Raw genomic sequence first — 71,051 nt, forward strand, 5'->3', positions numbered from 1 at the left:
GCCTTTTTCCTGCCCTGTGGAGCCAGAGCGATGGGCTTTGTATGCATTCATCTGCTGCTTTTGCTTCTTACTGTGCGGTGGCAGCAAGGCTCTGAGGAGGCCAAATCCTGAACTTCCAGCAGCTTCCTTGGCCCCTCAGGGTCGTCCCTCTGTCTTGGGGAGCTGGAGAGGGGCTGAGAGGCAGCCTCTGGCCCCAGCTGCCAGTCAGGAGGCCAAACTCTTGGGAGGACACAAAGGTTTTGTTTAAACAGCAAATCCCCCAAGTAGTAAACACACCAGTACTTACGCAGCATTCCCAATGGCCAAAGCAAAGGGGAGACACGGACGGCACACCCTAGAAGAAAGCAGTAAGGGTCGCCTGGGTGGCTCAGTCGGTTAAGCGTCTGCCTTGGGCTCAGGTCATGATCCCAGGGTCCTGGGATCGAGCCCCGCATCGGGCTCCCTGCTCAGCTGGGAGTCTGCTTCTCCCTCTGCCCCTTCCCCCTGGCTTGTGCTCTCTCTCTCTCTCTCTCTCTCTCGCTCACTCTCTTTCTCTCAAATAAGTAAATAAAATTTAAAAAAAGAAGAAGAAAGCAGTAAGTGGGCATTTTTAGTAGTTCCAAGTCTTGAGTCAAATAAAAGTGAGGTCCAAACAGGGCCTTTATAATGTTTCTGCTGTGCTCAGAGGAAGAAATGGCAATGGGTCACTCCACAAGGAAAATTCTGAATGCTCGTTCCAGATATAGGGTTCCCGTCCGAACCTCACCAGAATGGACATTTATTATCCCTGTCCATCTGTTCTGCCCCCCAGGGAAGCTGTATTCTATTTCCATAACTGCACTTCAGGCTCTCCGGCTCCTCCTCCGACCCTGCTACTCATTATGGTAACTGCACCCACCTGACTTCTTTTTTCTTTTTTTTTAGATTTTATTTATTTATTTGAGAGAGAGCAAGAGTGAGAGAGATTGCAGAGGGAGAGGGAGAAGCAGGCTTCCCGTGGAGCAGGGAGCCCGATGTGGGGCTCAATCCCAGGACCCTGGGAGCATGACCTGAGCCCAAGGCAGACGCTTAACGGGCTGAGCCCCCCAGGCGCCCCCCCACCTGACTTCTGATGGTCATAGGCAGCCAAGGCTCTCTGTTACGTCGCAGCTCTACCATCCCCACTGCTACGGTGAGCCTGGCCCGGTAGCGGACACTCCCCCTGGCAGGCCTGACTGTCGAAGAGAGCCAACACTGACTTTCTTAGAGGTGCTGGTGCCCCTCTCACCAGCTCATTCCTCATCTTTGCGACGTGGTGTATCCTGTGGCTTTCTGTTGAGTTTTCCAGGCCTGATTAGTATATCCACTCGAGGACGCTCACCTCTGAATCTTTTTATCCCTACTTCCTCGATTGCCCCAGCAATGCTGGCATTCCAACCTCACTTAGCATGGATCCTCACTTGTTCTGTACTTCTAGGAGCTACCCCAGGAGTGAGTTTGTACCATTTCTTGTGGTCCTTGCCGGGTGTTAAATCCTATATTCCAGGAGAGTGTTCCCACATTGAGAAACTCACTTTTATCCAATGTTATAGTCTAGCTCCCTCAATCAAGTGCTCGCAGAATCCAATTCCATGTGACTTTTTCCAGCTTCTGCCAATCCATGCTGGCTAGATTTTGCGGCTTCTTGGGGGCATAGTCACTTTCCTCCCTTATCAGGCCTAGCAAGTTCAGGCTGTGCCTTAACCCTCCTTATAGGCCTAGTGGCCAGGAGGGAAAGTGAGTGCACACACTGCCTTGTGGAGCAGAAATTCTGCATCATCTCCAAGCAAGAGGTGAGGAGATTATCAGAAGGGAAGTCAGATCAGTTCTGTAGACAAATCTGGGGATTCAAGATTTTGGTGGCATCAATCTAGATAGCCCCAGACCGAGTGTCAGGGTCCTATGCTTTCCCAGGAAGCATTCTGATTTTGGCATTAGCAAACTTGGATCCATTGGGAGTTTAAGCTTTCTTGGGAGCTCGATAACCACCGCCTTCTATTGGGCTTAGAGCTCCTATTTCCCCCCTATTGCTCAAACAGTTGCTATATCACACCGGATCGTATGTTCCCTTCTACCAGTAGGCCATTCCAGTTCACCCCCTGGTGAAACTCTTAATAATAATAGGACTGCCACCTTGTGGCAGGGGGCTATCTGTGATGCGGTCCTAACTGCCAACTGGGCAGTGAGTGACCTAGCTCCCAAATTGCATCTACGCACCAATTTCTTGGATAAATCTCCGTTTCTTTTTTTTTTTTTTTTTTAAGATTTTATTTATTTGACAGAGAGAGACACAGCGAGAGGGGGAACACAAGCCGGGGGAGTGGGAGAGGGAGAAGCAGGCTTCCCGCGGAGCAGGGAGCCCGATGCGGGGCTCGATCCCAGGACCCTGGGACCATGACCTGAGCCGAAGGCAGACGCTTAACGACTGAGCCACCCAGGCGCCCCTAAATCTCCGTTTCAAGTGTCATAATTTGAGTTCCCCAGGAAACGGACTGCAAGATAGATTGTAGCATGCAGGATGCTTACTTACTAATAGGTGTCTTTTGGATTAGCAGCTGTGGAAGGAAGCTGGTTAGGGCAGAAGGGAAGTAGAGGTGCACTGCAGACCCACCAGCAGCCTCAGCCAACCCCACAGAGAGATCTGGAGTTAGAATGACCCTTTGGAATTGTCCCAAGTCGGGCTGAGACGGTCAAGCCTTTCATACCCCTTCTTTGGTCCGACACCGTGGGCTGCCTCAGAAAACTTGGTTACCTTGAGTGAGGCAAGTCTCTGTACGTCAGCAATCCCTGAAGGGGCTGACAGCTCAAGTTGGCTTGCCAACAGTGTTCTCAGCAGCTCAGCCCAGAAAGTCCTTTACCGAAATAGGAGATGGGCCAGCGTATCACAGCATCCGCCACAGGTACCAGTTCTTCGCCCTAAAAATTGCCAGTGAAAAGTAAAAAATCGAGCATTTATCTTGTCCTTCCTATGGGAATTATATTTTAGAGTAACCAACCAAACAGCCGTGGTTGATGAGGGTGAGCTCTCTACAAAAGGATCCAGTTAATACATGACAAGAACTTATGGATCGCGGTTTTGCAACCCTAATAAAATTTTTTTTTCAGACAACTGAACATCGATTGATGAGACCATAAAATGAAAGGCCGATGGGGAACTTTATAGCAGAATATTCAGGCTGCCTCCACCTGAACCCACTGATCAATCTGAATATCATTAAGTATTGGATTGTATATACTTCCTGATGTGATGAAATAGGAAGTCTTTAGCACTGTCTACGAGCATTCCTGCTTTCAAAAAACCTTTGTGCTAGAATCTAATGAAGGCTTTAGAGCTAACTCATGATTCACTTATTCCTCTAACAAAAGGAGCAAGCTAAATGGCAATATGAAGAAGCAAACAGACAAATGAGAACGTAGGGCATTCAACAGTACGAGGGACTGGGTTTCTTCAGCAACTCAATAGCATGAAGTAAAGGAGGGGAGACTGTTTTAAATTAAAGTAGATTTAAGACAAATACCCCGTGCAATGTGTGCATCTTGTTTGGATCTAGGTTTAAACAAACCAAATGTAAAAAGGCATACTCTTGAGATAACTGAGGAGATCAGGATATGGACTGGTACTAGAGGACATCAAAGAGTTGTTATGAATTTTGTTTAGTGTGAAAGTGGCATCGTGGTTATGTTTTTTAGAAAAGTGTCCATATTTTTAGAGGACACTGACATATATAGGGTAAAATGATATGATGTTTGAGATTTGCTCTAAAATGCTTACAGCAATGAAACAGAAGAAGAAAAGAATATATAAAGCAGGTCTGGCAAAGTCTTGATAATTTTTTAATCTGAGTAATAAGTATATGGGGATTTGTTATATCATTCTCTGTACTTTTGTGTATTTAAAAAAAATTTTTTAGGATACTAAAGAAAAGGGACAAATGCAAAGAACCCAGTGGGAGGAAAATGATGCTCAAAGGATATAAACAGGCACTTACAGAAAAGGAGATTCAAATGTACAACAAACATTTCAGCTTCACTGGTAGTTGGGGAAATGCAAATTAAAACAATAAGGAGAGGGGCGCCTGGGTGGCTCCGTCCTTAACTTCGGCTCAGGTGCCCCATATTGGGCTCCCTGCTCAGCGGGAAGCCCGCTACTCCCTCTCCCACTCCCCCTGCTTGTGTTCCCTCTCTCACTGTGTCTCTCTCTGTCAAATAAATAAATAAAATCTTAAAAAAAAAAAACAATAAGGAGAGCCTATCTTTTATTCAAAAAATCCGCAAGAAGTTAAAAGAGCAGGACCAGATATCTAGCACTATGAGCATGGCAAAATAGCTGACTTGCTGGGAGGGCAAATTGCTTCCATCTTACAATATTTATTAAGAGTAAACCACGCACGTGCTATTAGACAACAATATTCTGTAGAAATTATAGTACCAGAAATTAATGATCTATACATGAGGATGTCTGAGGCAGCACTTTTTGTGTTGTCAAAAAAAAAAAAAAAGTTGAAAACCTGAGTTATCCTAGAAGGATGGTCAAATAAATTATGGTTCATCCATACCAGGGAATGTTATAGTTTTTAAAATTAAAACATTTTTTTCCTATAATCAAAGAGTGTAGGTGTAATAGCACAAAAACTAGAAAATACAAATAAGAAAAATAAGAAACAAATTTATAGTTCCAGACCTGGAGATATCTTGGAATACGTCATTTCAAGTGTTTTTCATTGTGTGTGTATATGCATGCATATGTATTATGTATGTGTGAATATATATATGCATATATATACTTGTTTTTCCAATAAAAGAGATACCACGTTACACATGTTGTAACTTCTTGTTTCTTTCATTCCTTCATGAATATTTTCCACATCAATAAATATTCATCTACAAACATGGCCTTTAAGATCTGCATATAGTATTCCTTTTCATGCGTACTCCATAACTTAACCAATCCCGTATTAGGGGGCATGTAAGTGCATTCCAATGTTTTCTTTTATAAACAGCCTCCCTGTACACTCGCAAAGCTTTGAAGATGATTTCCCAATTGCCTTCCAGAAAGTTCTGGGTGCTTCTGGAGGCACTGGAGCCAGCATAATCAGAATGCTTTCCCATCACGCGAGCCTGCTATCTTTGCAGATAGCAAAACTGTAGTCTTTCGAACTTGTAAGACTTGTCTTATCCTGCCCGTTAGTCATGCAGCCTAACTGGGACTCCGTTCCAGAAATCCCTACACCCTCTCCCTCCTCTTGCTTCACTCCCGCCCCTCCCCACGCGCCCGCCCCCTCCCTCCCCCCCGCGCTTTCCCGCTCGGCGGCCGGGCCTATGGCAAACGCCAAGAATTAATTAGGGGCGGGGATCAAGGAGCGGCTGTCAGGAGGTCGCCATATTTCTGTACGGCCCTGAGGCCGCCCCGGCAGGCAGTCGGTGGGTCGGGAGAGGTGCTGACAGGGCGGGGCCGCCGCTCGGCTCTGCCGGCCTCACCCCTCCCGCCCGGGACAGGTGGCTGGAGCGCGCCCCGCCCCCGCCAGCTGCGGGTGGGAGCGAGGGAGGGCCAGCCCCGGACGGCCGCCGCCAGCTGCGAGGGAGAGGGAGAGAGGGCCAGTCCGGGACGGCCGGGCGAGGAGTCCGGCGGCAGCAAACGAGTATCGTGGCGGCCAAAAAAATGCTCCTGTACCGAGGGGCCCCCGCGGGCCCTGGCGCGCCGGCAAGCGGGCTGGCCCGGCCGGGCGGCGGCCCACAGGCCTTCGGGATCCGCCTGAGCACGGTAGGTCGGGGGCCCGAGGGGGCGGACGCGCGCGCGCGGGCCCCGGGGCTGCGGGGGGCGCGCGGGGAGGGCCCGGCGGGCCGAGGCCTCACGCGGGACGGGACCTTCTCTCGCCCCCAGATGAGCCCCCGCTACCTACAGAGCAACTCCAGCAGCCACACGCGACCCTTCAGTGCCATCGCGGAGCTGCTAGGTGAGTGGCGAGGGCGGGCTTGGCCGCGATCGCCCGAGGCAGTGGTGCCAACGTGGTGCCGCGGACGCGAGAGGAATGCGCGGAGCCGCGCGGGGCGGGCCGGGGCTGGGGTGGGGGCGTCGGGACCGGCCCCGGCTCCGCAGGCGGAGGAGGGGGACGGCTCTCCGGCCAGGGGGACGAGGTCCCGCGGATAAAGCTGAGGAAACAAGGTGTGTCCGAAGAGTTCGGACGCCCGTGTGGTTTTTCTCTCTGGATCGTGATGTTCCGGGCACTTTAGGATAGCTTAGTTAATAATCAAAAGGAGATGCATAAAAATATCGGGCCCCGAGGCAGCTGGGCACCGCAGGGACTGGCGACCGACGGAGGGCGCCAAGCTAGCAGAGGGGCATTGTGGAGGACCCGGAAGGGTCCCGAGGAAAGGTCTGGAAAACGGACTTCTTTAACTTTTGGGACCAGAGAGTCTGGGAATGATGGGACATCTTTTAAGAGATGACACGAGTGCATTTGGCTCCCTGCGACTGCGGAGGGCTGGGTCCGTGGTCCACGAGCGCCCTCACACCGCTGGAATGAATACTGAGCCCTTAACCTCTCGCTCCACCGATGTTTGCTTTTAAAGCGTTTTCAGTTGATCCCTTGAAGCCAAGTACACCAGCTTTTGCAGTAGTGTGCTAAATACTGTGTGGAAAGCAAAGAAGAAAGGCATTCCCGGACAAAATGCAGCACACAGAGCACATTGTAAATGTTTCAGACATGGAAAGAAGGGAGAGATGGTTATGGGACGAGGTAGCACCGAACAAAATCTTGAAAAGTGGTTTGCAAGCTCGCCAGATGAGCCCCAGCCCCTACTGAAGCAATTGCTGTGGCCATTCAGTGTGAGTTATCTTGAGCAAGAAGTCAGCAGGCAGCAGGAGGGTCAGGAGAGTTACTGGGAAGGGTGATAGAGAACTTTGATGATTAATTTCACCATCACAAGAATGCTTACATTGTGTATGACTGTTCTTTTGAAGGTGCAAGGAAAAAAAGTGACTTCGACACACTTTGAATCCTAGAGAACAAGGACTGTATCTTTAAGGGTTTGCACCATGCTTTGAGCGAAACTTTGCTGGGTGGGACCAGACCTCTGTGTGTGTAACTCTCAAAAAAAAAAAAGAGAAAAGTAACAATTTACTTAGGGGGAAATGGGAGACGGAGGTGTGTTATTCCCTCACAGCTGCGCTGTGCAAAACAACATGTACCAATGCTGTGCTGTGTACTGAACTTTAGAGGTGACTTGAAGAGTGTGTTCTGTTTGTAATTTTCAATATACTATATTATTTTTGTCCCGAGCATTAAATTAAGGAACCTAAACCTGGCCCAAGATGTCTCCTATGAGTGCCAGTGTGTATGTGTATTAATTTACAGAGACACACATGCCTGCACACATGCATAGGGAAACACAGATTTTAAAACCAAATCACAGCTATTTGTGGTAATATTAACAGTAGGAAGAAAAGGAGAGCAGAGGGTTAACTGGCAACCCAAAGCTTTAGGTTTTCCCTCAATTTTTTTCTCCTCCCCTTATGCATTAATTTTCTAGTGAATCATTCATTCAGTGAATATTTATGGAGCATTCACTGTGGGCAAGGCCACCATGGTAGGAACAAAAATGAATACAACATAGATTCACTTTTCTGGTAGGGGGGAGAGAAAACTTGTACAGAAGGTTTATGCATTGTATAACAGCAAAATGGAAAGTGATATATCAGCGAAGATCTACGGATCGAGTGCTGCGGGAGTTCAGAAGAAGGAGGGATGACTTCCAGCTTACCAGGAAGAGGAGAGTTAGGAAAGGCTTTGTAGAGGAGGTGACATTTGAGCTGAGATTTGAAGGATTGGGACATGTGGATACGGGTGTGGGGAGGGGAGGGCATTCCAGGCAAAAGAAACAACTGCATGAACAAAGGCATGAAGAATACTGAGTCGCTGAGTTTCATTAGAGCATGGAGTTTACAAATAGTTACGACTATAAGTCCTTCGATTATAAAGCTCCGGCACATTTTTAACTTTACCCTTTGAGGTATTATATGGCATTATTATAATTAATATTATTATATGTCATTATTCTCATCCTGCAGATCAAGATCCGGAGGCTCAAAGAATTTAACTGACTCTTCCAAGGTTACATGTCTAGTAAGTGGCAGGTCCAGGACACAAGCGCGGGTCTTTTTACTCCCAAGTACCACATAGGTCATGAGGTTAGAAAGGTGGCCTGGGACCGGGATGTGACTGGGAGGCCCAGGTATTTGGCCTTTTAGTCTGAAGCTTTCTGAGCAGGGGAAAGTCCTGATCATAGCTGGGCTTCAGGAGAGTTAATCTTGCAGCAGTGTAAAAGATGGATTGGAAAAGCGAGAGAGCCATGACTTCGAAAGACTAGTTGGGAGGTTAACGTGATAATCCAGATGAGAGGGAATAAATTCTGTAAACTGAGAAAGTGACAGGGAGAATAGAAAAAAGCTAGATGTGAGAGAGCTTAGGGATGCATAGGGTAAGAGAGAGTGACGGATAAAAAATGATTTTCCAATTTCAAACTTGTGGTCATTTGAATGCTGGCTCTGTGTGTGGGGGGGGGAGGGGGAACAGGGGAAGAATAGGCTTGTGTTGGAAGGTGATGACCTTAATTTTAGACAAGAATGCTTTTAGGTACATGCAGGGTGTCTGTAGGGCAGCAGCTTGGCCCTGGCGGCCTTGGAGGAATCCACACAGGCCGTCCTCCTGGAACAGGAGAGGATGGGAGGCTTGTAAAGTGCCACCTGGAAGCTACCTCCCACTTGCCATCCTGTCTGTCCGGGGAGGCTGTCACGGGACAGTTTTCTCATTGCAGCCCAGGTTCTGATGAGCTCTGAGGCTTCATTCAGTTAGAGTGCTTTTTTAGAAGACCAGGGGTCAGGTGGACCAAGTCAAGGGATAAGATAGATTCTCTGGGATCTGGTTTCTCATGTTCTTGCCTAAGTGGGGGGTGGGGAGGCAGAGATAGGGTCCTCCCCCTCCAGGTAGCGTGGGCCAAGATAGGAGAGAGAAGACTCCTTGGGATCTGGTAGCACGTGGGATTGTATGGGCCAGGTTAGGGGGATAAAGACATTCCAGGATCTGGTATGCAGCTCAGGCCTCCGTGGTGGGGTGGGGGGAGAGGAGCAGGGTGGGGGAGAGGAGCAGGGGTTCTCAAGGGTTCTCCCGCTGTCCTACCTGTCTGCAGGCTGGGCAGGCTGGGATAGTATGTGTTACGAGTTGATACATTTTCGGAAGGTTAAGCAGCAAGAGAGAGGATCAAAACCAGCCACCAGATTGGGGCCTTATTATTATACGTTCATTTGTTGAGGCCGAGGGAAAGGCCACTTCAAACTGAAAATAAGTGTAAAGCTGGGCTTGCTACCGCCCGCTGCTGTCTCGCTCCATGCTGCTGGAGCTGACCCTGGCTGCTGGGGTGCCCCCTCCCCCCTCCCCCCCCCCCCCCCCCCGGACTCCAGCAGCCTCTAGCCAAGGAGGTAAAATGCCTAGCTGCTTCCGGCAGCTACCTTGTAACTCCCGGAGTGCCTGTGTTAAAACTCTCCGGTATGTTCCCGTAAAAAAAAAAAAAAAAAAAGCATCTAATAATGTTTGGGCAAAATTTGCAGTAAACAGGAAAGAAAGAAAAGTGATTTTGTGAGCTGATCACTGACTACGCTGTTACATACACTTAGAATTGGGATGGATATGTGTTATGTGCTTGAGTTGTCAATGTTCGTAAAATGTTAGACTTCCTCCTGTGTTCAAAGTTTTCAAAACAGAAATGATGCCCTGGCCATTGACACAGTAAAGGTGTCAGTCTCAATGGCCCTGGCTTTCTGCCAGCAAGAGTGACTGATAAGTCCTAAAACAATTCAGGGCCTGCTTGCCAAGTGGTTTCTTGAAACAATGTAGGCAGCTTCACAGTGCTGAATCCTTCTGTCAGTTCCAGAAAAAAAACTGCCTCTCACACAAAGTAAAACACTGTATTTCTGATAAAGCCTCTATTGCACGTCAAACTTACAGTTCCTGCCAAAAGTTGGCCCACTTGATCTTCCACATGACACAAGGCTTTGGCCCCACCTAGTCCTTAAAGATCGACCCTACCAGACCTCTTAATTCCCTTCTGGGGCTCTTGGTGATGGCTTACTACTGTTCAGATTTTTCAGCTTACAGTTGGTAATGATTTTATCAATGGACACGGGCAACATCACTCTGGCCCTTGAAATCGATCCGTGTCTTGTTTTCATTGCGGGACATTCCACACATCCAAGTGGTTGTAACCGAAACTGTTGATTATATTTTGAATATGAGTAATATTTCTCTTGCTTGTAAGGGATGTTCCCAGCGGAGAACTGCCATGATTTGGACAGTGGTGGCAGGACAAGTACACAGCCGGAACCCCACCTGGCGCGCTCTCAGCCCAGCCCTGTGATATCCGTGAGGTGGAAGGCTGCCAGGGGAAGGGAAAGGGGGTGGAAGGCAAGGTCTCTGGCTTGATTAAAGAGCTAGTAGGGACAGGAGCGCTTAGGGAACCCATCAGACACATGGTTAACCTGCCCTCCCACTCGGGCCAGCAAGTCCTGATGAGACTGTTGCAGTCCGTGTATCCGTGACTGACAGTTGTGTGACCTGGGGTCTGGGGCACGAAGATGTGGCTACTAGACATTGCCCCCCGACTGGGGGGGGTTGTGGACTTTGCCCAGATGTTAGAATGTGGTTCTGTCTGGTGCCTTCAGAGTCTTAAATAATGAGCCCATTATGAAGACGGGACTCAGGAGGAATCGTGGAACTTTACCTACAGTTTTTTCTTTTTCTGCTTTAATTCTGCCTTCTCTATTTAATGAGGGTGGGACAGCTTCACCTGTAAGACTATGACAGAGTACTTCAGCCGAATCCCTCCCCCTCTGTAAGCATGCTTCTTAGCATTCACTGGGATCCGGGCGGGCAATTAAATGTTTCGGTTTGAACTGCTAACTCTTTCAGTGCCTCTTAGGCCGCAAACAGGGGTGGTGATGTAAAAAAAAAAAAAAAAAAAAAAAATTAGAAAAGTAGAAAATAAAATGTTCACGGATGCCCTGTAATGTGTGCAGTATGCACCAAAATTGCAGATTCAACTCTTCTCCATAGCCACCCTCTACTGTATGTGTTCATGAGCAGCAAAGTGCTAAAAGACAAGAAAGAAGTAATAAGATGAAAATGGAGCCAAATGCTTTGTGTAGAGGAGTTATTTTCCCCACAGACCCTGAAATGTGAAGGGAGAAAGGCAGACTGCAGTTTGTTATTATATGAAATCTAGAAATCAGCTTCATAACCCCATCTGCAGTTGTTATCTATTGTTCCCAATAACCCAGTAAGCGCACTACCATCAAAGCTCCCTGCCCACCTTTGGGGACATCCACTTGAAGGGAATAAAAGCTAGTTTCTGTGTCTTGGGGCACTGAACTAGAGATTTTACTGAAATACGAGAAAAAGGGATCTAATATCACAGATTTCTACCTTTTGCAGATAATGCTGTAGATCCAGATGTATCCGCCAGGACCGTCTTTATAGATGTTGAGGAGGTCAAGAATAAATCTTGTTTGACCTTTACTGATGATGGATGTGGGATGACACCTCATAAACTACACCGAATGCTCAGGTAAAAGTGTCTTCATTCTTTTCCTCTTGTCTTGAGTTCATGAACTCTACTTAGGGCTTCATAATTTTCTTTAATATTTTTCTTTCCCTTTATTCATTCAGCAAATATTTATTGAGCATATATTATGTGCCAGGGCACTGGTGATGCAATAGACACTATTCTTGCCCTCATAGAACTTATGGTTTAGTTGGCAATTCAGACAGTGAAGCAGTAATTATAATAAAAAATGGTAAGCATGCTAGAAAAGCATAGGATGCAATGGGGACCAGCAGGGGAACCAAATCTGATCCAGGAAGTCAGACAAAGCCTCTTAGAGGAAGTGATATTTAAACCGAGATCTGAGGGTGAGTAGTAGAATTTAACAAGGTGAAGGAGCAGGGGGCAAGGGTTGAGGGTTCAGGCAGAGAATAGCAAGTGTAAAGATCTGCAGGCCTTCGCTGGCCTGAGACCTCCTCCAGATTATATTAGCCTGAACTCACTCTTAGATCCGAAGTATTGCAGTTGGGATGATTTGTGGGTTAGGACCATGAATACACCTGGGTATAACCAAGCCCCATGAACGATAAATAGAAGGCATTCATACACATAATCTTTGAAAGGTTTCACAATAGAATGGCAAAATTAGGGAATTTTCTCTTCTAACTGCTGAAGCTGGTGATAGAGATTTCTGTTGCCACTCTCAGTTCATTTAATTACTTTGAAAGGTTTGTAGTTGAGAATGTAAGTTTGTACTTGATTATCTCCACGTATCACTCAGTAAAAGATGAGTGTTTCCTCAACTGCTTCCTTTCCTCTTCTTTTTTTAGCAGGTGAGGTTAATTACTCTCCATGTGGCTTCCTGAACTAGTGTGTGAAGCATGAGTAACAATGGAAGAGGGGTTCTGTGGAGGAGGGAGAGGACTCTGAACTATAAAAATGGAAAAACGTTCATTTGGTTGTAGTTCTCTTTAAACTTATTCTAATTCTATAACCCTGTTTACAGGGAAATCCCTTTGATCCATCAAAGAAAAGAAATGAAATTTGGGCACTAAGCAATTAAATTGCATTGTTTTACCACTCGGCAGTCTGTGTACCTTGTGTCTCAGACCCTCATAATTAGAGGAATGTTCAAGGAAAGCTTCTGGAAGTGAGAGAAAGATGTGGCCAGTATGTTGGTGAAGGTATGGAGTTGGCCCTATCTTTTAATTTATAGCATTACTTTTAGCTCCTCAAGTTAGTATTTTATATTAAAAAATACAATTTTAGATGGGATGGAACCAAAACATTGATATGTCTAATTATGTACTCATGTTTCCCCTAAAATCACTTATTTCATATATGTATTCATTTTTTCCCCTAAAATCACTTATTTCTTTAGTAATTCCTTCCAACCACACTTTATCCCAGTGACATGGGTGTCAGATAGTGGGCCCAGCAAATCTTAGTGCCTTCCATTTTGTCTGTGGAACCTCATCTATGAAAGTCGGTGCTTATAGTTACAAGGCAAGAGAAAAGAGGAGGATGGTTTCAAAATAATCGCAACCATTTTTGTTCCAGATTCATTCAGCAAATTTTTACTGAGCACCTATGTGGAAGTCACTGAAGATAAAGTGGTGAGCCAGATAGACATCCTTGCTCTCAAGGGGCTGACGGTTTAGTGAGAAGGATAGAAAAGAACTGACTAGTAATACAACTAAATAGGTTATCTCACCTAGTGGTAAGTGCTATGAAGGAAGACTACAGTTTCTATGAGAGTATATAGTGGAAGGATCTAACCTAGTCTAGGGAGTCAAAAAAAGATCCCCTGAAAACGTGGCATTTGAATTGAAATATGAAGAATGAGTATCATCTGTTCATAATTTTGTTCCCTCCCCAAGGAACAAAACAGCAAAACAGGCAGAAACTTACTTAGCCATAGCATTTTTTGGCATTATCATACCAAATATCTTTCCCACTAATTTGAGCTGGGCAAGTGTTCTTCATATGAAAAACTAATTTTAGAGAATTTTTTAATGAGTCTTGGGTTAATGTATAGTATATGTACCAGATTTTATTTGTGGTCATATCTTAAACTTGAATGAGCTAGAAGGTCCCATTTATTTAAAAATTCATTTAATCCAATCCTAACTCCTGGCCATGGATTCCATTTACCACAATTTTGTTATAAATAATTGAACTTTAGAGGTAGCTTTGAAAATTATTAAGTATGTTCATTTTTCTGGATTTGGTTAGGGACATATTACTTTTGTATAATAATAGAGGTAATTATGCAAAATGTTCAAGCCCACTGAAATTCTGCTTCACCAATGACATTCGTAATAATCCTATCCACATTTTCCAACTCTTCTTGCTACTCTTCCTATTTCCAGGCTAATAGAATAGTTATCTAATTGCAGCAAGTTTTCTCCCATAAATACAAAATCCCAGTGAAAATCAAATTAAGAAGGAAAAGCCTATCATTAAGTTCCTTTAAAGTCCACAATGAATTCTCTTTAGCTTCTGGGGCTGGTGTGAAGCAGCTAGTCGAGATGTCCAGCTAGCTGTCGTTCTCTGCAAGGTAGAAAACCTTTTCCAAAGGTCAAGGATTAAAAAGAGCCACAGATCCCTGGATTAAAGGTATTTGCCACCTCTGCTCAGAAGTGCATTTCCTAGTAGGTCTGTTCTTCTGAAACAACAGCCAGAGAATAACTGTGCTTAGCAGTGTTCCATTGTTTTATATTCCGTATTACGTCACCAGTATATCTAGGAAACAGCACTGCCTGCCCCCGTGTGTCCACGGATTCGCTGAGGTGTGTTTCATTGGTCAGAGTCCCAATTTAAATTGATCTCCTTGGATTCTAGAATCTTGACATTTTAAGGAACTTGGGAGCGAGCTGCATTCTCCCTGCATTCCACTCAGAGAGCTGGTATTCAGCCCCCCTGCCCCCCGGTGTGTAAACACTGCTGTCTCTTACACGAAAGGATAGAACAGGACTTAACTTAGGGAAGCTGCCTGTCCAAGCCAAGAGATCTCTAGAAAATTAGTGAGCTCTACCAAGCTATGTAAAATGCAGCCCTACAATTCTGTTCTTCATTGTGAGGGCTTTTATACTCGGTAGTTATTTGATCGGGGTCTGGCATCCGTTCCACAATTTTCCGTTAAATAGAATACCTAACACAGGAATGTAGATGGAATAAAAGAACACATGGGATGGGTTAAGTGGAACCTAACAACAACAACAACAACAAAATCCAGTGCTTCCGGCTCCTCTCTTCTCATTTTTCTTATCCTTTTCCATGTCTGGTTCTGGCCCTGAGCGATTACTTAGCTTCTCAACCTAATATAGTCATTGGGTCTCTCCAAACTAAGTAACACCATGGGGATTTATACTTACAAAGGGAAAAGGGGGTGGTGTTAGATGGCAGAAGAGTCAGGAATGGCTGAGAAATTAAGGGAATTGAATAGATTCTCCCTTTTTTCACCACTTTCGCTTACCCACAGAATTGAAGCTTGTGTGGCACTAGAGATGGTTTGAGTCCAAATAACCATATAGATTCATTTCGTGTGATAGGTAAGATTACTATTTATGAGGAGCCCTGAGTTTTAGATACAGCATTCGATCTGAAGTAGAGGTAGAAGAGAGCCCAGGACGGTTCTCCGAATGACTTCTAGAGTTAGTTTAAAATTAAGGTTTAAATGCTACTTTATAATTTAAAATATACTGTACACACAGTATATAATTTAATCCTCCTAACGACTCCCATCTTTTCTAGGCACTTCTTACACAAGAGGATTAGGAATGCCTGAATTTCACCAGCTTCTATAAGTTTATTTCCCGGATTACTGAGGCCCATAGACGGCAGAAACTCAGTGATCTTTTGGTATTTTCCAAGGAACTGCTGCCCTAGAAATTACTTTTTACTGTGGTTAGATTTATCTGTTGGATATACAAAGCTCCTAGGAAGTGTCTAGAAGGACATAATGGTTTTATTGTGTGACACGTTGAAATAGAAAATTACAAGCTGGCCCCTCTTTCTTAGGGAGTAAGCACAAGCCACAGCCTTCAGGAAGTAGAAAGCAGGCACCTCAGCCCTGTTCCAAAGAGTACGAGCCAAGGCCGAGCCGCTCAGCCGTGGCAGATAGAGTGTCTCTTTTATTGATACTGGAGAAGCATCTAATCTGTAATCCTTCCTTAGACTGTAAACCATGAAGGCAAGAATCATGTCTTTTCTTTTACTATTAACAGTTGTGTCTCCGGCGCTTGGTACAATGCACAGCACATAGTAGGGACTCAGTAAATATTGATTGAATGAATGATAGCGTACGACATTGTACACTCTGTCTGGAGAGAAGCGGTCCTTAAAATTAGTTTTATTTGTGGTGAGAGAAGACCTATGAGGAAGCCAATCGTTGTTTGCTGGATTTTGTATCTTTCATTTTTTTTGGTTCTGTTATTCTGTTGTGTGTTTGAATGGGGAATCTAAGCGAGGGAAAGGCCCTGGCGGCACAGATTGTCGAGGTGACGCAGTGAAAGGTCCCTAATAAAACGAGAGAGACCTCATCCCGCAGCTGCCTGCCGATATTCAGCGAGGGACATACCTATTTTTATCCCTTGGCCACATTCCAGTGAACTGTCCCAGCAGATGGAGCAGAGGTTAAGAATTGGAAGGGTTATCCTCTGGGGGGAGGGTTGAAATTGTTAAGATGTGTAACCTCTGGCTTTTCAGGTTTCTAGAGGGTGATCTAGATCTCATACTTCTGACCAGCGCCGCTACGCTATGGGTTCCTTTTGTGACCCGCGCTCAGGCGCACTCAGAGCTAACCACCCTCTTCACCCTGCCCTAACCTCGCCATTAGCAGTCAGAGCCATTGCATCTCGACAGGAAGGGCAGCTGCCCACGGCCTCCTGCAGTTCTCCCTGTTAGTCAGCGGGAAGAGGCCATCTTGACGTTCGCACACACCAGCCACGCAGGAGAATCCGGGCCGTCACCTCAGGGTAATTTCCTGTGGTTCTCACCTAATGGTTTTGCCCCGAGGTACCGAAAGGAAGAAAGAAGGAGTGACTTTTTCTAAGTGTGTTTCATTCGTAAGCCATTCTGCCTGTCTTCGGATGCTTTTTACCTTTCTGGTTTCTTTTTTTTTCCTGATTTCTTTTTTCTTGTGTAATTACAGCTTTGGCTTTACAGATAAAGTAATAAAGAAGAGCCAGTGTCCCATCGGGGTCTTTGGTAATGGTTTCAAGTCAGGCTCCATGCGGCTAGGAAAGGACGCTCTTGTCTTCACCAAGAATGGGGGTACTCTCACTGTTGGACTCCTATCACAGACCTATCTGGAATGTGTCCAGGCCCAGGCAGTTATTGTACCAATTGTTCCATTCAACCAGCAAAACAATATCCTTTCTGGAAGTAGCAGATGTTGGTTAAAAATTAGTCTGATCTGACTATTATGATAGAAAGCTCTTGTCTTTAGCTCAAATCCAGCTATCAAAAGTTTTCATATTTAAAGAGGTATTCAAGTGTCGTAAATTTACCTGGAATTTCACTGTATGAAATACTTTTAAAAATAAATGTACCATTGACAGAAGCTTAGAAATGTTTTTTAGTGTATGAATCAGCTTATCTGATAGCCGAATGGCGCGTTTCCCTATACCTAAGACAAGCTGTGATTTCTGTTAGATGACAGATTGTCTTGACCCAAGCAGCACAGCAGTAAAGTTTAAACTCATTGCTTCCAAAGAGGCTAAAAATTCAGCCTTTGATCTGTTTCTTAAATAGCCTTTGTTTACACTGTATCTTTGAAGCTGTAGTCTGCAGGGGTAATCGATTTTGGTGTTTTGTCTCTACGACCTTTCTCCCTTTTCCCCCTTTCCTTTCTTCTATAGCAACAATGCCCATGCTTCCGACTGTATGTCTATATTTTGTCTAAACATGCAACCCAAAAGGCAGATCTTCCTAATTTGACAGCATCCTTTTAAGATATTAATTTTTCTTTGACTGTATTTGGTTTTACAAAAAATGATTATTACTGAGGATTCCTTGCCCAGCCTAGAAGCCATCTTGAACTATTCAATTTTCAACAGTGAAAATGACCTGCTCTCCCAGTTTGATGCCATCCCAGGCAAAAAAGGCACTCGGGTTCTCATTTGGAACATCCGCAGGTATAGTATCTCAAGGGTGATAGAGTCAAGTAAGCAAAGGTAGTATGATGAAGGACATTTTCAGAAATCTCTTTAGAAAAGCAGAGGGGATCAATTTTGATACATATTTGTGTCTCTTTGCATAGCTTTCCTTAACTCTCTTGGAACCACAGCTCCCGTTTGAGAAAGTGGTTCTTACTGGTAAAATGTGGAGCTTGATAAAGTGGAGCTTGATAAAGTGGAGCAGTGGAGATAAAGTGTATCCTGAGGCTGTTGCCACAAACAGTGAAGACAGTTCAACATTATTCTAAGATCTTCAGAATCCATTTTGAATATCTTATATTCATGGACATTGTTTTGAGAGAGGATAATGATAGTTATTTTACATATTTGACAATGGCAATGAAGTATGAAAAAGACAAATTAGAATAACAAAGCACAACATGATCTTTAAAAATAAGGACCTCTTGTGCTTTCAGAGTAGCTGGATTAGAAGTATGAAAATCTTTGAAGCATGTAAATTTGAACTATGATGAGGCTGGCTTCACATCATGCGTTGAGAGCTAATAAAACCATCTAGAAATACTCTAGGATATGTCATCATTTGTTTAATCTTGTCGTGTCAAGTGGAATACATTTAACAGTGTCCACAAGAATCTAGAGACCTTTTATATAAAATAGAGGGGATACGGGTATCTTTAGTAGAACAGGGTGTCAGATGTATTCATTCTTCTTTTCCTCCTTAGGTGAAGTATTTTGCCTCATTTCTTAGCTGGGTAAAACTGTATAAAAACTATGCTGGTTTATACAGAGTACTTTCAGTTAAAAAGAAGAACATAAGGAGGTTTTTTTTTTTTTTTTAATACACATTAGTAATTTAGATCCTCCTGTGTCCTACTGGGAAAAATCTCAAGTAATGTAATTTATATTATAAAGGATCATTTTCCTGTGGTGTTTCCAGTGCTTTAAACATATTAGACCTTTTTCTTTGTACATTGTTTTTCAGTTACATGGTATTAGGCGTTATGTGAATAAAAGATTCCACGGTCAAAAAACTGTGGGAAAAGCTGGCTTAAACAAAATTTACCATGTTGCTTTATTGCAGGACTTCTCAGAGGCTTTCATATGCTAATGTCATTTCAATCTGCATTGAAAATGTTTAAGAGAGCAATATAGTATGTGGTATTTCCCAATTAAAAAAAAAAAAAAAGTTTCTCCAGACCCCTTTTCCTTGAATGGTGAATGGTGAGGGGCAGGGAGGACAGGGAACCTCCTCAGAGTATGTGTGAGAGTGGGGTGAGGTAGCAAGTATCTGAAATATGCTGGGAAATTCAGAATATACTATTATAGTGAGGTGGGCTTCATACAGACCATAGTGGCTCTGGTCCAACCCTGAGGAAGGAGCTACATTTTCAACACAGCAGCTCTGAGCTTGTGGAGCCTGAAGTGTGGGGGAGATGCCACTAGAGCATGAGGTGGCCCTGAGGGCCAGCAGTTGTTTCTCAGTTTTATTCAGTCATACAGCCCTTATTACTTATCTCTTATTTAAGAGTATTTGGGGGAACTACGATTCCACAGAACAGACTTTGGGAACTGTTGTTCTGACATACATGTTTGCTCGATAGCCCATCATTTGTTTTGAGTTTTTTCCAGGAACAAAGATGGGTCTTGCCTTTTTACCCTGGCAGTTGTTAGTGATCTAGTCCAGGGTCTTGGAATGGATCAAAGCTAAGTAGCCCAAAAGGATTATAAAAAGAAGAAAGATCCTTATGAAAGGAATATGAGTACCATTATAGTTAAGTGATAATTCCATAAATGATATTCCAGAGGACTAGCAGATATATGCTGTTTCTAGAGCGACCTTTTTTTCCCCTTGAAGAAATAGGATTAATAGGGGAATCTTGGTATTTCATTAGTCCTTATATCATTGCTGAAATCAGAAGTAGGTTTTGATTCATTCCTCTATTTATTCAGTTGGAGAAGATGATGCTGAATGACCTACCCAGCAACACCCAGAAAGTTGGGATCTATTTTAAGATCCCACTGTGAGGGTAGCTGACATCCATTTGATTTATCAGATCAGACATTTCCACCTTCCCTTTTTTTTTTTTCCTTTTCTTCTGTACCTGGCATCACCACTTCTATGAAACAGTCGATTTGTTTAGACTGGGAATACCTCTAAATATTGTGTGATCTTCAAACCAAGTAATTTATAGTTCCTTTGCACTGATAGTCAGGGAAAGAAATAGGTGTCTGAGTTTTGGCTCATATTGTTTCTTTTCTCTTGGGTTCCTAGTGCATTTTTGTCCTTTGGAGCCAGTATTTGTTAGATTGGTACTTGTCTCTTTTACCCAGAAATAAAGATGGAAAGTCTGAGTTGGACTTTGATACAGATCAGTATGACATCCTGGTATCAGACTTTGGCACAGAAGAAAAAGAGACTGGTGGTGGTACCTGTGAGCTGCCAGAAACAGAGTATTCTTTACGGGTGAGTAAGAGTGGTTTTTCTTCAACAATGAGAGGTAAGATGTCTTGTAACATGAAAATATTGTAGAACAAGATGTCACTTTAGTTAGATAAAGATGACAAACTTCTCGCCCTGTGCTAAGATTCCTTTTCACTATCTCCACTATAGCTAATACAGTCAATAGCACTTAAATGCGGTAGTTGACATAACAAGGAATAGAAACTAAGCCAGATCTTTGCCCAGAATAGATCTCAGTCACTAGCAGTGTTTTACGAGGCTGTCAGTAGAATTGACAATGTCATATAATAATTTTCCCTTCACTGTTCCATAGGCATTTTGTGGTATTCTGTATATGAAGCCACGAATGAAAATTTTTCTGCGTCAAAAGAAGGTGACTACCCAGATGATTGCCAAGAGCCTGGCCAATGTAGGATATGATTTATATAAACCTACCTTCACAGTATCCTTACAACTACATAAAGTTGACCTCTTCATTTCAGGATTAGATTTCCAAGCTGGCATAGGAAAACAAAAACCTTTCTTTTTCCAATTGAAAATGTGTGTTATAATACAAATCCTATTACAGTATATTCTTTTATTTTAGAGAGAGAGAGAGAGAAAGAGAGAGAGAGCAGGGAGGAGGGGCAGAGGGAGAGGGAAAGAGAATCTCAAGCAGGTTCCACGTGGAGCCCAACATGGGGCTTGATCTCACGACCCTTGAGATCATGACCTGAGCTAAAATCAAGAGTCTGATGCTTAACTGACTAAGCCACCCAGGCGTCCCTACAGTATAGTCTTTGAGAAGGTATTTCTTTTCTTTTCTTTTTCTTTTTTGAAGGTATTTCTTAAATCCCAATCCATGTATCAGTTTTATCAGAAATCACCTGGAAATTATTAAAATCATACAGCATCCGTAGATTTTGGAGATTCTGGTCCAGTAGATTCTGAAATCTCTTTTTTTAATAGGAAATACTTATTTATTTTTAAATCATCAGCTAATTCTGATGAGTAGCCAAGTTTGAGAATCTCTGCAATAAGGAATGATCCACGCTCTTTGGTTTTTACTGGAATTTTGTTATATGTTACATTGATTGAAATAAGCAAATATTGACTAGAACTTGTTAACCTTTTGGGCATAGTATGATTTTTGTTGTAACAAGTCCAGACTTACATTGATGGAAGTTAGGAGAGTGGAAATTAAAGGTTGATTTTCTAAGGTGAGGTAAATCTTCAACAGGTTTGACATGGATTTCCTGGTACTTGTCATAATGGCAGCCACTCAAAGGAGTAATTACTGATTTTCACTTCTACCCCCCATTGCACTGGGAATGGATTTCAGATACTTGAGAAAAATCTTAAGATGAACTATGGAAATGGGGTCCATCTCTGTTGATGGCTTTTGGGGCAAAAATAAAGTCTTTGAAAGGGTGGGAACTCCTCTAAGCGGTCGTGAAGAATTGCTCTTATAATTTATTTTCTAGTAATTAAGCACAGCTCTTGGCCCAAGAAACATGTTCACACTCGATTTGCTTTATCAAAGGCATTACCTAGTTTGCTTTGTCTTTCTTCCCCAACCAAAAATTAGAAATTGTTGTGCCCTTTTTTAAAAGCTGTGTGAGTCCTTACTCATAAGTCAATTGATTTTCTCCTTTTTTTGGAACACATACCTTCTCTACTACAAAAGCTCTTTTTTTTTTTTTTTTTTAAAGCCTATGTTAACAAATCCAGAGCTAGCATTGTTACATCTGTAGGTAAATTAGTTGTCATATCACTGTATATAGGCTAGGATCTTAGTGTCCTAGGTTTAACAGAGCCGGTTTTAAAGAAGTGCTTTCTAACTACTGTTTCAGGGGATACCACATTTCTGCCTCCAGCTTCTTTCTTTTGTGGGTATCAGAGGGAACTCCTATGCAGTGTTAAAAAACAACATTCTCCTGAGTAAATTTGAAGATCTAATTGGCTTTATTAAGTGATTCGTGATTAGGGCAGCATCCCATCTAGCAATCTAGCAATTAAGAGATGTTCCCAGAAGCTGTATAAAATGGAAGGTATTTATAGGGTGGGGCCAAAAGTTGTTAGCAAAAGAAAAGAAAGGATTCTTTTAGGCCAGGTCATCTTCTTTTTGTGGGAGAAGGGAACAGCAGGGTTTTTATCATGTACATAGTGCTGATCAGGAAATTTCAGACTGACTGTTGAAAGGTCATACTCCTGGGATTGGTTGAAACCATAACTAAGGCTTGGTTTGTTGTCTTGCAGGGGCAAATGATTCCAATTTGGACTTGTTTTTTTTTCTTTTTTTTTTTTTTAAGATTTATTTATTTGAGAGAGAGGGCACGCATGCATGCGGGGGAGGGGGGGCAGAGGGAGAGAGAGAATCTCAAGCAGACTCCCCGCAGAGCAGGAAGCCCCATGCGGGCTCAGTCTCATGACCCATGAGATCATGACCTGGGCCGAAATCACAAGTCAGAGGCTTGACGGACTGAGCCACCCAGGCGCCCCATTTTTTCTTTTTTTTTTAACAGCAGTACATTTGATATGTATTTCAATCCTCCTTCCCATTAAACTAGTTACCTTCCCCTATTAGAATTTGGGCTAAACGAATTCACTATAGGCATGAGTGAAATGAAACTCCTGATAAAATTTCCCCCGGAGGTCAGTGAGGGACAAGATCACTGATGTTGACTTATTTATTCCTCAGTTATCAAAGGCCTCTTTTCTCTTCTTGTCCTTTCTCCTTATACTAATTTGGGGAACCTCCTACCCCAGTGTACTCCCACCCCATGATTTAGAATTTTAAAAGCATGCAACAGAAGAATTTGACATATCTCTAAAAATGTTAATTTTATGGTATAGAGTTTTGGTCTGTTTGTTTTGGGGAGTTTGTCCTGTTTTGCTTTTTCATTGGAATAGGGTCTTATCTGAGGTTAGATTGGAACTTCTGGAGCCCAGAACATATTTTCTGAGCCAAACATTACTGTGTTAGGTACCCACTTGTATGATGTCTTTGTATCATACCTGACCCATTTGTTACATGGATTTGATGTGAGTAGCTTATTACGTAGGGGGGCAATGGAGATCATTTTTTGAATCAGTAACAAATAAATTTTAATTCATTTGGACTTGAAGATTTCTTAGTATTTGTTTTAATGAAAATTTCAGTTTCTCTGTTCTCCCCCTTTGTCTTTCTCCCTCTCTTACCTTGGTTTTTAAATCAAATAGAACTTGCTAAAAACACATGTTCATTTTTTACATATCATAATTGGCTTTATTTCATCTATCCAAGCTTGTTCACTTCTTCCCATGAAATATATTGCAACAGGACTGTTCATTGTCCTTTTAACTTTAGAGGTGATTTTGTTCTTGGTGCTTTTGCTTTCATTGTGTTTTGTATGATTAGCAGGACTTACCTTATTGCTTATACAGTTGACTCTTGAACAGTGCGGGGGTGGGGTGGGGTTAGGGGCACCTACCCCCTGTACAGTCGAAATCTGAGTATAACTTTTGACCCCTCAAAAACTTTACTAATAGCCTGCTGTTGGTGGGAGGCCTTACTGATAAACAGTTAACATACATTTTGTATGGTATCATATACTGCATTCTTAGAATAATATCTAACTTTTTCTTATTTTATTTGGTACTTCTGGGCTGCACAGTTTATTTCTCTGTGAGTCTTTAAAAATTGTCACAAATCTCCAAAAATTTTTCTGATGTATTTATTGAAAAAATCCACGCCCAGGTAGATCTGTGCAGTTCAAACCCATGTTGTTCAAGCGTCAACTGGACTTGTGTGGATTTGTGTTGTACTAGTTACAACTCTTGTCTTACCCAGCAGCAAACTGAGCACCTTAGCAAGGGTTAAGAAATGTTTTGTGATTGTTTATGAATTTTTAAACCACTGATGGTATTTTAGTGTATTTTCCTACACTCTTTTCTCTGCATGTATTTATGTATGCATATTTTTAGATAATGCTTATTGTTACATTGTGAACATGTCCTAATGTTACCAAATATTTTTCAAGGACATAATTTTAAGAGGTACATAATAGACCACGTGAATATACCAACATTTATTTAGTCATTCCCTCATTGTCAAACATTTGAATTATTTGTTTTTCTGTCATTATAACTAATTGATAAATCTCTGTAACTCATTAACCTTTATGGGCTTTCCTGACTGTTTCTCTAGGATAAATTCCTGGAAAGAGAATTGCTTGGTCACAGATTAAGAATATTTTTAAAGCTATTGCTACAGATTTTTTAAACGTCCCCTGGAAAGGGCATGCCAATTTCTATCCAGTGGTATTTGATGTGTTTTGCTATAACATAGCGCAAAATGTTGTCTGCTAAATCCCTTGGCGTTTGTCTCCTTAATGATTTTCTTCTCAGAATAAGCAGGTGAAAATAACTTTTGGGTTCTCTTGCAAGAATAATAAGCAGTTTGGAGTAATGATGTATCATAACAACCGACTCATAAAGTCTTTTGAGAAGGTGGGATGCCAGGTGAAGGTGAGTGGTTAATGTTTCCTCGTCATAGAAGGCTGAAAAGAGGAGGAGGAGGATTTAAAATTTGCAAAGAGTATAGACTCATTAATGGCTTTTACTCCCATCTCATGATGGTTGTTAAATCTAATCCTGGAACTCTATGTTATCAGTGAGCTGTCTTTTGTTGAAAAGCTCTTTCTACTTCTCATTCTTCACAGTTGATCATTCCAGGAGCTTTACTCAGTGCATTTTCTAGGTAGCCATTGAGAAGAGATAGTATTAGAACACCAGCAATTTTGCCGTGTGTATCAGTTTATTAGTGTTTAAGGTAGCTCTTTCTATTTTCTTGGGGAAACAATAAGGCATAGTAGAAGAAGCATAAAATTTAGTGGTTGATGACCAGGATTTGAGTTCTGGCTTTTCCACATAAAAGCTGTGTAACTTTCACTACATTGTTTAATTTCTATGAGGCTCATTTTCCTTCCCTGTAAGATAGAAACAACAGTAATAATTTTACCTGCTCTGCCTCCTCTACAGCTTTACAAGGTTGAGAGACTTAAATGGGATAAAGTATGTGAAAATACTTGATAGACTGAACTGTACAAATTATTACCATCATCTTTAATGTTTTAATGGCAATTTAAAGTAGTAATATCCGCAAGTGTCCTACTCATTCCTGTTTTACAGATAAGATTGCTAAAGCATGAAGAATGATAAACCGCTTTGTAGTACATAGTAGGACAAAGTTACGTATGATCCAGGACAGCTAGTTTATAGCTTGTGTTGCTTTCCCTTGTTATATCCTCTTTATACATACAACTCACATTTGTATGCCGGTCTAATTATACCTGGACTTTTTAAATCCAAAAATGTCTTGTATCAGCTTGCCATTAATAACCACTGCAATTCCACTCCTTCTCGTAATTGTTTGGTAGCCTACATATATAAAAATTACTTATTGTAATAGAGTGTCATGTTCCCACAGCATCCTTAAAACCATTTTTCGGATGAAGTTTGCTTTCCACTCCCTAGAACAGTAGTACATAGCCTTGATTTTTTTTTTTTAGCATTGTCATTCTTTGTTCAAAGGAAATCTTATGGCCATCCCATAATATACAACGGATGAAGGTGGAAGTGTGTGTGTGTGTATGTGTGTGTGTGTGAAGTAGAGATGGCAATTAATCCCTGGAAAACCCTAGAGAATCTACAGATCGTAGTTTGAAAATCTCTGCCTTAGAATTGGTCAGAGCTTCCAGTTCAGTTTAACACTTGCAGTGTGTTGAAGTACATTCTGAGTATTTCTCTAGATGTTGCTGTACTTTCCTTGCCTTTGAATATTATGTAACCTTTCTATTACTGCTTAAAACCAAAAGGAAATGCCTCCAGACAATCAACAGTAATGTAAGTGTTGAAATTAATATTTTTTTCGAAGCCAACCCATGGAGAAGGTGTGGGAGTAATTGGAGTCATTGAGTGCAATTTCTTAAAACCTGCCTACAACAAACAAGACTTTGAGTACACCAAAGAGTACCGGTGAGTCTCTCCCAACCTGACGTGTTTCTGATAGTTTCTTCAGATACGATTCTCTTCTATTCTCTGAAACCTCTAAAACCATCTCTAAAAGCCAGCCAGATGAGTTAACTGAGAATTCCTTCAAATCAGTCTTCCAAGATTAGAGATAAAATGATTTGATTTTTCAATTAAAACTTGATACATGATAGAGCCCAGTTGAGATAAACCTTACCTTTAAAAAGTATGGGAAGAGCACGGGAGTCATTTCATAAAATACTTCTGGTGAAACAAAGAGTTGGGATTGATCCTAATGAAAAGGGATGAAAGGATCTGCAGGTATCGAATATGTTGGGGAAAAAAAGTCACAGTTTGAAGTTTGTTCCAAAAGAGTTTCTTGAAGCCAGTGAACAGATTGAGAGGAAAGCAGCAGGAAAGACGCGTGTTTTCATAGAAGCATCTAGATTTCATAGGTGAGACGAGAAAAGAATAAAAAAGGAACTTGACATTGAGGCTGAAGCAGCAAGGATATTTTTAGAAGACAAAAAAAAAAAAAAAAAAAAGGAATCAATAAAGCCAGGATAAATAGTTTGTTGTAAAACTTTTTGGGAGGGATGGATCATTCATTCCTTCTTCACCAAGTATGAGATATCTCCTATGTGCTAGGTACTAGGGACAGAAGAATGAAAGGTAAGAATCCTTGATGCCTATGAACAAATGGGATGAGATATATGCAGATGATAAACTCACATACCTATAAAATAATTGCTTCAATGGGGGATACGTGCAAAATGGGAAGAGCCTTTAAATACACCTAAATGAGTCACGCAAGGCTTCATTCACAAAGCAGATTCTATTTGAGCTTAAACTTGAAGGAGAAATTGGAGTTTGGAAATAAGGCAAGGACATTCTAAGCACAGGGAAGGATGGGTACAAAGGGGCAAGCGGTGTTCTGGGAGTAAGGAGAGAGAAGGTATGAGGACATTTGGTGTCGCTCTCCTTGAAGCCTCAGTAGCAAATTTTAGAGTGGGGGAAAAGTATTTCCCCAAATCTCTTTTGGCGTGTACACAAAAAATGTAATAAAATTAGTTAACTCTTCTACCTCAATTTATCAGAAACCATAGGAATTTTAGGTTTAGTGCTTGAAAAAGAGCTGTTTGGATGGCAACCCTAAATTAATTTTGGGGCAATAGATTCTTGATCACTAGGGCTACTCAGTGGGTATGGTAACTACCTGCCCTCCGTTTAAGTAAAAAGACCCTTTTAAATGTGAGTCTGGTCCAGAGTGGAGATCTTTGACTGGGACTTGACTCTTCAGAGTGAAAGTTTAGAAATGACATTGGTTTGACAAGTCTCAGAGCCAAGTCATTCTCTTTCTCTTGAGTGAAAGGAACAGTGAATTTCTGGTGATTAACCGAATAGTTAAGATTTGTGAAATCCAAATATTAGATATTAAACATCACTTAACATCTTTCTTACATCCTTTCTGTCACACACACCCCCATCTACCTTTTAAATTTTAGAGGTATTAGACCTTGGCTTGTGATGTTTCGTTTCAGTATGATGAGTTTGAGGTGGTTGCAGGGGATTCAAATAGAGCTATTCCATAGACAGTAGGTTTATTTAGATATAAACATCTAGGATTTTTGCCTTAAGTAGCTTAGTATCTGCTACACATTTTATTAAAAACAGGAAACTAGTATACTATCCTACATACAGAGTCTTGAAGATAATAAATTTGCATGACTCTTATCCCAGTTTTGGCATCATCATCCTTTTTTTTATTCTATTTTATATAAATGAAAAGGTGTTTAGTTAAAAAAAAAATAGGGGACTTTGAGAAGGGGATTAGAGAAAGCTGTCTGCTATCAGAAACTCATCCTAAGAGTATTGTAGATATCAAAACTGCAAATGCTAAAAGAGATACCAGCCATCACAGTGCTGGAATGTCTACAAATAAATCATCCGTAATATCACTCTTAATAGTTGTGGATATCAGATTCCAGCTGCAACTATCAGGGCTCAAACTGACAACATTTTTAGAGTGAATTTCAGCTTAAGAAATCCAATGAATATGTACCCACTGAGCACCTCACTGGTGCATGGCACAGTGGCTGGGCTTTATGGGATTTTCCAGAGAAATTCAAAACCTGGTTGCTGTCTTTGAGGAGCTTACAGTCGATTTATAATAATGAATTTTCACATACGTGAAACAGTCTGGAGAGCAATAACATGGCTGTGTGACCAATCAAAACCTAAGTGATACGGTATAGGAAAAAATGCCCTGATAGAGCAGAGAGAGTAGGGAAGGTTTTAGGTGGAAGGTATGACTTGAGATTTGTCTGAAAGGGTACAGGACTTAGAAACGGGAGGGAAGGGAACGCCAGGATGGAGCTGTAGCACAAGCTAAAGTAGTGACAGGAACTCAGAATGGTGAGAATATAGGGAGTGGGGATAAGAGGGTACGGCGAGAGTGAAAGGAAATAGAGTCGACTGGATAGAGTAGGGCCGTCTCCTAGAGCAGGAGTTAACACCCTTTTCCTGTGAAGGGCCAGGAAGTCAATATTTTAGGTTGTGCGGGCCATGTGGTCTCTGTCACAGCTGCTCAGTTCTGCTGTCGTATAAAAGCAGCCGTAGACAAGGAGTAAAGGAATGAGCTGTGTCCAGTGCAGTTTTTTTGTTTTTTACAAAAGCAATCAGTGGCCTGAGTTTGGCCCACAGGCTGTAGTTTGCCCACCACTGTCCTAGAGCCATGGTCCCCAAACGACGTGCCAGGCTGCACGTAACAAACTCACAGGGAGCCATAGGGTATTTTAAATTTTTGAGGGAAATACAGTGATACTTGACTTCTGCCTATAAATCCTAGAAATTGTTTTCTCTTCCTGCTGTAACGGATTACCTCTAACTTCGCCACTTAACACAATGCTCATTTATTGTCTTCGAGTGCTGTAGGTTTGAAGTCTGGTGCAAATCTCACTAGGCTAAACGGAAGGTGTTAGCAGGGCTACGTTCCTTTCTGGGGGTTCAAGGGGGGGGGGAATCCATTCCCTTGCTGTTTCCGACTTCTAGAGGCTGTTGGCATTCCTTGGCCTGTGCCTGGCCCTCTTCCTCCATCTTCAGAAGGTCGAGTCCTTCTCACATCACATCACTCCAGTGACCTTGCTTCTGTCATCACATCTACTTCTCTGCTTCTGACTCTTCTGCCTTCACTCTTCTCCTTTTAAGGACCCTTGTGATTACATTGGATAATTCAGGATAATCTCCCTCTCTTAAGGTCAACTGGTAAGTAAGTAACCTTAATTCCATCTGCAACCTTAATTCCCCTTTGCCATGTAACCTGATATATTCACAGGTTCCAGGGATTAGGACATAGGTGTCTTCGGAGGACCGTTATTCTTCCTACCACAGCCTGCCCCCTGGCCTTCGAAGATCCACTTATATCTCACCTGCAGAATACATTCACCCCATCCCAACATCCCCAAACTCTCAACTGTTACAGCGACTCTTAAGTCTAAACTCTTATCTTAATGTCAGCAGCTCAAAATCCCCAAATCTCATCATCTAAATCAGGCGTGGGTCTGAGGCATCCTGGGGTAAAAATTCCTCTCCATCTGCAGGTGTTTTTTTGTTTTGTTTTGTTTTGTTTTTTGTTATTTCACTCTCAAAATATAATGGTGAGACAGGCACAGGATACCAGTTATAGGTATTCCAGGTCAAAGAGGGAGAAAAATGGAAGGAAAACGAAGTCACAGGTCTCAAGCAATTTCAAAATGCAGCCAAACTAATTCCATTACATTTCAAGACCTGCGACTAATCTCCTGGGGCTTGCAGCTTCATCCTGTGAGCTTCAGGCTCTGTCCTCTGGGCTCGTGGCTGCACCCTGGGTCCTCTTTCCTTTTTCAGGGAAGGAGCATGTCTGTGCAGCTCAGGAGCCTCATCAGCCTGTTTCCTGACTCTGTAATAGAGTTTCGGAGGTCCACCAGCCTTCTTTCAGGTTTATACTCTCTCCATCTCTTCAGTCCACTGAGGCAGTTCGTGGGCTAGTATGCCATCCTCGAGAACCTTGTGGGTCTCACATGTATGTCATGGATATTCATTTGGTCAGACAAGAAGCTCTTGACAGGTCTTTCCTCGATAATCCTATTTCTATTCTTGGCTTCTGCTGAGATGGCTGTGGAGGTCTGAGTCACATGTTTAAGCTTTTCAAAGAGCTTTTTGTGTGACTGAATACTCTGACCTTTTGATCTGAGATATTAGCAAAAGGTTTTCTAGCCACAGCCTTGGCTTTTTCTCTAGAGCATGCTTTCCTGACAGGGAATGTCTCAATTTTAGCATCTTCTGCAGTCCGGATAGGCTGAAGATTTCCAAAATCATTAAGTCCTGGTTCCTTTTTGTCCAATAGTTCTTTCTCAATTTATTTGTTTCCTCCCATGTTTTATGTGAGCAGCGAGAAGACACTAGGCCACACTTTCAACACTTTGCTTGGAAATCTCAGCTAAATGTCCAGTGTCATCATTTACAAGTTCTGCTTTCCACAGAACTGTAGGACACAATTCTGCTAAGCTCTCTGCCATGATGTAGCAAGGATGACCTTCCCTCAAATTTTCCAGTAGCATGTTCCTCATTTCCTCCTGAGCCTTCACCAGCAGCACCTAATTCATCAACTGTGATTCTACTAACAGTCTGTTCCCAGTGATGTAGGTATTCTCTGAAGAAATTTGCTTATTTCTCCACCATGCCCCTCACTTCCTTCTGAGCCCTCATTGGGGGGGTTGTTTAACATCCATATTTCTACTAACCGTCTGTTCAATCTAGAATCTAGGTTACGATCTCGGCCATTTCGGTCATGGTCCTCAAATTCTTCTGGCCTCTGCCCACCACCGCTCAGATCTAAAGCTGCTTTCCCATTTGTGGGTATTTGTTATAGCAGCACCCCATTGCCAGGTGCCAAAATCTGTTGCATTCCTTTTGATTACATTGCATCTTTGCAAGTCTGGGTGTTTAGTGGTTGCTCTGATGAAAAAGTAACACATGAGAGAGGTGAGGGAAGCAGTGTCCAGTTTCATTCCAAGGTTTGAGTGCCCAACACTGCCCAACAGGCTTGCCCATGCATGCATCCCATTAGTAATTGTGGCTATTTAAGAATGAAATAAAAATTTCTTTTTCAATTCATATGTATTATTTTCTCAAATAGATACTAAATTTTAGTACATAAATACTGATTAAATTGTTTGGACCTAACGGTGTGGTAACTGGAGCTAGTACATACTGCTTTTGACCTAAGGGTGCCATGAAAAACTTGAGACACAAAGGGTGCCATGAACCGAGAAGCTTTGAGAACTTCTGTCTTAGAGGGATGTTGGGTAGAGTAGTTGATGCCTTAGACAGTGAGACATCATTGTGTATTCTTGAATGGGGGAGTGATTTGAAACCATTCTATCTTAAGGATATAGTATGTTATAAGTGTATACTGCTTTATGGTTTTTAAGGTGCTTTACATGAATTAGGTCAGCTGATAAATCGGGAAACAGGGCACAGGATGGATTGAAGGAAGGATTAAAGGCTCTTGGAGTAACCTAGGTGTGAGATGAATGTCTAAAATAAGAGTAGCCGTGAAGAAAGAAGTATAGGACAGATGCTGTGAAGAAAAGTTCAAACGATTTTGGTGACATATTAGATAAGGGATATAAAGGAGAGGGAAGAATCCAAGATCATTGCAAGGTCTCAAATTTAGTACACTGGGATATTGGCAGGATCATTGATAGAGTAATGACTCTACTTTGAGAAAAGGAACTGGCGGAGTGGCAATGGTGGAAACTAGACCATAGGGGGGGTGGTTAAGACAGGAGAATGAAGAGGAGGTAGTGGGTGTAGACCACATATACCAGGATTGGGGAAGTAAAGGGAAGGAGATGAATAGAACAGTGTTTTTTGAGAAGAAATGGGACTGTAGAATACATGGTAACAGTATCTTGGTTGAGATGGTAGTTACATGACTGTATACATTTGTCAAAACTGTTAGAACTACACACTTAAAAAAGATTAATTTTACTCTGTGTAAATTTTACCTCAATACATGAAAACAGAGCTTTATTTTTCTTTTTAGTTAAGATATAATTCACATACTATAAATGTCACCATTATTAAGTGTACACTACAGTGATTTTAGTATATTCACAAATTGGGCAACCATCACCACTGTCGAACTCTAAAACATTTCCACCACCCCAAAAAGCGACCCCTTGTCTGTTAGCAGTCACTCCAATCCCTGGCAACCGCATAATCTACTTCCCTTTATTCCCCCAGTATTTTTTATTGTGGTAAAATAACAGGTACCGTAAAATTTACCATCCTAACCATTTCTAAGTGTATGGTTCAGGGGCATTAAGGACATGCACACTGTTATGCAACCATCTCCACCATCCATCTCCAGAACTCTTGTCATCTTGCAAAACTGAAACTCTATACCTATTAAACCATAAGTTCCCATTCCCACTTCCCCCAGCCCCGGGCAACCACCATTCTCCTTTCTGTCTCTATGATTCTGACTACTCCAAGTACTTCATTTAAGTGAAATCACACAGTAATTTGTCTTTTTGTGACTGGCTTATTTCACTTAGCATAGGGTCCTCAAGCTTCCTGCATGTTGTAGCATGTGTCAGAATTTCCTTCCTTTTTTAAGGCTGAATATATATTCTGTTGTGTGTGTATGTATCTGTACATATGCACACACGTGCACGCGTGCAATACATTTTGCTCATCCATTCATCCATCAGCAGACACTTGGGTTGCTTCCACGTTCTAGCTCTTGTGACTTACAGTCTATTTTGTCGGATATTAGTATAGCCACCATTTCTCTCTTTTGGATACTGTTTACATGGAATATCGTTTCCCATCCTTTCGTTTTCAACCTATTTGTGTCTTTTTTATCTAAAGTTCATCTCCTAGGGGCAGCGTATATTTACATCATGGTTTGGGGGTTTTTTTTTTTAGTCATTCCACCAATCTCTGTTTTTTGATTGGAGAGTTTAAACCATTTACATTTAAAGCACTCATGGATAAGGAGGGACTTCTGTCATTTTGCTCTGTTTTCTATATGGCTTAGAAGATTTTTTTTTTTTTTTTGTCCCTCATTTCCTATATTACTGTCTTCTTTTGTGTTCAGTTGATTTTTTTGTAGTGAAGATTTATTTCTCATTTCTTTTTGTGTATATTTATTAGCTGTTTTCTTTGTGGCTACCATGGGATTACATGATCCTGTGATCAGGAGAAGCAAACAGCAATCAGAGCACAGATCCCCAATATTTGGAGGACAGGCTCTTTTTGCCCACCCTGGCTCCTGCAGGCTGCTCCTAAAATGTGTGCACAGCTGCCTGCCATGGGCCTGTGGATGGGAGATGGTAGCTACTCCTGTTCTAAGAGCTGAAATTTGCTGATGTACCATTCAAGCCTTCTCCCGAAAGTTGCAAGCCATCAGTAGACTCTAGAGTTCCAAATAGTTCAGACAGTTCTGCCAGTGCAGTGGCTGTCTAGGTGGGGGGATAGATTCCTGGTGCTTCCTACCCCATCATCTTTCCAGAATCCCATCTAATCCACTTCTTTTAAAAATAGTTTTAAGGGGCACCTAGGTGACTCAGTCAGTTAAGCGTCTGCTTTCAGTCCTGGGAGCCTGCTTTTCCCTCTGCCTGATGCTTCTCCCTCTGCTTGACACTTCTCCCTCTGCCTGATGCTTCTCCCTCTGCCTGCCGCTCCTTCTGCCTGTGTGTGCGCACACGCTCGCTCTCCTGACAGATAAATAAAATAAAATCTTTCAAAAATAGTTTTAAAATAGAATTGTAAGAGAAAACAAGGAATAGTTCTTCATCTGTGACTTGAAGGAAAGATACAAACATAGCAGTGTGAATGTTAGTAGCTTGGAGGGGAGTAAGCGTTTATAGGGGAGCTCACGTATGATTACTCTTCTCTGTGTAGTCAGAATCTAACTTAATATTAGTAAGGTGGAGGTAAGGAAGAATTCCTCTTAAGGAGAGAAGAGGTCTACAAAACCCTTGGGAATGATCCAAGGAGTCCAGAAATTTTTTAAAAATACTAAATTTGTCCTGTTTCAGGTGCATGCAGCTCTACAGTAAGATATAATCCTAGGTTATAGAATTAAATAAGGATTAGTCATTTGAAATTGGCAGTTTTTAAAAAGTAAAATTCATGTTTTGACTTACACACATTACATCGTTTGACCCTAGGTTTAATGTTGTTCATTTGGGCAGAGAGATAAAAGAGAAAGAGCAAGAGCCAGAGCTGGGGTCCAGCCTCCACTAACAGATGCGCAGCGGAGGGTTGAAGGGGACTTTGTTGTTCATTGGTGCCCTAACTGCTGTGATCAACATTTGAATGAAGAGCTATGTAGATATATATTTTTTTAATTTATTCATGAGAGTCAGAGAGAGAGAGACAGGCAGAGGAAGAAGCAGGCTCCCCGCCTAGCAGGGAGCCCGATGCGGGACTTGATCCCAGGACCCTGAGATCATGACCTGAGCCAAAGGCAGACGCTTAACCATCTGAGCCACCCAGGTGCCCCGCTATGTAGATATTTTTAAGTTAGCATTGGATTGATTTGTAATAGGTAGGGTGCGGTATTTGTTATTTGATCCTGACTTTCAACTTGGTCCTGAATCGTTTACCTGTAGTCATCTGACAGTTGGAGTAGCTCCCCATCAACTTATCAGTATGGCTCTGTCCTCGCTCTGCAATTTAGTCTTCTGTCATTGTCTACAATGTCAGCTCTCCCACCTCATGATTCTAAAAGCCCTGAAAATTTGAAGAACACAGTACTTTTTAGGATTTGTAACCATTTTACCTTTGCAACCAAAGTGACCACTTAACATTACGACTTCGTCATTTTGACATGTAATTGCAAAGGCAGTGGATTCCCATCTTAGTTTCTGAAAGTGTAGATGTTCACACTTAGGCTGAATATTCTACATTGTCAGCTTCTGCTAAATGGGAGCATCTCAAAAATCGTAAAATTGTTCAACAGATCCTCAGCATCGATGTGCTTCTTCTTGCTTTTTCTTTCAGGTTGACAATAAATGCCCTTGCCCAGAAGCTCAATGCTTATTGGAAGGAAAAGACATCCCAAGAGAATTTTGAGACCTCAGCCATCACCAGGCCAATACCGTGAGTAGTAAATACAGGATATAAAAAGTATCAGGGGTGATGTCCATAGAGCAAATGGAAGGAACAAGGGTAGTAAGATGGTGCTTTTCACGTAAGGAAATTTAATGAACTAAAAATAGGAAATCACAGGTACTAATTTCATCATTCTCTAGACCTCTTCATTCTGGTTTAAAACTTGTATGGTTTGGCTCATAAATATGAAGAGTTTAGGACTGTGAGTTTGTCCTACAGGCAGGCAGTGTGATATAGTGGAAGATGATGGCCATTTAAATAAGACACTCCTGGGTTGAAAATCTGGATCTGCTTCTTAATAGTTGGGTGAGCTTCGGTAAGTAAGTTACTTCACCTCCGTGAGAATATGAAATTAGCATAACATTTTTAGCATAGTACCTGGCATATAGTAAGTGTTCAGAAATGTTAGCAAACTTCCCTTCTCTTTATTCTTAGTGAACATTGTTGGACCTGTACCAAGGAATTTGAGGGTAGAAGTAGAGAACCCAGCATATCAGAAAAAGGTAGAATTTATTGAATCTAAGATGGGCAATTACATACAGAACTGTGGATCAGGATGACATGCCTCAGTGAGTCAGGAAGGGAGCATAAAGCAGAGGATAGAATGTGTAACAACACATACATAATCAGTTACACCACCGTCATGACAAAGATTAGAGTGTAAAAAGTTTATTTTGGGGATTGTCACCTGTGGGTTTTTTTTTAATGGAAGTTATCAGGCAAATGTATGATATAAAATTTCATTTCAAATGCAGCATGATCGGCTGTTGTGTGAATCACTGTCTTATTCTGAAGATCTCTGCTCATGTCCAGACTCTGGTTTTCAAAGAAATGCCAACTTAGATGAGATGCCATTTTTTTTTGCCTTGCAAATAAGCAGTGATTAATGCAATGAAGCAGATGTTCGTATATTGCTGGAGTGTGTGTGTATGTGTTATACCACCTTTCTGGAGGCAGAATTGTAATAATTATTATTATGTATTGAATACTTATATGCCAGGCCCTTGTCTAAGTTCTTTACATGTAGTTAAATTTATTTGATCATTACAACAACCCTATGAGGTAGACAGAATCATCATTTACCTCTTTACGAATGTAGACATTGATAGACTGAGAACTTAACTTGCTCAAGATGAAACAAGTAGAAAGTGGTAGATACAAGGTTCAAATATAGGCAGTCAGCCCCCCAAACCCAAGTTCTTAGCCATGACACTCTTCTGGAAGGATGCGGTGAGGGGAATATGGTGTAACCCCTTCAACGACCTATTTATTGCAAGCACGAGCTAAATGCCTCTGCCTGGGTGGAAGGATCTACCGTAGTCTGATGTAACCTGAGGCAAGGAGTTGCTGTCTCTAATGCTTGTCTCCAAGGCAGTAATATTGGTATACTTCTGCAGGCAGCTCTTCTGTGCATCTGCATGTAAAACCAAAGCTAATATGACCTTTCCTTTCCCCTACCACTACTTCTGAAAGTGCTTTTTGCGGTCTCTGACTCTAAATGAAACAGTGTGGCTGTATGGAAATATGTGGACACCAGAGGTCAGGCCTGAGCTTGGAGCTTAGAGGTTACAAGGCTGGAGCAGCCTGGAGCTAGGAGAGAGGAAGCTATATATTCAAAAACACGTATGAATTCTCTTTGTTAAAACAGTTTTATTTTTTAAAAAAGATTTTTATTTACTTATTTGTCAGAGAGAGAGAGCGCACGCACGAGCAAGGGGAGCGTCAGGCAGAGGGAGAAGCAGGCTCCCCGCTGAGCAGGGAGCCCGATGTGGGACTCGATCCCAGGACGATGCGGGACCTGATCCCAGGACCCTGGGAGCATGACCTGAGCCGAAGGCAGACGCCCAACCGATTGAGCCACCCAGGCGTCCCTAAAACAGTTCTAAACAAGAAGAGGACATTGTGTTTGAGTAGTAGAAATATGAGTGCCTTTTCTTTTTTATATCTTTCTGTATTTTCCAGTTTTTCTGTAATAAGCTTATATTTTTATAGCTAGAAAAAAAGCATCATTTAAAAAGATAAGGAAGGGGCGCCTGGGTGGCCCAGTTGGTTAAACATCCGACTCTTGATTTCAGCTCAGGTCATGATCTCAGGGTAGTGAGAACGAGCCCCACATCGGGCTCCGCACTGGGCATGGAGCCTGCTTAAGATTCTCTCCCTCTGCCCCTTCCCCTCCCCTCCCACTCCACTCCCTGCTCGCACGCGTGTGCGCTCGCTCTCTCTCTCTCTAAAAAAGATAAGGAGAACATTGAACTAAGACATAAAAGAACCCTATCGCTCTATTGCAGTGGCCACTAGAAGAGCAGTATAAATGTAACATACACGCATCATGCTCTAGGCTAAATTACATGTTTCTCAAATCAGCCCTCGGTGCCCTCTGCCCTCTTTCTGCTTTTCTCCAGCCTTCTCCCTCCAGTCTGCTTTTCACACCTTAGATGTGGACTACTTCTGTTACAGACAGACCATCTCCTTTCACAGAGCTACACAGTCTCTCTGAGGTATAGGTGACTGGGTTATGCTTCCTGGCAGTGATGGGAGTGGCTTTGTGTCTTAAGCATAAAACTCTGGAAGGATTTTCACCTGAATTTAACCCAGTTGTTGGACTGGAGCCACCATATCTAGTTAGGAAATTTATTCACATTTATAGGACTTTTTAAGATTAATATTGGGAATATCAACCTAATAAAATTTTGATTGAAGTATAAACAAAGACTTTTGAACAGAAAAAAAAAGAGGACTAGGGAGTCTGCAGGGAAATGGGGGAGATTTGATGATGATGATGCTTCTGTGACTTCCACAAATGCATTTCAAATCTGTCACACAGTTGGATGGAAGCAAATAAAATGATTCTATGGGTTTTATTTCGTGGTAATATTGTTACATATATATTTATATGTATATAAATTTTTTCCTAGTTAATTTTTCAGTTAAAATTATCCTCTTGTTTGCTTAGAACAGGAGATTCTGGATAAATATGATTCACTTCCGTAAATAATGGTAGCTTACCATGTTAATACTTGTTACTATTTTTCATATCTATATCTGGTATAGTTCTATTATTATTTTATTTGTGACGTTCAAGATACATATTTTAGGGCGCCTGGGTGGCTCAGTTGGTTAAGCGACTGCCTTCGGCTCAGGTCATGATCCTGGAGTCCCAGGATCGAGTCCCGCATCGGGCTCCCTGCTCAGCAGGGAGTCTGCTTCTCCCTCTGACCCTCCCCCCTCTCATGCTCTCTCTCTATCTCATTCTCTCTCTCAAATAAATAAATAAAATCTTTAAAAAAAAAAAGATACATATTTTAGACACCTTGACCATAACCTAACAGTTCTAACATATTTCATATATAAAACTTTGTTCTTTCACTTTTAGGGTGTGCCTTTCTAACGTAAGGGCACAGAGCTAGGATATACACAGTCATACTTCTGTTTTCCTTCATTCAGGAAGATTCCTGACCAGACATGGGTACAGTGTGATGAGTGTCTTAAATGGAGGAAGCTTCCTGGCAAGGTTGATCCGTCTACATTACCTGCAAGATGGTTTTGTTACTATAATTCCCATCCGAAGTACAGGTAAGGTTGGGACTCAGTGCTGTGTTAGAGAAAATTCCTGATTTGTCTCTGTATTCTAAAACACTTTTAAAAAAAGATTTTTTTTGAGTGTAGTTGACCTATAACGTTACATTGGTTTCAGATGTCTGACACGAGCATAGTGATTCGACAAGTCTGTACGTTCTGCTGTGCTCACCACAAGCGTGACTCCACTCTGTCCCCATACAACACTGTTACTGTACCAGTGACCATATTCCCCCTTGCTGTACCTTTTATTCCCAGGACTTATTCATTCCATAACCAGAACCCCACCCCCTTGCACTCATTTTGCCCACTTAAAACACTTGGCCTCAAGTCCGCACTCTGCAGCCTGGCGTCCGAGCCCCATGCTAACCGACCCACCCTACCTGCCCAGCCTTCGTGTTCGTTGTACCTCAACACAAACCGTACGCTGTAGCCAGACCTGCGGCTCCAGTGTTCCCTGCACGTGTCGTGCTTGTTCCCTCCTCCGTGACTTGACCGTGTCATTCTGCTTGCTTACAGTGAGTTTCTGCATTCCATCTGCCCACCCACACCACGGCCATCTGGGAAGCCGAAGTGTTCTTGTGTGATACCCCTCCTGTTGACAATAGTTTACAGTGATTTTATGCCGGCTTCCTGTGGTCTTTAATTCTTGACACGTTTGTTCACATCCTGTTTTGTATTCTTTAGATGGTTTTCATATGTATATACTTTGGCTCTTCAAGAGACTGTAAACTATTCGAGACCGAGGGCTTTACATTTCAGGTGGGGTTGATGATTTTCTTCACATGCTTCCCTTCCTCTGCCTAAATCTATCGTCGTACCTTATTGTGCATTTAATGCCGTCTGTTCACATGTCCCCTGCAGGATCTAACATCTAGATACTGCCTGGCATATTGGTGAGCATTCATTTCAATTTAACAAATATTTTCAATTTGACTCCGTAGTCACAAAGGTTCAAAAGAATAACTCCTTTTGCTTCACTTCAGCTGTGACTTTCTTAATATTTTTTTCCTGTGGGATAAATGCTGATAGAAAAAAAAAAAAGATACTAAAACAGGGTATGCGTTTTCAGAAAAATGTTTAAAATGGAGGAAATTAAGTAAATGAGGTCTAGGTCTATGATGAGTAAGCATTCCCCCATCGTCGTCTCCTGATGTCCCGAAGCCCCTCTCCCTGGACAGTAACCGGGACTGTGGGACCAGAATGTGGGACTGAGTGCTTAGGAGTCTCCATTTTGAAGCCTGGATCTTCTGTCGGTTTACACTTTAGTCCAGGAGACATAGCCTTCCAGGAGATGCCTCCTTAATAAAATGGGTATATCATAGGGTTTCCAGTTATTACTAATTTTCGTTTATTTGTTCTAGGATTGCTTTTGATCATTGAATACATTTTCTAGTACTCCTTTTAGTGTTTACTCCTAAGATTCTCTTCCTTGTGCTCTACATATAGCAGATGTATTTCCATTTATAGAATCCTTTCTCTCCTCTGTGCTCTAGTCTCCGCTGTGTTGTTTTTACAATGTCAGCTCCTAATCCCTTATTGCTTCCCTCTGTCATAGCCTCTGATTTTCTTCTTCAGGTATCATCACTTAGTTTAGGGATTCTCATGCTTCTAGACTGCACCTTGGGAATTACTTTCTTTGTAAACCAGAGGCAAAAAACCCAGGTTCTAGTCACAGCAATCATCTCTTTGTGTGGATCCTCAGGCAGGTCTCTCTTGTGCTTGAAATCCACTGTGTAAGAATAGAGATTATGCTTCTTGCCATCCACCATCATAGGAGTTTTGTAGCTGTCAAGTACTTTGAATGTCTTTGGGGAAAGGTGATATATACACCAAAAATAATTAGATAATGGTATGCCTTGAAGTAAGATTGCTACATGTTGGATGCCTAGGTGGCTCAGTCGGTTAAGCATCTGCCTTTGGCTCAGGTCATGATCCCAGGGTCCTGGGATAGAGTCCCGCATCCGGCTCCCTGCTCAGTAGGGAGTCTGCTTTTCCCTCTCCCTCTGCCCCTCCCCCCTGCTCCTGCATGTGCTCACATGCACGCGCGCTCTCTCTCTTTCTCAAATAAATAAATAAAATCTTAAAAAAAATAAAAGAATTGTTACATGGTAACCTGGCACACGGGTTTTGTAATGTGAGTGGAATCTGAACTCTATAGTGTCAGAGGGTTGTTGACCTCTATGACCTGCCTCGTCATAGTTGTAAGGAAAGTAAAGGGTAAAACCATAAGGGCACATTTTGTTTCCAAAAGATGATTTCTTCTCTGTACTGCAGGAGATGCTCTGTTCCGGAGGAACAAGAACTCATTGATGAAGACCTGTACTTGAGCAAAGCTAAGAAACAGTTGAGTATACCTAAGGTTCTAGATCATACAGTAGAGGGGCCTGACCCTTCATAACAGGACAGGGGGAGTTTTGAGAAGAGAGATGATTTTTTTTTCTTTTTTGGCTTTGAATGATTTCCCTCTCACTTCTCTGTTCTCCCAGTTCTTTTTTTTCCTTCTAATCTCCTGAATGTCTAACTCATGATTGTCTTCTGTCTCTCACCTTCCCCTCTCCCTCTCTCTTTTGATGGGACATTTGATCTCTCTCTTCAGTGGCAGAGTTTAGGAAGATACCCTCAGTTACTCAATGAGGCCCACACTATTTCTAATTCGGAAGGAACATTATAACCTAAATCTACAATTGGAAATCCATTGCCGATGGAGAAATTTCACAAGGGAACTAAATAGCACTTTTATCTTCTCCTAGAGATCAAGCTGTTGAGAAGAAGCTGCCACCAGTGGACAATGAGAACCACCAGGTGAGAGACAGTCTGCCCTCTTTCTTTTCTCATACGAAATTTTCCCCAACAGAGGACATAGGTTGAAGGAAGCAGCAGTCTTGAAAGCTGCATAGAAATAATGAACCAGTTCTTCTGGTGGTCTTTTTTTCCATTGGATCTTTTGATTTTGCCTTGATCTGCTGTTACTGATGTTCAGATCACCAAAAATAGAAGAGCCAAATCTTTTATTTCCCAGATTTGGATTTCGTACTGATTCTGGACAGTGTGAATGTCACGTTCAGTGTCACAGAACATTCAGGGTTGTGTTCCATCCTCATACCGGCTGCTCCTGTTGAGTGTCTGGTTTTTCCTCAGTCTCCTTTCTTCCAGGACTCAGGGATGATTCCTTCCTCCTTCCTCTCAGGAAGAAGGGGTGGTTCTCTGTGCCCCTCCCCTATCCCTGCTTTCAGGCTGGCTGGCTTTATAAAGACTCTGCTGTTTTGAATTTTCAGGAGCACTGTCTCTCGGACATGGTTGCCCAGCTCCGGACGCTGAAGGGTGCAATAAGGTTGGCCGTCCTCAGGGACACTCCTTTCCTGACAGCCACCATAGCACCCATGTATCTTCCCCACCCAACCTTGCCTTTCTGCATGATTTTCCTCTTGACCCTCTTTCCCAGAGATATCTGCTAGTAGCATGTTAGATTCACCTTCTCCCCCCGCCCCCGCCCCAGTCAGGGTAGGTCAGACTGGTGAGGATAGAGGCAATCTAATACTAATTCTTCTTCTGACATCCTGCCGAGACCCAGGCATATGAATACACAGGTTTCATACCTTAATGTCTTGGCTTAATCGTCTGATCTAGAGATTGCGAGATTTCCTGGGACCGCCCTGTCCTCATTCAGTTTACCTCCCCTTTATATTCCTCCACCTTCATCATTTCTACTCTCTTCCTCAGCTGGCTCTCCCACAAGATCTTAGATGCATGTCTCTGTGTGTGTGCACTGTGAATATGCGTTAGTCTCTCGCATGCATTTCTCCAAAACCAGCCCTGACACTTGCTGCAATGCTCATTCTCTCCACCCCTGCCCGCATCACAGATCTCAGAGGAGTGAACACCCAGCCCTATACTGGGTCACAGGAGAGAATTAGATGGTGATTAGGGGGCCTGGGTGTGTGTTGTGGGTGGGATGACTCTAGGAGCCAATAAGTGAGTTGGGGAGGTCTGTTGGTGTCCAGCCGATAAGGTTATAACTGAACTGGGTTCAGTGGTCTAGTGTACATTACCTCGTGCTGTTTGTTTTGTGTAGGAAACCAGTTTCTTTTTATTTGGCCAAGTGTTTTCTCCTAGCATCAGAAGGATTTGACTCATCCTTTTGGTATTTTGTTTGAAATTGGGATTTTTATGAATCGCTTCTTTCTTTGCTAGGTATTTGCTAATCCACTGAAGATCCCTGCTATTCAAGATATGGATGAATTGAACAGTAAGACAATTGGATACGAGGGAATGGACAGTCCTAGCCGGCCTCCCTCTGTTGGAGAAGAAAGCAGGACACCTTCTCTTCAGCTTAAGCCTCTGGATTCCAGTGTTTTTCAGTTTTCCAGGTGGGTAGAAAACATAGTCTGTCGTCAGTAGTAAGCCTCGGGGTCCGTTTTCCTGTAAAGTCGGGATGGTTATCGGGTTATGTTTCTCCTAAGGCCTAGCATGGACCTCAGATGGAGAAACATGATTTGGGGGTAATAGAATTGTGTGTTGCGTGTACTTGCAATTTTTCAACATTACAACTGCTGTGTCAAGTCTGTCTGTCTCTCTCTCTCTTTTGAGGTAATCATCCGGCAAATACTCTTTTATGTATTTTGTATTCACGTTATGTTGGGAACTGTGTTAAGTGAAATAATGGGCGTGAAAACTCTTTGAAAAGCATAATGTGCAATCCAAATGTAAGGTAATATTACATAGATGAGCGTTCTTTCTTTCCTTAAGCTTAGGAATATTGAGGTCCCGTGGGGCCCCATAGACCTAGCACATGTTGGCCACATATAAAAAATAACTATTAGAAGTTTGTGCCATCAGGCAAGCCTTCTCGTTCATTGTCTCCTAGAGCCAATTGTGAGTATGAGTTTAGTTTTGGGTTTCACTTGTCCATCTTCTAGCACCTCGTCGGTACAATTTTGTTAGTCTTTATAACAGGAAGGCGCATACCTTTTCTTTTTCTTAAATAACAGGGGTATTGGAAGTGTTGAAAGATATGACTGCCCCTCTACTACCATGAGACTGGAACTCAGGACTCCTAATTAGGACATGCCTTCTCCTCTCTGCTATGCTTCTCACTTCTGGCAGGGCCAAACCATAAGGCAGGTACAGAGTTGCTCTTTAAAAGTAGAAACTTCTGCAGTCATCAGTAACGTGACTATTATATGATGGGTTATGAACTTTTCATTGTCCGTCTTCATTTGGGGTATCTTCTTAATATATTCTAGGATAGAAGCGATGGTATATACATAACAGGATAAACAAACAAACAAACAAACAATAAAACCCCCAAAAAACGACTCCTGGCTTTTCCCCCTAATGGTACTGATTCTTTTGCTTGTGTCTTGCTTTTTAGGTGGGTCTTTTCAGCTTCTCATCTAGACAAACATCTCAACATGTGTCCAAGTCCCCTATTCTGTGATTCTTCCACAATTAAGCCCTGTAGACATTGGGAGAAGCCCATGACCCCCCTGAACATGAACAAAAGGTTTCGAGAGGAAGTAAGCTATTTTAGGAGCGACACTAACAAAACTCTAAAGGAATTAAATGAGAATTGGTATGAGATCACCTAGAACGATGCCTTGGAAGCTAGGAAGCACTCAGTAACTAATGTGAAATCGGAGTCCTGTGGCAGGAGCCGTTTCTAAGATTGAACTGTGTAGCAAAATATAGTCCAGTCTGTCTCAGGGCCTTGAGTCTCATTTGAGTCTGTTCCCACCCGTAGTTTTCCAACTCCCGTTGTAGGTGGGGAGGGACATACAGTAAAGCGCTGTGTGTTTTTGAAGCACATTCTTGTCTCTCTGCTTCGATCTCCTTGAGGTGGCCATGCATCCAAATTGCCATTGGCATTTCAAGGTGTCGTAGCTCTTGAAGACTGCCCTTTCCCTGCTGCAACCACTGTCTTTTCCTTTTTCTTCAGTGTTTCTTTTGTTACCCTAGAGTGGTTTCCAGTCCCCTGAAGGAGGTCACAGACGCTGATACATGTATGTGTGTATTTAATGTGTGCAATATGGCAGTACAACCATTGGGTGGCAGACTTCATCAGGCTTTCATGGGATTTCCGTATGAATTATTTACCGAACGGCCACATCCAGATTCGGGTTTTGGCTATAGAGGACAAGCAAAGTGCATCATTTGTGTGTAATTTAAATTTGAGAATAATATTCTTTCAAGGGAAAGAGATAACGTGATCATTGATGTTGCTAATGTCATATTTTATGTAGGCTCAGTAAGCTGAGGATGTCATTTTAAGCTACATGGATAAGGGGATTCAGATTGAGTGCAAAGAGTCCGCCTTTTCATAGGGAGAAATGAAGGTACACAAGAGTTTGGTAAAATATACAGGGTTTTCTTGGTACAACAATGTTAACGAAATAATAGATTTAGTCAGGAGTTACAAAGGTCTCCTTTGTTATTATCAAAATCTGAAGCTGATAAGGGTCCTTGGGTCATGTAGCATAGCTTTCCAACTCTAGATAAAATAAAGCCCACACTATCCAAGAGAGTTTTTTAAAAGTTTTAGCGGGGTAAGTTACATGACCTAGCGGGGGCCCCCGAGGGGTCATTGGAAATAGCTTTGTGAGTTTCACAAACTAGCCAAGGGGATGGGGAGACGCGCAGTGAAGGGTGAGTTCAGCCAGGATGCAAGCGGGCATAATCGTTTAGCTTATTTCTGTTAAAGGAAATAGTCTTTTTTGTTCATTCATACTGCATATATTTGAGTGCTTGCTGTATGAAAGGCAATGTTCTAAGGCGGTGATGGGATCAGAAATGAAGGAGCTTATGGCAGTCAAAGTTATACATGTAAGTATCCCCAATACATGCTAGGTCTCATATGTGTGGTTACAAACTTAAGGTCCAAAGTATCCATTAGCGTATGGACAAAGGAGAGAATTAGTAGCTGTAATTTATTTAAATGTTTAGAGACCCCTTGAATAAACTGTATGTCAAAGGCTAATGATAAATAGTTCATGTTTTATTATTTTTTTAATTATTTTTTAAAGATTTTATTTATTTATTTGACAGAGAGAGACACAGCGAGAGAGGGAACACAAGCAGGGGGAGGGGGAGAGGGAGAAGCAGACTTCCCGCGGAGCAGGGAGCCTGATGCGGGGCTCGATCCCAGGACCTTGGGATCATGACCCGAACCAAAGGCAGACGCTTAATGACTGAGCCACCCAGGCGCCCCTTAGTTCATGTTTTAAAAGGATAACAGAAACCATCCAAATTACACTATAATAGTCGAAGGAGAGGAAGACAGACATTTTAATATGTTTAAAGGAATATTTGAAAACAACAAACACAAGGTAGAAAACAGAAGAACAATTTTCTAAGTGAATAAGATGGGTTCAGCAGCCAGTATTAACATTTTAATGAGAGAGACTTCCAGAATGGAGAAATGTGAAGTGTCATGGACTCTTTCACCAACAAATAACCATTTAACTGGAAAATATTATTAAACAAGCATTTGAAGTTCCTGGAAATTGTCCTAGAGGCATTCAGCAAATAAATATTCATTCAGGAAAATCTATGAAATCTCAGAGACAACCGCAAGAGTCTTCAGCATTTAGCTTGCTTCCGTCCCCCTCCAAGCTGTATTTTACAAAAACTTCTCAGGGAGCTCCAGTCCAGGTGGGTGTGGTCAAGAAGCTGCGGGTTCCCTCTTTCCCTAGCTCCCAGTCTAGAGCTGTGGTTTCACCTGGGTCGGACAGGCCTCCCAACATTTCTCGTGTCCCCTAGTTCTGTCTTGCTGAAGCTCTGTTCCAGGCATACCCGGAGGACCAGGTCTCTCTTCTCCCACCCAGCCCCCACTCAGGGAGGAGGCACTCCCCCAGGGACAGCGTGCTGACGATGCTGGACTCCTGCTGCTCCAGCCCCAGCATGCTTATGGGGCAGAGGTTCATGCCGGAAGCAGCAAGCCCAAAAAAATATCCCAGCATCCACATTCATAAAGAAAATGTTCTTTCTTTTATGCCACTTCTGCACAGTGGCACCGAGGTTCTGCTTAGGGCAAGAGGCCTTAAAGATGAAGAGCTCCTTCGCTCTACCAGAAGGAGCTGACTTTTATGTGGAACAGATCATGGAGCATTCCATTCGTAAAAGCATTGTCAAAAATAACGGAGATCTCGGTGAGCAGTAATTGAGAGGGCACTCATAGCTCCGTGATAACACATTACAACGAGCAAAATGGCTGAGAGGTCAGAAGTTTGGTAACAGAGAGAACCAAGGAGAAAGCCAGTCAAAAAAGACCTCTCCTGGGATCACAGTCAGCCCTGGGATTAGGAAGGCTGTGCATAAACACAAGGCTCCATTTACTCAGGAGCAGTCAGACCAGGACATGAAGTGGACTTTAAATCAGTCCGCAAGCCTCACGCAGATCAAACAACAAAAGGACAGGGCCCTCACTGGCACTAAGGGCTTACGCACAGCCTCTGACCAACCACTGGCCCTTTCATAAGCTTCTCTGACCCAGGAACAAGTCCTAGGAAACCAGGCTTAGAAAGAAATCACACATATCCTGATAGACTGGAAGACTGCGTACATGCTCAAAGTTGTGCCCTCTCAGAGGAGATTCGAGAGGGAAAAATCCAAGCCGCTATGGCCTGGCCGGATGTGGGGCCGAAACAGATTCCTTGAACTGTGATAGCAGCCTCCAAGCCACACATACATCCAATGGGAGAGGGTAAAAATCTAACTGGCTCAGGGGGCTTAAGCACAGTCTTTGACCAGTCAGTGGCCTATGCTGACCCAGGGCTGACCCCTAGGTTGCCAGGTAAGAGGAAAAACCAAGAAATCTGTTTCCTCTACAGTATACAGCCTCCGATATTCCTGCTCAGATTTCTTCAGCCAAGTCACTAAATAAACAACCAAGCAAACAACGACGTCAACCACTCAGGGAGATGGGAGCAGTAACCAGAGTGGCTGTGCTGTGTTACCTAAAACATCCAACTGTCAGGGCGCCTGGCTGGCTTGGTTGGAGGAGCGTGCGACTCTTGATCTCACGGTTGTCAGTTTGAGCCCTCCGCTGGCTGTAGAGATTACTTTAAAATTAAAAAAAAAAAAAAGTCTTTAAAAGGATAAAATAGCCAGTTGGCAGCAAAAAAAAATTATGAGACATGCAAAGAAACAGGAAAGTGTGACCTGTACATAGGAGACAAAAAGAAGCAGATAATAGAAACTGCTCTTTAAGAGACCCAGATGTTGGATTTAGCAGACAAAGACCTCAAGGCAGCCATTATAAGGAAGGGATAACTGGGTGATGGGCATGAAGGAGGGCACTTGATGGAATGAGCACTGGGTGTTATTTGTAACTGATGCATCACTAAATTCTACCTCTGAAACTACAAACCAACCAACCAGCCAACCAACCAACAAAAACAGTGTAGACCAGAGGGCAGTCGGATCACATATTCAAGGTAGTAAAAGAAGAAAGAGTGTCAAGCAAGAATCTTAAATCCAGTAAAACTCTCTTTAGAAAATGAAGGTGAAATAATACATTTCCCAGATAAATAAAAGCAGATGGAATTTGTTTCTAGCAAAACTCCCTTTCAAGAAATACTAAAGGGAGTTCTTCAGGCTGAAAGCAAGTGATACCAGATAGTAATTCAAATTCACATGAAAAAACGAGTACTGGCAGTGGTAACTAATTCATTATAAAAGACAATATAATGGCATTTTTTCCTGTTTCTATTCCTTTTTTTTTTAAGATTTTATTTATTTGAGAGAGAGAGAGAGCATGAGCAGTGGAGGGACAGAGGGAGAAGCAGACTCCCCACTGTGCAGGGAGCCCATGGGGCTCAGTCCCAGGACCCCAGGATCATGACCTGAGCCGAAGGCAGATGTTTAACTGACTGAGCCACCCAGGTGCCCCCTCCTGTTTCTATTCTTAACTAAGTTAATTTAAAGAATAATTTCATAAAACAATATGTGTATGTTTGTATATAATTTTATATATGTGTACAACTTCATTGTTGGGCTCATCCACAGATGTGAAATGTTTGACAATAACAGCACAAAGGAGGTGAGTGGGAGCAAAGCAGTACTGGAGTAAGGAGATAACACCATAATAAGAAATGAAGAAAATTTTCAATGGAAAAATAAGGTTGATCTAGGAAATTCTATAAGCATTATAAATATGGAATTGCTCTGCTTTCTTCTCTCAGCTTCCTCAAAAGATATAACATTACATAAAGTAATAATGATAGCAGTGTGTTGTTAGATTTGTAAATGCTAAACCAGAAAATATCCGTATAATATGAAAAGAGGAACAGTAGAAGAAGAAAGGAACAAAGAAGGCATGGCACATATAGAACACAGCAAGCTAAATAGCAGATGTAAATTCTGTCATCTCAATAATAACATTAAATACAACTAGTTCAAACTATCCAATCAGAAGACAGAAAATACCAGATTGGATTTTTCTTTAATATCCATATATACAGGAGATATGCTTTAGATTCAAAGATACAAATCGGTTGAAAATAAAAGAGTGGAAGCAAATAAACCATGCAAACAGCAACCATAAGAGAGCTGGAGTGCTTACACTAATATCAGACAAAACAGACTTTAAACAAAAAATGTTACTAGATATTACACGGGACATTTTATAATGACAGAGTTCATCAGGAAGATGTAATAATTATGCCTATATGTGGACCTAACAAATAGAGCCCCCCAAATATATGAAGCAAAAGCAGACAGAATTGACAGAAGAAATAGGTATCAATAAGACTTCAATGGCCCACCTTCCATTATGGGTAGAAGATCAACAAGGAAACAGAAGATTTGAAGAATGCCATAAACCAACTGGACCTAGCAGAAATGTGTAGAACACTTCATATTCTTCTCAAATGTACGTGGAATCTTCTGCAGGATAGACCGTATGTTACACCAGAAAACAAGCTTCAATAAATTGAAAGGATTTCTAGCATACAAAAGATGTACTCCAGTCCCAATGGAATTAAAGTAGAAATCAACAACAGAAGGAAATTTAGGAAATTCACAATATGTGGAAATTAAATAACAAAATAAAAAGCTTTTGCATAGTGAAGGAGACCATCAACAAAATGGCAAAGCAACCTACTGAATGGGAGAAGATGTTCGCAAATTATATGTCAAATAAGGCGTTAATATCCAAAATATATAAAGAACTTAACACAACATAAAAAAAAAACCAGAAAAAAATTTGGTTAAAAAATGGGCAAAGGGCCTGAATAGACATTTCTCATACAAATAGCCAACAGACACATGAAAAGATGGTCAACATCACTGATCATCAGGAAAAGGCAAATTAAAACTAGAATGAGATACCACCTCATACCTGCCAGAATGGCTAAAATCAACAACACAAGAAACAACAGGTGTTGGTGAGGATGTGGAGAAAGGGGAACCCTCTCTCACTGTTGGTGGGAATGCAAACTGGTGCAGCCACTCTGGAAAAGAGTATGGAGGTTCCTCAAAAAGTTGAAAATAGAATTACCATTTGATCCAGTAACCCCACTGCTGGTATTTACCGAAAGAAAATGAAAACACTAATTTGAATAGATCATATGCAGCCCTATGTTTACTGCAGCATTATTTACAATAGCCAAGATATGGAAGCAGCCCAAGTGTTCATTGATAGATGAATAGATAAGGAAGATGTTGTGTACACACACACACAGTGGAGTATTACTCCGCCATAAAAAGAATGACATCTTGCCATTTGCAACACTAGAGGGTATAATGCTAAGTGAAATGTCAGATAAAAAGAGACAAATACCATATGATTTCACTCGTATGTGGACTTTAAGAAACAAAACAAGCGAACAAAGAGAAAACAAGAGGCAAAGAAAAAAAAGAATCAAACAAAAAAACAGACTGTTAAATAAAGAGAACAAACTGGTGGTTGCCAAAGGGGAGGTGTATGGGGGGATGGGTGAAATAGATAAAGGGGATTAAGAGTACACTTATGGTGATGAGCACTGAGTAATAGATAGAACTGTTGAATCACTATATTGTACACCTGAAGCTAATAGAGCACTGTATGTTAACCATACTTCAAATAAATAAATAGCCACTAAAAAATTGAAGAAAACAGTAAAATGATTCCATTTACAGTAGCTTCAAAAATGAAGTCTTTAGGAATAAATTTAACAGAAGTGCAAGGACACCTTGTAAACTGCAAACTATAAAATATTATTGAATGAGATTAAAGAAGACCTGAATAAATGGAAAGGCATGTCGTGTTTATGGATCAGAAGATACAGTGTTGGGGCATCTGGGTGGCTCAGTCGTTAAGCGTCTGCCTTCGGCTCAGGACATGATCCCAGGGTCCTGGGATCAAGCCCCGCATCGGGCTCCCTGCTCCGCAGGAAGCCTGCTTCTCCCTCTCCCACTCCCCCTGCTTGTATTCCCTCTCTCGCTGTGTCTCTCTGTCAAATAAATAAATAAAATCTTTAAAAAAAAAGATTTTATTTTAAAAAAAAGATAAAATGTTAAGATGGCAGTATTCCCCCAACGAGCTACAGATTCGATGGTCTCCTATCAAAATATCAGCTGGCTCCTCTGCAGACAGACAATTGAGGAGTATGACAAAAAGAAAGAAAATGAGAAGATGGGACGCCTGGGTGGCTCAGTCGGTTAAGTGTCTGCCTTCAGCTCAGGTCATGATCCTGGAGTCCTGGGATCGAGTCCCGAATCGGTGGGGAGTCTGCTTCTCCCTCTCCCTCTGCAACTTCCCCTGCTTATGCTCTCTCTTGCATGCACTCTCTCTCTCTCTCAAATAAGTAAATAAAATCTTAAAAAAAAAAGAAAATGAGAAGAAACTAGTTATATAGTTGGAAAAGAATTCCTGGTGTATAAACCCACAATCAGTCCTTACTAAATGAGTGAATACAGGCCTGGAGTAAGAATCAATCCCTAAAGGGAAGAACCAGACCTTTACTTACAGAGCTAGTAGGTACTTCTAGAGCCACTAAGTAAAATCCACTTCTTTTTCTCTCATTCACACGATAGTTTCTTTCTGATTTCCTCTTCTGTGCAAAGTTTTGTCCCTTCCTTCCCATCCAGCAGTTAGTTAAGCTCTCTTCTGTCAAGGAGCTTATACTTTAGTACTTTAGGAGGGAACTTACGAGACACACACACACGCACACGGTAAAAAGCGATGTATATTATAATCGAGTGCTAAGGTGCGGTAGGAAGTCAGAAGTAGCACTTGAGCCAGTCTTAGATGCGTGGTGTTGGGTAGGAGAAGGGCATTCCAATCAAAAGAAGCAGCATGAGAAATCATAGGCATTTCTTTCGGCTGGTGTTTTTGAAGGGAAGTAATGAGATAGAAAGCTGGGGCCCAGCGATGTCCCAGCCCTGCCCCTGACTAGCCACATGACCTTGAGAAAGTTAACTTCTCTATGTCTGAGCATCCTCTTTAACAAATGCACATAAACATACCACTTACCTTGGGGTTGTTGGGAAAACTGAATGAGACCATAACACATTAAGCGCTTATCACACTGTCTGGCAGAGTAGGTGCTCAATAAACGTTTCTTACGTTTGGGAATGGAATACCAAGCTAAGGCATTTGAGCTTTCATGTTGTGGGGAGCAATAAATAAAGATTTCAAATAAGGGTGTAACACAATCAGGGCAACACCTTGGGAAGATTATTAACTTGGCAGCGGGCAGTCTGGAGGTGAGAGAAGGGGAGACTGGGGGAAGCCATTGCAAGAGCTCAGGAGAGGGAACGTGAGGTCAAACCTGAGTACTGATAGTAGTAGAACTAGGTAAGAATACTGAGAGTTTGCTGGTGTCATAACACAAATGGGACATAGGAGAGGAAACAGGTTTGACCTTGACAACGGAAGGCCAGTTTTCTACATCCTGAGACACCAGTGGGACCACGAGGAAGGAATGTGTGCTGGGCAACTGGAAATTCAGTAGAGATCAGGGCTGGAAGAATGACCAGAGGTTATAGCCAAGAGGTGGTATGAGATTACCAAAGAAAAGAAATATGGGGAGAGAAATAAGGACAGAACCCTTGGAGGTGGGAAAACAAAGAGAAGGCAGATGATTTGACTCTAATTGCCTTTCACAGAAGTTTAGTGTCGCTATCTGGTATCACATACCCTTCCTTCATCCCTCCGAAGTGACTGACTCTCTTCCTCCACACCACAGCTAAATGGGACCCTCTGCAGTGGCCCTGTTCTAGATGAATACATTTGTTCTCACATTGGCCCTAAATACTTTTGCTTTCCCACTAAGGTTGACACAGCAAGACCTATGAGGAGGCAGACCAGTTTTATTTCTGGGTGAACACTAGTTTCGAAGAACATTCAGGGGGCTGTGAGAAGCTAAGGTTTGAGATGTCTTACAGACATTCTCAGAACTTGCAGAGAAAAGTGGGCAGCCTTGAAATACTGTGAGGTGGCTGATAGATAACATGCTTGACTCTTTCTCATTGAAAATTTGAAATTTGGTTTTAACCTTGAAATTTCTGGGTTTTCTGCAGGGAGGACAAAATAGTTACAGGGGTAAAAATGAGCTGGGGGGGGGGAGGTGTCCCATCCTACTGCAGGATTTCAAATTGTCTGTGGATTTCACAGGCGCCAGTCATTTCATTAGTTCCTTCAACACTTAGTGCATATAGCAGCCAGAAATGGAAGGCGATTTGCGCTTACTCTCCTGCACTTTCCTGATGAAATGAGGGAGTGCTTGTTTGCCCTGACAGAGGGGAGTTCCTTTGCCCTAAGAGGGAAATGACTCGAATTGGCCGATTCCACTTGTTTGATTCTGACTAGGGCCCTGTGTTTTAATTAACTTTTACAAGTGAATAATGGGCAATAGCCACAGTCCGGTTGGCTGGCAAAGGAACTGCATGGTGTTCTGTTGCAATATAAAAAATGTGCCTAAGTCTTTGATGCTGGGAGGTTTTTGTGACACTTTAAAATTAACAAGCTGGCTCAGCTTTCCTCCACATACTCTACTAGGCTTTTTATGACCTTTTTTTCCATTCTCGTGTTAGGGGATTGTGTGTGTGTGTGTGTGTGTGTGTGTGTGTGTGTGTGTGTGTGGTTGTTTTGCTGCTTTTCCTTGCATTTTGGAAACTTCCAAGTCAGGCTGGTTTCAATCCTATTTTCAGAATTCTTACCAAGATCAACTTGGTCTTGTTATATCCAGACACTGACTCTCGTACCTTTTGATTTCATCTCTCCATTCAGACTAGTTGATATCTCAGCAAGGTGCATGAGGGAAGGGTTTGGAGTTCGGGGGTAGAGTTGTATTTTCCTAACCCGAAATGATCTGTGGATAACAGCTAGAGTCAGTTTTAAATGCGGGAAGTTTGGAGAGAGGCTCCATAGGATCAGAATATACCTAGCTTGTATTTTGACAGTTTAACATTTAATTCCCTCTTCTTGCAGTAAGTACAAATGGATCCTGGGAGAGGAGCCGGTGGAGAAACGAAGAAGGCTCCAGAATGAGATGACAACACCTCCTCTAGATTATTCCATGCCTGGCCCTTACAGGAGGGTGGAGGCACCTGTCGCCTACCCAGAAGGGGAGAACAGCCATGATAAATCCAGTTCCGAGAGAAGCACACCACCGTACCTTTCTCCAGAATACCCAGACGCAAGCAAGAATACCAGTCAGAGTAGGGAGGTGTCAGTCCTGTATTCAGGGGCCCAGGACCAACACCAGGGGTCCCTGCTCCCTGAAGAATTAGAAGATCAGATGCCAAGATTGGTAGCAGAAGAATCTAACAGAGGCAGCACAAACGTAAACAAGGAGGAAGTAAACAAGGGACCTTTTGTAGCCGTTGTGGGTGTTGCAAAAGGCGTTAGAGATTCAGGAGCTCCCATTCAGCTGATCCCTTTTAACAGAGAGGAGCTGGCTGAGAGGAGAAAAACAGTGGAATCCTGGAGCCCGGTGCCTTATTCCTCCGTGGCCCCTGGTCCCCCCCCTGCCACAGCCGCTGGGGAGAAGGGCCGAGGTTATGAGGAGAGCGGAGGGCGCAGTACGCCAAAGATGAAGAACCAAAGAGAGCTGGAAGAACTGAAAAGAACCACCGAAAAACTGGAACGCGTTTTGGCTGAGCGGAACTTGTTCCAGCAAAAGGTTAGGGCAACACCTTTCCACTGGGAATAAGAGATCCTTTTAACCAAGAGACCAGAGAGTCGCGGCTCTTGACCGTTTCCTGCTCTGAGGCCTTTACACAGCAGAAGCCATCGACTCGTTCTGTGTGGTGTCTCAGATTGAATGCCCCCGAGTGGGCTTCCCGCCCCTGTCTGGGGATCGCGCTGGGCCCTGAGTGGAACGTGTACGGAGGAACCGCGGAGTGAATGTATCAGGGACCCGTTTCAGCGCGCGCCTAGCATGCGGGGCTCATTGAATTTCTGTTTCTTGGGCTGCAGGTGGAGGAGCTGGAGCAGGAGAGGAATCACTGGCATTCTGAGTTCAAGAAAGTCCAGAGCGAGCTGGGGACCTACACCGCCCAGGAGACGGAAGGCTTGTACTGGAGCAAGAAGCACATGGGCTATCGCCAAGCCGAATTCCAGATTCTGAAAGCTGAGCTGGAGAGGACCAAGGAAGAAAAGCAGGAACTCAAAGAGAAACTGAAGGAGACAGAGACGCACCTGGAAGTGCTGCAGAAGGCTCAGGTCTCCTACCGGACCCCAGAGGGAGATGACCTAGAAAGGTTAATTCCCAGGGTTTAGTTATCAGCTTGGGAGTGCTAATGGGAAGCATCCCTTAGGACCCCCAGTGACTGGCCATAGCTAAGGGAGGAAGCCTTAATTAATTTATAGGCCACCAAGGATCGAGGAATTGCTTAGAGAGCTGCAGTCAGTCTCCCTGTGCTTGGTGGCACCGTGCTTTCTTCTTTCTGTCTAGCTAATGGACACATCATTGTTGAGAGACGTAGGCCCATTTTTAAGGAGCTTCATTTTGTTCTGTTGGCTAATGACTTCATGTCATCTCTTCTGCCCCCTCACTCCATCATACAGGGCTTTGGCAAAGCTTACGCGGCTGCGTATCCACGTCAGCTATCTCCTTACTTCTGTCCTCCCTCACTTGGAGCTTCGTGAGATCGGGTTTGACTCAGAGCAAGTGGATGGGATCCTGTATACGGTGCTGGAGGCAAATCACATACTGGATTGAGCACCGGACTATATACTCTATATACCCTTCTATACCCTACCCTACCCTACTCTACCCTACTCTTGTCTTGTCTTCTCTCCTCCCTTCCTCTCTCTCCCTCTCCCCCTCTCCGCCCCCTCCCTTTCTCTCTCTCTCTCTCTCACCTTTATGCCTTATATAGAGAATCTTTGAGTAAATCCTGGCTCTCACTCAGTCTGCTTCTTATTCAGTTTTGGTGTGGAGAAGGAGGCTAGTTAATAGGCTTTCGGGAGTTCCAGGAACAGAAAAGCAATAGTCACCAAGCCAGGTGACCTGAAAGCTTTAATTTTCATGATGTAGACAATTTGGCCTGTTTTATATCCTTTCTGAAATGGTTTGTATTCATTTAGGTTAAATGAGTCGGCAAATACTGGGTCCAATGTGGTAGATGTTTGGGGATAAATTAAGAAGTATAATTCATGGTTGCAGCCTTCAAGGATCTAATAACCTAGTTGGAAGTGCAGGACACACACCAAGTTAACTAACTGTTACAAGTGAGTGGTACAAACATGATAGAGAAGTTCTGGGGGAGGCAGTTGAAGGAAGGCATCACATCAGAAATGGGACCTAAACTAAGATTTGTTTCAAGAACGAGTATGACCACACTGTCAACAATGGTGACAGTGGTGGTTCTTTAGGGGGTAGGATTATGGTTGATATTTTTTTCTTCTTGCTATCTTCCTGCCTTTTTCAAATTTTCTATAATAAACCCATTATTCTTCTTACATTGGAAAAAATAAATTGTTTTTAAAAAGAATGAGTAGGTTTGGATTCAGATATCAGTTGAGAGACTCCGTTGAACATATAAGGTAATTTTATATTTACAGTTCATGTTATATTTAGCATTACCTCTGGAAGAATAGCATGAACAAAAGCGTGGAAAAAGCTGGAATGTGAAAAAGACGTTTGGTAGAAGTGATGGGTTAATGTAAATGGACCTGAGGTTAAATCATGACCCATCTACTCACGCTCACATGGCATTTGCATGTCAATAAGGAATTCTTGAAAAAAAAAAATCTTCAGGGCTCAAATTCAAAAAATATGTGCCACCAAACTGGGATTTCAGGAAGTGGGGGAGCTCTTTTAGAGCAGGGAGATCTGTTTGATACCCTTCACAATTCACCACCTACCTACTTCCTCAGGCTAGTGCTGAGTAAGGGGTTGGTCTCATATTATCAGAAATTGTAAAACCTACACTCTTGTAAAAGTAGACATTTTGTTTATCCATTGCTTTATTATATTTATATAGCACGTACTCTCCAAAGAGTTCAAGGTACTCTTCACAAGATATTGAACAATGAACACATAAAGATATACCAGCAGTGAAAAAGAAGAAGTAAAGGAGAAAGAATCACAGGGGATGGGGGTGGGGGTGGGATCAAGCAATCGCAATAGATCAGGTAGTGCAGAAGAATGTTTCGGATATTCTGTTTTCCCCTGCAGAGTTACTTTGGAAGACTCTCCCAAGCTTCTTTTACCTCCTTGGAGAGGAGGCCCATCACAGGTCTTCCTGGGAGACCGTAAGGCCGGGGAGGGGACGTCCGAGCCAGGCTTCAGCATCAGAATGAGTGCTGACAGTTGCCCCCGCCCCCGGGCCCTCACCGCCCCGCACCTCTAGCCTGCAGCCTGGTTAGTTTTCATGCGGGACATTTGGACTAGGATATTGAAGGCCCCCGTTGTCTAAATAAATATAAATATTACTGAGAAGCGGGGGGGGGGGGGGGCGGCATTTTCAGCTATCCTCTCAATGATACTTATTCTTCAGAAGGGAGCTGTGAAAAGCTGGGACTTGGCACAGATATGGACAATATGGAAAAAAATTCGGAGCATTGAAGGTTCAGCCTGAGGGGGAGAGTGAGCATGTGTGAGTGGTGTGTGCCTGTGTGTGTGTGTGTGTGTGTGTGTGTGTGCGCGCGCGCGCGCGCGCGCGCGCGCATGCGCGCGCACGTTGGGTGAGTGAGGAGCAAAGCAGGAAGGAATATGGGCAACTGGGTTTTAAAAAGAAAAAAGTTGGGGGAAAAAAGTTGAAAAAAGAAAAAAGTTGGAAAAATGTAACTCCTCTTTCCTAGTGCTTGCTCTCGGCCCATTTTCTAGGCCCAGCCCCGTACCGCTGCTTCCAGCAAGTTAGGTGTGCGAGTCCGTGTACTGCGACGCCGGACCTACCTCTCATACCTATTTGCGGTGAAACCACACCAGCGGGAGGCCCCTGAACCAATGTTAAAAGCCACGGTGGAGAGATTCAAAAGTGTCCCCCAGCCTTACCAGAGCTTATGTAGTGTGGAGGCAAAAGACAGCAGAAGAAAAAAGTGGGTGCCTCCTCCTGGCTGTCCAGTTAGGTTCACAGGATCGTAACTGTCCTTTCAAATGTCCCTCCTATTTACACTTTAACTTTTCATTCCCACAATCCATTTAGGCCCTTATTAGCTCATGCCTGGAAAATTGAAATCGGCTCTTAACTGGCCTCGCTTTCCTCCTGTTCACACTCCTTCCATCCACTCTACCCACTGTCACGAAATTGCTTTCAATGACCTCCCCAGGTTATGCCTCTGCTCAGAGACATGCTAGTGCTCCCAGTTTCCGAGCAAGCGTGGTACAGAGACCCCCGTGGCCGTCCCTGTGCTCTCCAGACTCCTCTTTTAACATTCCAAACACAAACCTCATTCCATCTAAGCTGCACTGTTTCTCAGTTTCCAAACCTGCCTGGAGATTTTCTCCTCCACCTTTGCTATTCCGTTCCTTTTACCTGGAACGTTCTCCCTCATCATCTTTCCTTTGGCTCAAATGTCAACCTTTCCCCCGCCCAAGTTCCCCCCATTAACCCAGGCAGTCATAATGTTTTCTTTGAACACGTAAGTTTTGTGTCGCAAGGCTTTTTATCACAAACTTCCTTGTCCTGTCTTCCTATTAGAAAGCTCTAGATTCAAATATATAGCTGCCTACTTGGCATTTACATTTACATGTCTCACAGGCATTTCAAATAAAATGTGTTAAAAATAAACAGTGACACACACACCCTAGGACTGTTCCTTCCCCCAGTTTTCCTCATTTTAGAAAATGGCACCTCCACCCACCCAGTCACATAAGCTAGAAACCTGGAAGTCATCCTTAAATTTCCTCTTTTGTAGTCCCCACATCCAGTCTGTCAGAAAGTCTGTCCGTTCTATCGCCAAAGTGTATCCTGACTTCACTGACTTTTACCACAGCCACCTTAGTCCAAACAACCATCGGCTCCCATAGATGTTTTTGCGGCTCCTAACTGGTGTCCTTGCTTCCACTCTCGTTCCCACAACTGTCTTACCACGACAGCCAGATTAAAAAAAAAAAAAAATACAAATCAGATTACATAACTCCCTGCTGAAAGCCCTCCAGTGACTTCTCACTGCACTTAGAATAAAATCCATCCTCCCTACTTCCTCTGCTTTGTGTCTTGCCGCTTTTCATCAGATCTCTTTTCCCCTCGCTCACTGTGGTCTTCCCACGGAAACACGTCAGGCTTTTCCCCCCGAGCCTTTACCCATACTGTTCCCTCTTCTAGAATGCTCACACCTCCAGTTTGGGCATGGCTGCCTCATCCTCATCCTTCAGGTCTCGGTTTAAGTGTCCACTTTCTCAGACAGGCCTTCTGTGCAGCGTTTTTTTTTCTCTCTCTCCCCTATTCTATCATTTCCTGTTTTCAATTCCTGGCACTTCTCACAATTTGCTGTTACATATTCGACTGTTGACTTGCACTCGTTCAACAAATACTCACTGGCTACCTACCATGTGCTGTGCGATAGCTGGGAACGCGACCCACATGATGTCTGTCCGCCTCTTTCCCTAATAAGGTCCATGAGGGGAAGGGCCACGCCCGTTTCGGCCAATCCCTTTATCCCACAGCTTATCCTAGTACCTGGTATATAGTAGGCGATCAATGATTCTTAACCAATCAGTTAATGTTGGGAACGTGTCAGTATCTCCATCTCCCTCAAGAGCCTGTAGCAGCGGCTCATTCGTGGAAGGGGCTGGCTAAATCGGTGTGAGTGAGGGAGGCAACAGTGCTGGACGTTAAAGTCTGTGAATGCAAAACAGACCATAAGTGCTTCAGGTTTCGGGGGGCAGGCAGGCTGAGCTGGAGTGACCCAGCGTTTCTCTGTAGCTGAGTTTTCACTTGAATAATTGGAGAGGCTACCAAAGGAAAAAAAAAAAAAAAGAATATGGGTGTTCTTTCCCACAGACTCCGAATGTTATCAAAAGGAAGCTCCCTAGCATGCAATTTTAAAATACTGAGAATTACAGAATACAATCTGGAGAAGCCTATAGAGAGCACATCTTGAGCGTGAGAACTAAAAGGAGAAAAAAAAAAAACAACCCATCTCTGAGGGGTCTTCTGTTCCCTTTTGCCAAGAGCAGCGATAGTGTCTTTCAGGAGAAGAAACGGGGGCGCCTGGGTGGTGCAGTCGGTTGAGCATCCGACTCTTGGTTTCGGCTCAGGTCACGATCTTGGGGTCTTGGGATCAAGCCCCTCATCGGGCTCCACGCTTGGCGTGGAGTGTGCCTGAGAGTCTCTCTCCCTCTGCCCCTCCTGCCTGTGCTCTCTCTCTCTCTAAAATAAATAAATCTTTAAATAAATAATTTTAAAAATGTTAACAAAAGAAACAGGAGCTATCCGGAAAGAGAGTTGACAGAGCAAGCCACAAGAAAATAAGTTTCTGGCACGTGTTAGGAAGTCAGTACATGCTTGTGGGATGAACAAATGGGCTCCTAGCAGAGGACCAAGTCAGAGACTTGGTGATCCCAGGGGGGGCAGAAAGATATCATTGTCCCTGTCTGGTGATTATAGATGATCTGGGGCAATAATTTTGAAGCAGAGGCTTAATTGGCAGGCTCTCGGTTCCCAAAGGGTAATCCCCAGATAGAACATGTTTCAGAGTTCTGTACTACGAATTAAAACTCTTTCTGTAGTACGGGGTTAGGTGTGAAGCATGGGGGTATGCTCAGGAAAGCCAGGGGTGAGCTCAGGCGAAGTCAAGCGTAATTTCCCCCAAGGAATACCTTGTTCTTGATGACAAGGACATCCCGAACTTATGACTTCTCTTAGGCAGAGAGGAAATTCAGGGACCATACTTTCTGAGTTCAAAGTCAGGGCACATGGCTGTAATAAACTAGGCAGCTGGAAAATACTAACCTAGATCATCTTGGGCAGATTGTAGCTTTAGTCATTAAGGGAGACATACATAGCATTCATTTTCTGCAGAAGGAACGTGTTTTATTACTTGCCCACATCCTCAAGTCCAAAGTTCTGATGTGAATCATCAGAAACCCCAACCCCCTTTTAGATGAGATTAGTCCAAATGTTTTGGGTGCCTTCTACTCACCAAACACATTTCATACATCTGACCATTGAGTCCTCAGGGGCAGAGGCAGGATGACTTTAGGCAGAGGCTCAAGAAGGTGTTCCCAAAAGGCCCGATTTTCCAGAAGGCTGTGGAAACCTGTAAGGATCGGAATGGTGGAGGTGTGTGGGGAGGGTTTCCCAGGTTGTAGGGAAGAGTATAAGTAAAGTCACTGGACTAGGTGGTGGGGAGGGGTTGTGAATACAGGAACACCCAAGTGCGTTTGAGGAATATTGAATTACTTAATTTGAAGCATAAGGAACAGAATGGACCAAGGGTTGGGGAATACCAGCAAGAGGGGGGCTATGCTAAATCTGCTTACCAATGGAGCCCTTGTAGGCTATGAACTAGAAAAGTGGTTGTTGTATCTCCCCAGTTGTCCTCAGAGTTGGGGACATTAATCAGTTTGAAGTTCCCTTGCACTAAGATTTTCTCTAGAAGCAGCACATGATTGATCATGGTTTTGTTCCACCTCAGATTTTCACAGAGCTTGATGAAGGGCAAAGAGCCATCACCCCTCCTTTCTCCTCCAACTTCTCGAGTCTGCTTTTCCTCTGGCCTCTATTAATGGAATCTTCAAGGTATCTAGACTTTGGGGAAGAATCTGGAGAAGTTTTGACCTGGGAAAGAATATCCCTTACTGATGTAGATTCAGATCTGTGGTGGGAAATAGACTTTGTCATCTGCCCCCGCTCCCCACAGACACACATTTTGGTGTGACTTTGACACTACCCTTTGGGTCACCAATATGCTTAGACCACAGTTAACCCCCTGTTGAGGACCTACCAGATGCCATGACCACGCTAAGAGGCAGGCATCATTTCCATTTGATGTACGGGGACACTCAAGTGTAGAGAACTGAAGTGCCTCTCCCAAGGCCACACATCTAGAGAGTGTGCAGAGGCCAAACCAAGCCCAGGTTTGTCTGACTCCAAAGCCCAGGCTCTTTGCCCACGACACCGTACGGCCTGTCTTGAAAACGGTTAGTCTCGTCTTCGTCCTTTTGATAAGAAAAAGCCAAAGCCAGCCCACGCTAATAGGAATTTCCAAGGAAGAAAGTTCCACAATCCCACACAATGTTTAACTGCCCTCATGATCAGGAAATCGTTCACTTATGTAACGAATATCCCTCCAAACAATGTGGAAATTCATTTCCTCTTGACTGGGTTTTTCACGCAGGGCTGTCACTTGGCAGCTTTCCTGATATCAAAACAGCCATCAAGATCCTATTCTTACACTCCAGGAGGTCTTGGACTTGTTGGCCTCTGCCTATGAGGGTTCTCACTGGCTCCTTAGTACCGCACCCCCACCCCAGACAGTGCTGAGGTGGGCAAGTTTCTCAGGGAGTGAGAAAGTGACACTTGAGAACATGCTGGTTTATTATTACACACAGGAGAGTAAAATTAACCACATGAGGTGCCTCTGGAATTGCCGAGAAAAAGATGGCACCACCTTTCTCGTCTGCCTTTTTCTTGATTTCTATTTCATCTCCATTGAAGGCTGTTGAATCATTTAGTTGAAGAGTGCACGCGTTACTCAGAGAAGGCCCCTGCTCCCCCAAATTCCAGCGTCCGCTGCCTCTGAATTGATCGTCTATTTTTTCTTAAGCTCACTGGACTCGTCTTCTCATTCGGGCTCTTTTTTTTTTAAAAAAGCACTAAACTGAGAAACTAGTGCAAATTCTGACGTCAGTGGCTAATCTATGACTGAATGGGTTTCTCCTGCTAGAAAAATATACGTGCTTCCCCCACCCCCATCAAGGCCCTCAGTGCCTTTAAACCAAGGGAGAAGAGTCTTTACAGTATCATCAGATAGCCTTTGTGGGGGATGCTGATGCACCTTCTTGCCTCCCATTGGGTGATTCCAGAAAAAAGCAAACGAAGAGGCTGCTTGTGATTTGGGTGTGACTGGCCTTTCTCCTGAGCAACCCACACGGAACTTTGTCAGATGTCACAGGCTCGGGAAGTGCTGTTGGAGTAAAGGGGCTCCCACTGAAACGCGGGGTTGACTGCCACTCTACTCATGCTCATTGGGCACCTTGATTCACATTGCATTATACCTATCTGTCTGAAAGCCTGTGAGCTTTCTCGGTGTTCCCTCCACAAGGCCATGTTTGCAAATAGAAAGTTCTTCGAAGCCCTCCTCGGAGGTGACTTGTGAAGTGGCAAGGGTGCCATTCTGGAGGAATGGGACTTCAGGGATGGCAGGAAAGCGGAACCTGACGGGCTGCCCTTGTGGAGTGACCGCCTGCTTTGTTAAGCCCGAAGCTACTGCCACCTGTCTTGTGGAGAAATGAGGCCCAGAGCCTGGAACTGCAGGCAAGAGTGAGCCAGGAGTTCCTGAGCAGCAGTTCTCAGGGAACTGTCAGTAGAAGTGGGAGCTTGCGGGAGGCAGAGGGATGGTCCCCTTACAGCTTCTGTCTCACCGGGCCTGATAGCAACCTGTTAATATTTTATCAGTGATCACATCGCACGCAGCACGGAGGAGCCACCACTTAGGGCAAAAGAGAGAGATAACCTGCTGGACTTCCTGTTTGAGGTTTTCTCTCCTGGGGAGATAACAGGATTTCTCATCAAAGCCAGCAGCCGCTTGGGCAGGGAGAGCAGGCTGGGCAAAGGCCAGGCTTCAGAGCGGGCAGCCACAGACGCAGAAGAGCCCTCCTGCCCGTGGAGCCAGGGCTGAGTGGGCGGGAACAGCTGACCCTGCCCAGGCCCCATGTGCCTGCCTTTAGCGCCGTGCCCTTCTCCTTCCTCGCTCCCTTCTCCCACATCTGTGTCTCTCCTCCGGTCCGGGGCCAAAAGGCCTCCGGTTCCCCGGATGGGCGCTGCCTCTGCTGCCCCCACCAATTTCCAGAGAGCTGCCCACGAGAAGCAGATGAGGGAGATGAGGCCGAGCCCCAGGGTCGCTCTTTCCCCTGGAGCCACTTAGGAGTCCTGCGAGGCAAACTCAAAGGGCTTCTGGGCGAGCTGTGCCGTGGAACCCTGTTGCCTCCTCAGCGCTGCTGTCCACCCTTTTGCTCCGTTTCCCATGGTCCTTCAGCTGCAGGAGGCAGTTTCTCGGGCTCATCCTTCCCCCTCCAAAGCTCAAGTGGTGCCAGGCCCTCCCTTCATACAGATTGGGGTTTGAGGGGACTTACAAGCCTTTCTGAAGTAGCCCCGGGCACCCCTACCTTCTGGCACTTTCCTCCTATCTCTCACAGGACACACCGTACCATGCCTGTACCACACTTCGGTGTGCACGTCTTATCTGGCCCTGGATCAGCGGTCACCTCCTGCAAGGCACAGACTTTACCTCGCCGTTCGCCCTCGTTGCCCTCGAAGCCTTCCGCACGTCACCTGACACGGAGTGGGGGTGCAGGCAGTGTGGGCCGCCTGGCTGCGGGGCCCGTTGAATGAATGGCTTGTCGGAGTGGCCGGATGAAGGTCTCTCAGGAAGCCGGAGCTCGCCGTTCCCCCAAGAAGCCAGTTTCAGCCTCCCCCTGCCCTATTAATGATCACATAGCAGTAGGTCAGTAGGGCCCCCCGGGGGAGAAAACATGAGTCACACTATTACCGGAGGAATGAGGGAGGGCAGAAACGTCTTTCCTTGTACAAGGGTCAGAGCCATCAGTTTGGGGCATAAAAACAATGGCCTTCACGATCCCCTCGGTTGTGGCTAATCTAAATTACTTTATGATGGAAGACAACGGCATGAGCTGAGAGCCATTCAACGTGGACTCAGACGCCTAGAGGTTTCGAGGAAATTATTTAGAGCAAGGCTTTCCTTGCTTACCCGGCCAAAAGGAGCAGTTGTTCTTTATCGGCTCGGCCCTGATTTTTCTAGTTAAGGATGAAATTCTAACTTCTCTGTCAAATCTTCCCAGATTACAAGCAAGGAGGACGTCCCAGGGCAGCCTCATCCTAAGCCGAAGGGAAGCTCTGGGCCCTATTTCCCTCGAAGGCCCTTCTATCGCAGCAGCTGCGGGAGTCTGAGGAGCAGAAGGCACTCTTCCACCTTCCCAGGCAGAATCCCAGGCCCACGTTGCTGTTGGGTGGAAGAATTTTCCAAGCTTACAGTCAGACTCTGACACTGTGACTTTCGGGAGGTCTCCATTTTGTCTCCTGTAAAAAGACCTGCTTCTTTTCGGGTATCATTTCAGGTATTTGGACAATGCGAGGAAGTTGTGGACCCGAAAGCGCTTTGGCTGCCAGGTGGTGGGTCCTCAGAGCCCAGACCAGACAGCTGCCCCCTCAGCACAACACAGCAAAGCAACCCATCTAGCAGCCTCCCCTGCCCCCTCCCCGAGCCAAGCGCTCTGGGGCTCCTGGTGCCGGGCCAGAGTCACGACCCCTTGTTCGACTTCCGTTCAGAGAGCCCACTCGCTCCAGGGCCTGTGTAAGCTGAATCTTCTGGGGGGGGGGGGAGCTGTTATTGTCAGCGACGCCACAGCTAACATCTTTACAAACTGGGCTTTGTTCATTCCCCCCAGAGGTTCGAACACGGCCAAATCATTGGCCTCCCAAACTCTCACACCTCCCGAGTTTGGGAAATCAGAACGGAGGTGTCGTGTCTCATTCAAATGTGAATTGGTCCTGCTCCCCCAGATCGCCTCCACGGGAGATCTCTAGGAGAACTGTGTGTGTCCCCAGTGTGTCTTTGCTGGCCATGAGTTGCTTTCCTCCGGCAGCGTGGGGGGACCCCTGGCAGGCTCTCCCAATGAGTGGATCAGCAGAGTCCTATTTGGGGAGTCTAGAGTCTGGGGCACCAACACCAGCAATGTGGCCCTGGGAAAAACAATCTCTTTATTCACGTTGCCCCGTCTGCTGCATGGAGATTGTCAGATCGACTTCCCCTTACCTCACAGTGCTGGTTCAGAGAATGAAAGGAATAAACACACAGCCATTTAGTAAATAACTTCGATGAAAGAACTGTGGAGAGGGAGGAGCCCTGGGCGAGATGAAAAGGTAAAGGTTCCCTGGGAAGGTGGAGGGGGTGGTGTCTTGTTTTCATAATGTCTCCAATAAAGTCTAGAATTTTTTTATCCACCCAATAGGAAGAAGAGCCAGTTTCCATCCTACCCTCCCCCTGACCCAGTTCTCTCTCACACCTGCCCTGCCTGGGCCCCCTTTGAATGAATAAAACAGTAACCAAATTACTCAATCAACAAGTGTTTATTGATCACCTACTATGTGCCCAGCACTCTTACAGATAGTCTGGGGAATACAGAGAGGTCTCGGGTATGGCCCCTACCCTCCAAGAGTTTACAATGTACTTGTGAAATCAGATTCGCGCACACAAAAACATAACTATCCATCAAAAATTGTGAATAATAAGCATCAAAGAAGCAATAGTTATACACTGAGAGGTGGAGGAGGGAGGGTAGGAGAGGGATGGAGTGGTCAGAGGAGACTCAGTGTAGGAGGTGGTGCTGAGCAAGTTCTCCAGGCAGCAGGAGGACTCGGCTAAGGCGACAGGGCCTTCCAGCTTGGGAGAAGAGTTTAATCATAAGCAAGAAGGTGGAGAGGCGAGAGGCATGTTAGAGACAACGAGTGAGCCCCTTCTGCTGGTACTGAGGTTTGGGGAGGTGGACTGGAGTTTGTCAGAAGAGGGGCGTGCTTGGGGGGTGCGAGGATGAGGGAAAATGCCTTTGGTCTATCTGTGACTCCCACCCCCACCCCCACCCCGGGGAGATGGAGCATTTCCACACCTTGGAGCTGGAACTGTCTGCCTGGGAGACATTCTCCACCATCCCCCCCCCCCCCCGCCCCGCAACTGAACTTCCAGGCAGTGGCTCAGCTGTCGCTCAGATCGGGGCCACAGCTCCTTGGGCATTATTGTTCCATGCCAAAGCCCTCAGATGCCTTCTAGCAACTCTGAGGTGTCTGGCGAAGGATGGCGGGGCACATCTGAAGGGTGACAGGGGGCCCACCGCGGGCTGTCGTCTCTCAGAGGTTCTGTAGTGCTCTGTGGGGAGACCCCGGGGGACTGATTGCAGGCTTCGGGCTGCTTTTCTATTAGGTCTGAAGACCGTCTGGGGAAGCCGCCTCTCTCTGCCCGATAGAAACACCCACTGGAGCCACCTCACATGCCCACCCAGCTTCTTAGAGACCCTAGTTCTGATTCTTTCTCGGGCAGCACCAAGGAGTGGTCTCCGCTAAGGAGCCCCAAGGCTCCCATGCAGTCATCCCCCAGCCAAGAGCCATCTCTAGAAAAGCCAGGTTCCCCTCCCTAAGGAAACCACCTTGTAGGACCCGCAGTCTTGTTTCTTAGCAGGGGGTCAGGTCAGAGGGAGGCAGGGGCTTCAGTGAAAGTTGGGGCTGCAGCTCCTGAGGCAGTTCCTCAGCGGAATCAGCATCCACTGCTGCCTTGTGCTTTCCCCTAGCAGGAGCGCGGGTGGCTAGATCCCCAACCCGCAGTGGGAGGGAATTCCAGGAAATGCCCCGGGCCCGTGAGTCAGGTCTTTTTTTGGTCCTTGGCCGCCTTGCCTCCCTCTCATCCTGCACCCAGTTGTTCTCTGTTCCCTCGGTACCGCAGGGTGGTTTTATTTCAGTCCACGCACAAACCAGTCCGAACACTGTGGAGTCATAACAACAACGGGATGGAGGCTCAGGGCTCCTTTACTGGCCAAACAGTTTCTTTGGAGAGAAGCTTGGGAGGTTGGTGAGAGCCGTGCCCATAAAAGCCACCACTCCTCCTTCCCCCCACCCCACCCCAGCAATGAGCTAAGAGCCAGCGTGGGCCAGAGGGAGGGTCTTTGATCACAGAGAGGGTTAGTCAGTGGGATGTAATTAATGCGTGGGTTTGGGGACGGACCGCGGGTCAACCGAAAGGCCGAGGGGAGCCTCTGTGGCATGGCCTAGGCTAAGGGGTGGAGTTTGGAGTTAGGGCTGGGGACTCGGGCCGGGGTGGGGGTGGGGGGAGGTGGCAGGGCCGTGGGCAAGGTGAAGGAAACAGAAAGGTTGGCTCGGCAAGCATCCTGACGATCCAGCCTGCGTGCTGTCACACCAGTTCCGGTTTCTGCCTTCCCTTGATCCAGCGGCCAAAGTCAGTCCATCCTCAGCAGCACCTGACATGATCCAGTGCCAATGTCCCTCACCTGTGGCCCCGGGGGATGGGGGTGTGGGCGCTGTCCACTGGTTTTCACAGACCCAGCCCCCGCCCCCCACCCAAGCTCTGGCCCCTGGTTCTTCACACATACCCTGTCAGGCTGTAGGAGTTAAACTCGCTCTTGACTTTGGGCGGTTGACCAGACCTTGGGGAGCCCCTAGTTGCGAGGGGCTGGGCCTGGTAGGAATCGTAGTAGTTGGAGCGATTTCCCTGGAATGGGCAGGAAAAGCAGAGGATGATTCCAGCCACCAGGGAGAACAGGGAGGAAATAATGCCCAGGTAAAGAGCCTCTCCGATCTCAAATTTCATGCTGTCAGGTACCAGTGGGGAGTAGAAGTCCCGCAGGATCCCATGAAGATTCCAGGCAACCGGGATGAAGCCCAAGAGGCCTCCGAGGATGAAGAAGACTCCGCCCACCACCGCCAATCTGTCCTTGGCGCGGGAGTCCTGGCAGAAGACTGTGCACCTCATGCCCACCACAGAGACAATGCAGGCCAGCGAAGAGACCGCACTGGATGTCACCATCATGGCCTGGGCGGCCTGGATGTCAGCAGGCAGGCCTAGGAGTGTGCTGTAGATGTCGCACTGGGTAATACCCGTGCTGTGTGTGGCGCACTCCATCCAGAGGCCCTTGGAGAAGCCGACTGCCGTCACGATGCTGGTACCGACGTAGGAGCTCGTTCTCCAGCTGGGAAGCAGCATGGCCACCAGGGTGCCCATCAGCCCCAGGAGGCCCAGGATGTAGCCTACGAGTTGGAGGCCAAGAGAGGCCATGGCAGACCTCTCAGCAGTAGCGTGGTTGGGGCCTGCTCCCTTGCCTTCGGGCTGTGGTTCTTGCTCCTTGGATCCTGGCCTCTAATCCCTCATTTCAGAGTGTCTCCAAGCGGGCCGATTTCTCTCCTCCTTACAAGTGTCTGTGGGTGGCCACAAGCAGGCTCAAGAAGGCATCTAGAAGGCCTAAAAAAAAATCCATAAACCAGATTAAATATTGACCAGAAGCTTATGAGAAACCAGAAAATGCTGGATGCCTTTTGACCTTTGTTATCTTTAGAAATAACACATGAGAAAGAAAAAAAAGAACTTTGAAAGCGGAGCCAAAATGTCATCGCCTCCTGCGTAGGCACATGCCTTGGGTTGGGTTGGCAGCCAGACAGCCAGGGGCCGGACGGGTGGCTCCTTTCCGAGAAGGTGGCGGTTGCGGCGACCGCATTAGCTCCCGGGCAGGCTCTCGGCTGGCACGGTTCTGTCTCCCCAGCCTGATGTTTAATGCATTGCCCAGGAACACTGCCACAGGGCCCCTCAACTGCAGACCGAGGCCAAACTCCGGGAGCCTGGAACAGGAGGAACAGGTCCCAGGGTATAGCTGTGGACTCCGGCTTATTAGAGGCCTCTCAAATCTCCAGGGGCCCAGAGAGCTGGGGTCTGGCCCTCGGGTCATCGTCCCCGCAGGGGAACATCGACACCAGGGCAGGTTGGGATCGGCAAAAAAGACTTCTGTCCACACTCTGAGAGTTCAGGTCCGCCCAGCCCTGCCCAGATTCCCTCCACAGGCCAGGCTAAGGACATTTTCCTGTCTGCTCTCTTCATAGATTCCCCTACCAGCCCTAGCCTCGGAGATAATGTAGAAGGATTTTGGAGCAAAAGTTGTGCCAAGGCCTGGGGGTGGGGGGAGTCCTGAAATTCCCTAGGCTATCTCCCAGCAGATAGCCTAGGATGGACAGAGGAAAAGGAAGCTGTTCTACCGCAGAGGGCTTTGTAAGAAGAAGGCATCTGAGCTGATCCTTGCGAATCTCAGAGCTGTTTAGGATTGTGCGGTGTTCAAGGAGCACCCCCTGCACGCACTTGCCAAGGTTGATCATCTCTTCGATGTGAGTATGCCTCAGAAGTCCATTCTTTTCTCAGCCAACCCTCTGTCCCTGAGCAAATAGGTACCATGACTTAAGTGGACTTAACCCACTCCCATGACTTAGTCTCCAACCCATCCATTGACACTTCCAGGTCTGAATTTCCATCATAGACCTTCCTCCTGAGCTTCAAGACTACCAGAGCAATCACCTATTTAAAATGTCCACCTTGGGGGGCGCCTGGGTGGCTCAGTCGTTAAGCGTCTGCCTTCGGCTCAGGTCATGATCTCAGGGTCCTGGGATCGAGCCCCGCATCGGGCTCCCGGCTCAGCAGGAAGCCTGCTTCTCCCTCTCCCACTCCCCCTGCTTGTGTTCCCTCTCTCGCTGTGTCTCTCTCTGTCAAATAAATAAATCTTTAAAAAAAATAAAAATAAAAATAAAATAAAATGTCCACCTTGGGGCGCCTGGGTGGCTCAGTCGGTTAAGCATCCAACTCTTGGTTTCAGCTCAAGTCATGATCTCAGGGTTGTGAGACCGAGCCCCACGTTGGGCTCTGCACTCAGTGGGAAGTCTGCTTGAGATTCTCTCTCCCTCCGCCCCTCCCCCCCACTCTTTCTCTCTCAAATAAATAAATCTTTAAAAATAAATAAATAAAA

The 71,051-nt window shown here is 44.2% G+C and overlaps 2 protein-coding genes and 1 long non-coding RNA gene across 7 annotated transcripts; 2 read left to right on the forward strand and 1 right to left on the reverse strand.

Moving 5' to 3' along the window:
- Positions 1-5,386: 5,386 nt before the first annotated feature.
- On the forward strand, positions 5,387-56,850 carry MORC4 (MORC family CW-type zinc finger 4). 5 transcript variants are annotated; one of them, XM_078065175.1, is made up of 18 exons: positions 5,741-5,758; positions 5,879-5,951; positions 8,066-8,120; positions 11,481-11,613; positions 16,745-16,962; positions 17,582-17,729; positions 20,064-20,196; positions 20,507-20,635; positions 24,562-24,681; positions 26,090-26,190; positions 35,242-35,340; positions 38,797-38,925; positions 41,206-41,274; positions 41,682-41,733; positions 43,123-43,298; positions 54,341-55,034; positions 55,331-55,614; positions 55,922-56,850. In XM_078065175.1, the coding sequence occupies exons 3-18, from the start codon at positions 8,114-8,116 to the stop codon at positions 56,073-56,075; spliced, it is 2,646 nt and encodes an 881-aa protein (XP_077921301.1). In that variant the 5' UTR covers positions 5,741-5,758; positions 5,879-5,951; positions 8,066-8,113; the 3' UTR covers positions 56,076-56,850. The 5 variants fall into 5 exon arrangements, with proteins under 5 accessions (XP_077921299.1, XP_077921300.1, XP_077921302.1 ...); XM_078065173.1 differs by lacking the exon at positions 8,066-8,120 and having other exon boundaries at positions 5,387-5,758; XM_078065174.1 differs by lacking the exon at positions 8,066-8,120 and having other exon boundaries at positions 5,387-5,758; positions 55,331-55,576.
- Positions 56,851-61,522: 4,672 nt separating this feature from the next.
- On the forward strand, positions 61,523-66,604 carry LOC144380409 (uncharacterized). Its single transcript, XR_013444536.1, has 2 exons — positions 61,523-64,972; positions 65,328-66,604. It is a non-coding gene; the product is annotated as an uncharacterized LOC144380409 (long non-coding RNA).
- Position 66,605: 1 nt separating this feature from the next.
- CLDN2 (claudin 2) lies at positions 66,606-69,536 on the reverse strand. The gene has a single exon (XM_036105533.2). It carries the CDS (start codon positions 69,323-69,325, stop codon positions 68,633-68,635), a length of 693 nt encoding a protein of 230 aa, XP_035961426.2. The 5' UTR covers positions 69,326-69,536; the 3' UTR covers positions 66,606-68,632.
- Positions 69,537-71,051: the final 1,515 nt, after the last annotated feature.

The sequence above is a fragment of the Halichoerus grypus genome, chromosome X (genome assembly GCF_964656455.1).
Source record: "Halichoerus grypus chromosome X, mHalGry1.hap1.1, whole genome shotgun sequence".
Taxonomy (NCBI): domain Eukaryota; kingdom Metazoa; phylum Chordata; class Mammalia; order Carnivora; family Phocidae; genus Halichoerus; species Halichoerus grypus.

Bases quoted from the DNA above. Each gene is read 5' to 3' on its own strand.
- MORC4 (XM_078065173.1), top strand. From the start codon at position 5,657: ATGCTCCTGTACCGAGGGGCCCCCGCGGGCCCTGGCGCGCCGGCAAGC. The intron at 26,191-35,241 runs GTGAGTCTCTCC...TTTTTCTTTCAG, and splicing joins GAGTACACCAAAGAGTACCG to GTTGACAATAAATGCCCTTG. The intron at 35,341-38,796 runs GTGAGTAGTAAA...TCCTTCATTCAG, and splicing joins GCCATCACCAGGCCAATACC to GAAGATTCCTGACCAGACAT.
- CLDN2 (XM_036105533.2), bottom strand. From the start codon at position 69,325: ATGGCCTCTCTTGGCCTCCAACTCGTAGGCTACATCCTGGGCCTCCTG.